This window comes from Salvia hispanica, chromosome 2 (genome assembly GCF_029641045.1).
Source record: "Salvia hispanica isolate PSC_SH4W2 chromosome 2, Shi_PSC_v1, whole genome shotgun sequence".
Lineage (NCBI taxonomy): Eukaryota > Viridiplantae > Streptophyta > Magnoliopsida > Lamiales > Lamiaceae > Salvia > Salvia hispanica.
The window spans coordinates 15,102,663-15,171,871 of record NC_142693.1 but is presented as its reverse complement, the minus strand read 5'-3'; the positions used below and the strand labels follow the sequence as shown (position 1 = coordinate 15,171,871).

The following is a 69,209-nucleotide window of genomic DNA, read 5'->3' as shown; positions in this document are numbered from 1 at the left end:
AGAACTTCTGAAAATGTTGAAGACTGTGGAGTATTTCTAATGCGCCACATGGAAACATACAAGGGTGAGCGCGAAGGTTGTTGGAACTGTGGTTTAAAAAAATCAAGTTCAGGTGTTCTCCAAAGCTTGAGGGCCAAGTATTGCTCTGCATTGATGTTAGCAAATAACAGCCATACAAGCTTCAAGAACAAACAAGTTACCGAAACATACTATAAGGAGGAAAACAATAGCCATGTAATAGATGTTGAGAAAATGATTGCAGCATATTTAAAGAAAAAATGAAGATTTTAGCAGATTAAGTTTTGATATATACATAGATCTGTTTTGAGCAATTCAAAATAAAGTACTTTGCTTATTAATGTTGTTCTATATTAGATTTAAATGTTGCATTAGATAATATATATAGTTCATTGGGTAGTTAATTTGTACAATGAAGTAATAAATTATAATAATGAAGTGAAAATCTATAATAATGAAGTATCAGGCTTTTATTATGAAGTATCTATTTACTGCGTTGTATGGGTTTATGGTTTAAATTTAACTGCTGTGATCAAAGTTCAGTGTTACCTTTTCTTTTATTAACTCTATTTGAAGTAATTGTCGTAATGAATGAACAAGTTTTACCTTACATTTTATTAACTCTGTTTGAAGTAATATTTCTATATAATGAAGTAAATGTCGTACTGAATGAACTATTTTTTACCTTGCATTTTATTAACTCTGTTTGAGGTAATATTTAAGTATGATGAAGTAACTGTCATACTGTATGAACTATTTTTTATATAATACTACTAACAGCTGTGTTATTTACTCATATAAATGAACTAAATATTCTATTTAATGATATAATAAACTCATATCAATCAATAAGCTAATGATCTGTTTTCATAAAAAGTTTAAACTAATTCAAATTCAAATTTTAAATGAAATAAGAAACTACGGGTCTGAAGTACTGAACTTAAAAAAAAATGAAGAACAAAACATATACCACTGAAGTAATAAACGACAAAACAGAACTACTGTTAGAGAAAAGAACAACAAGCATCAACATTGTTGTTTCCTCTTTTTCTTCTTCTTCAACTCTTGTATCTTGTCACAATTCCTTGAATCATGCTGACCAATCTCGCCACATTTGCCACATTTCCTTCCAGCTTCGACAACTCTCTTATTTCTTTCTCAAGTCGTGAAAGACGTCGACCAGAACCCTTGGTGCTGACAACATCAGGTGGATGAACTTCTATTTCAGTAGGGACTTTTGAGCCATAAAAATTCTCAATCATCTGTCTCTTTGCACTTATAGACAATACATTTCCCTCACCAAGTACTTCTTTTTTCCCTTCAGCCATAATATGTCTAAATGCACGAATTTTATCACCATCTCCCTCTATAAGCCGTGCAATATCATAAAAATCTGCATGCATATCACTGTATTCCTGCTTCGTCTCATCCACAGCAATAAATGACTCAATATTATCATCAAAACCAAAATGCACAGGCTTGACAAATTTAGACTTCAACCAGCGTCCTCCATGCAACTCATCAGGGACTAACTTCAATTTTTTGTTTCTCAAGATCCAAAATATGTGACTGCAAACGAGCCCAAGCCTCTCAAACATCTTACAACCACATGCATATGAACCACAAGAAATTGAGTATGAAACTGTCCAGTTCTTTGAGAACTTATCATTCAACACATAAATCTCATTCTCACCAACAGTTGACACTGTCACCATGGTGACATTATCGACTGCTTCCTCAATCTCACTCTGAATTAGTTTGAAACCACTGTCACTATAAATTGTTGATGCATGCTTCTCAAGAGCCGAATTTGTTTTCAAAGTTGGAATTGTGTTAAAATCCAAGTATTCAAGCCTATTATTGTTGCTCCTTTGACCATCCAATGCATTGTTGTAATACATAAAAAATTCAACAAGATTAGATCGAGACTTGGAGTACCTCTTGAAGAATATATTCTGAGATTCAGATATAGATGTGGTCTTTATCAGTGAACTCATTGGAAAATCCCTAAAATATGCAGGAACCTGTAGTTCATCAAGTAATAAAAATACTTCATTTATTGGCTAATATACTTCAGCAGATAGAAAATGTGTTTCCAAAGGAGGATACGTACCCAATATTTTCGTGAGTCAAACATAGAGGTAAACCATTCATTGTCCTTAAGCCCATATTTTTCCATTACATTATTCCAGGATTCTTCAAATTCTTCAGGCTCTATCAACTCAGACCAAACACAACTATTTAACTCCTTTTTCAAATCTTCATTACCAAGTTGACTCTTTGGTAACTTTTCCACAACTTTAAACATGATGTGCCACATGCACCATCGATGTCTTGTATCAACAAGGACTCTTTCCACAGCAACCTTCATTCCCAAATCCTGATCAGTAATGATCAATTTTGGTGCAGAACCCATGCATTTGACAAAACGTTCAAACAACCATGAGAAAGAATCGGCATTTTCCTTAGATAATAAGCCTGCACCAAATGTTACAGGTCTTCCATGGTTGTCTTTTCCTGTGAACGGTGCAAATATCATGCAGTACCTGCATTAAATCAATTCATAAAAAAGATTCAGTAAATATTATGCAGTACATGAATTATAAGTTAGTTCATTCCGTTAATTAAATACTTCATCTTGTCCTAGTTTTACTACATTCAATTAAGAATTCTAAATAATTATACACTCACTTTATTCCAGTAGACTATTAATTCATTATTGACAGTTACTAGTACCTAAAGTAAATATTTCATGCATATGCAAGTTGATCACATCAATAATCATTTTACTATAAACAGCATTATAAGTTAGTTCATTTTGTTTGGTAAATACTTCATCTTATCGGAGTTTTACTACATTCAACTAAGAATTTTAAATAATTATGCATTCACTTCATTCCAGTAGACTATTAATTCATTATTGACAGTTACTAGTACCTAAAGTAAATGTTTCATGCGCAAGTTGATCACATCAATAATCATTTTACTATAAACAACATACTTCATACCTATTAGTTGAATAGGTTGTGTCAAACGATACTATATCACCGTAGAGATGGAAATTCTTCTTAGCAATGGGATCACACCAGAAAAGACGAGTGGGCCTATCTTTGGAGTTCACCTCAAAATCATAAGTGAATGCCGGACAATTCTCCTTCTTTCGGCTCATTTCATTAAGTATCATCTGTGCATCTGCCCCACGAGTAAATGCTCTCAAGTCGCGCCTATAGTTTCGAACTTCTACAACCGTACACCCAACATAATCCAGCCCACCAAGAACCTCATTCAGCAACTTAAAAGTCAACGTAGGACCTATGTTTGCACTTGCACAATCTAATATAAATTTCTGATGCATTAGATCAATGTTGCGATTCAGCCTCATGAATCGCCTATGGCGTCCCTCAACCATATCATGATTATTTTTTTCTTCAAACTGTTTGACAACATAACCAATTCCCTTAGAAAACTTAATCCCAATTTTAGACTTGCAAAAACACTTCCTAGAAGATCGTCTTCGTTTTGACTGCCCTTGCATTTTATTTTTCTTCTCACCTTCTCTACTACACACAACATATAACCATGTGACAAGATCCCCCTCCTTCTTTGATCCATGTTTACGAGTGTCAAACCCAACATACCGTGCATACTTATTATAGAACTCGGTAGCATCATCAAGTTTAGGAAAAATCTGTCCTACATAGGGCTTTAGTTGGGATGGACAGTCAGGTAGGTATGACACTGATATAAAACATGCAAACTACCGTCAGTGGAAAACTAAAACAAACAATTTATGCCTACGAATTTAGTTCATTATAACAACAGTTTAGTTCATTTAGCTGTTTTATTACTTCATTATAACAACAATTTAGTCGAATTAATGGCATACTTTAATGTGCAAACAACACATCAGTTAAAGATGTTACTTCATTATAATATTTTATTAATTCATTTTAACAGTGATTTACTTCATTATTAATATAGGAATTTAATATTCAATAAGAATAGAAGTTCAGTTTTAATGGATATTACTTCAGGATAACTTAATTTTACTTCATGAAGAGTTCAAATCGCATATACACTACAATAATATCAGAATTTAATATTCAATAAGAACAGAAGTTCAGTTTTACTTGTTATTACTTCAGGATAACAAAACTTTACTTCATTATGAGTACAAATCGTATATACACTACAATAATATCAAAATTTAATATTCAATAAGAATAGAAGTTCAGTTTTAATGGATATTACTTCAAGATAACCTAATTTTACTTCATGAAGAGTACAAATCGCATATACACTACAATAATATCAGAATTTAATATTCAATAAGAACAGAAAGTTCAGTTTTACTTGTTATTACTTCAGGATAACAAAACTTTACTTCATTATGAGTACAAATCGCATATACACTACAATAATATCAGAATTTAATATTCAATAAGAATAGAAGTTCAGTTTTAATGGATATTACTTCAGGATAACTTAATTTTACTTCATGAAGAGTACAAATGGCATATACACTACAATAATATCAGAATTTAATATTCAATAAGAACAGAAGTTCCGTTTTTAGCTCATATTTCCGACCATTTACTTCATTATTAATATGTCTACACTACAGACATGAAAAACATCGAAAATAACACATTGCTCGATTGAAAAAAGTTACGAACCTTCAACTGTGGTATTATCTAATTCTGGCTCTAAATCTGAATCTGAATCCGTGTCAAAAAGAGATCCTCCTAGATTAGTAAGATCATCCATAATCGATCCAGTTGAAGTAGATCCAGTTGAAGTAGATCCTAATCCGTCTTCAACCTCGGAATTTGTTGATGTAGATCCGAATCGGTCGATATTCTCCATGAGAGTCAGAATATTGCCAAATTGGAGCAAAACACGATGGTGAATCAAAGGCAGTTCGTAATTTAAAGTAGAACGCGATCGTTCGTGGAAGGCAGATTGAAGAAGATTGTAGAACGCGATCGACGAATTGAAGATCGTGGACCGCAGATCGTGAATTGAACGGGAATTGAAAGAGAATTGAAGGAGAATGACGAATTGCGATTGAACGAGAATTGAAGGAGAACGAGAATTGATTCGTCAACGATGTGAAGGAGAACGAGAATTGATTCGTCGACGATGTGAAGGAGAACGTGATCAGCAAGTTTTGCATATTTGGATAGTAATTTGTAATTTCCTAAAATACTCCTGAGCATGTTTTAATTGAATAAAATTAAAAATAAATTGTAAATTAATCCTAGCCACAAGATTAAGAAAATGGAAGGCCCTAATTTAGTCTCTAGTTCGGCCCTTAAGAATGGTTCGACATTGATCACAACTCTATATATATATATATATAAGGCTATACAGAATTAAAGAAAGAAACTTGAACAACACAATTTGCCAAGAATTTATGTCATTTCTCAAGAACTTGAATGAGTCCTAAAGGTACCTAAAACTTTTCACATTTAACTAATATTGTTACTTTTCTACTAGTAACTAATTCCCATGCATTTGAATGATGCTTTTAATCAAATTGGTTGGAACTGTAAAAGTTAAATGCATTTGAATGATGCTTTTAATCAAATTGGTTGGAACTGTAAAAGTTAAAAGGATAAAATTAAGGGATATTGGCATCTAATATCACCAAACTTTTAAAAAGTTGAGTTTTTCCCACGAACTTTAAAATTAGCAAATAATATTACGAACTTTACCCCGTGTTTGATTTTTCCCACGAATGAAAAAATTCTCACAAATAATATTATGATACCGATTTTTTTTTCGTAATTTCTCGACAACAATTTTGAAAGTTTCAAGTTTTTAAATCTTTGAAGATAGTTTTTCTTGAAGCACACCCTCCAAAATTGTTCTTCAATCTATTAAAATAATATGAATTTTTTCATTCGTGGAAAAAAACAAACTCGGGGTAAAGTTCGTGATATTATTTGCCAATTTTAAAGTTCATGGGAAAAACCCAACTTTTTGAAAATTTAGAAATATTAGATGTCAATATCCCTAAAATTAAATAGTCCTTACCCTCTTCAACCCCCTAACCCAGAAAAAAGAGAATTTTTTTTAAAATTGTGGGGAAGTTTCTATTTTTTTAGAGAATATGAGCTGTATAATTAAAGCTCTAAATTGGTAAATAAGGTTATCATTTATCAACTTGCAATCCAATTAACTCGGTAAAAAAAAAAGAAGTCTTTCAGTCAATCCCAACCTCCATAGTTCTCAATGAAAAACTAAATACTACTCCTAATTAAATCGTTTCATAAGTCATACTTATACATACTGATATTGTAAATAAATTGGTTAGTTCACGAGATGTGCTTTTGAGCAATCTTGTGATATTGCAACGTCATGCATGTATAATTAGTAGAGTATTAAAAAATGTGGAAACGTTGTTATATCGAAAAGCGAGCTACTGAATTTGGGGTACATGTTTCATTGCCAATAATTAATCCACGGAATCAAAATGAAAAATAGTGGTAAGTATGTATATAGTGAAGAAGTTAGTTTGGTATTACCAAAAGAAAATCAAAACGTAAGGCTAATAGTGTCATGCTTCTTATCATCACAAATTTGTGTACGACGGAAATCAAAGCAATAGTCTCCATCATCCACACCGTTCCGATTTGGGAATCCGAGCAGGTCCACCACATCCTCCGTGCTCCACCCCGCACGCAGCATTCTCTCCGACATCGACATAGATCCGTCAACAGACCCATCACAGCCGTCGATCATCATCATCTCCCTCACATCCTCCTCCTTCCACCCCCCATCCCTCAGCCTCCAACACACCTCCTCCAAACACCCCCCTAACTCCCCGCTCCACCACCCTCCCCTCCTCTCCGCCATCTCCGTCCAAAACTCTACCCTCCTCCCCTCCCTCGCCGCCCATGCTGGCGCCGCCGCCCCCACCCTCCTCCTCCTTGCTATCGCCTCCCCGCACATCCCAAACTCCACCTGTTTCCAATCAAAACTAAAATTATTAATATAACTATCCCCCATCGATGTAATGTTTGAAAAATTAATATTAACAAATTAATTTCTTTATATATAAAAAATTATAGTGTAGTACCTTCTGGAAGAATCCGGCGATGTCGAAGCTCCAGACCCTGACGTCGGTGCCATGCACGTAAAAAACGGGATTTCCGGCGGCGCAGGGAGCGGAGGGAATGTAGAAGTTGCGGTAAATGGGGACGAGGAGGGGGGCTTTTTTCAGAAAGGCTTTGGCTAATGAAGCGGCGCGATCGGGGTCAGGGGGTTTGAGGCCCCAGGAGTCGAGCCAGAAGTTGTTTCGAGAAACTTCCTTGCAGATGCCGAGGACGGGGAGGGTGGTGAGGATTTCGAGCTGCTGACGGGAGAAGGAGCGCCAGTTGGGGAAGCCGGGGCCCACGGGGAGGCCCTCCTGCAGGATGGAGCGCAGGTCGGGCGGGAAGGAGAAGCGGAAGGCGGATTCGACGGCCGCGAATTCGGCGTCGGAGAGGGCCGCGGCGACGGGGATGTTGGAGGAGTGGAGGTAGTGGACGACGTTTTTGGCGTAGGCGGCGTAGGAGAAGCAGACGCGGAGGGAGGGTTTTGGTTTTGGTTTTGGCTTTGGCGTGGGATTTGCTTCCACCGCTACCGCCATTGGAATTTTGATGGAGGTGTTGTGGTGGAGAGACAGAATTCGATTTTGTTTCGCCTCGATATATATATATAGATATGGTTTTTATTTTGTGGCGTGTTTGGCGGAGAGCTCAGAATTCGGATTCTGAACTCAAACCAAGTATTCCTTTCCGATTTTCACTTCTCTTTAGATTTTCAAGATTGGAAACGGATTTTTGACTCGGTCTCCTCTCCTGGCCGTTGGATTTGTTTTTTCCTTTCATTAATATAATCTCATCATTTTATTGTTTTTCAGCATTAAAATAGTTGAAATAATACTACTCCAATAATTCAATTTATATGAAGTAACCAGCTCTTGTCAAGGAAATTGAGTTAAATTTTTTGAGATACCGAAAGACCCACAAACACGTAGCACATTGAATAAATGGAGTAACATTAATGAATCCCACACATTTTATGTGGAATTTAAAATTCGGAACCTCAAATTTCGCGGTATGTAGTTATTAATATCATTAAAGGAAGGTTTCGACCACTTATAAAAAGCAGTAATAATCTCATTAATTTTTGAAGGCTAGACGCCAGCATAGGTTTATCCTACACTTATACCAGAGAGTTCAATTAGTATTACTACTACATTGAACTAAATGTGAAATTTAATCAAACCCATCGTTCTACCTATATTATAGGAGTAGTAGTAAGAGTATGGAGTATTCTACGTCCAGCCAGTTAGGTGCATTACATTTGAAAATGTCAAACTCGCAAAATAATATTTGCACGTAAATATTAAATTTCTATTACTTCTTTCCTAAAAAAAGGTGAATTATGTAATCTAGTGTATTATATTTCCACCAATTGCATTGTGATTAACGTCCTCGACAATGATCATTAAAATATGCTTAAGAATTATTTTAATCCCAATTCAAAAACCTAATACTACTACTAACTCGTGTGATGTCCTTTTTAACAAGTGACAAATATGCTTTATAAATGGTGGAATAAATGGTTGGTCCCATGAAAAGGATTTCAGGTTCCATTCAATGTTTATGTAAATTATTTGATATTTGAATGGAAGTTGTAGGAACGGTTGTTGCCGCCATGGTTATAATAATTGGCCAAAATTTATCAAGTATTTGTTGTTTGGCACGCCGGCCTCCATTACTGGAGTTTATAGCACCGCCCCCACTCTTTTTAATGGAATTTATGTTTACATTAATACTACTACATGTTACAACACCACTAATTTTCTTATATTCTTAATTATTTATTAGTAATATATTTATTCTAACTCTGGTACAATCTCTCAATAACATATTGTTATCGAATTATTTCATTGGTTAATAGTAATACCAAGTAGCGTGCCGAACCTATATATGTGATAAGATCGGGTTGATAATTCAAATTGTTTGAATGGAAATCTATCAAAGATATCAATTAAAAAATGAGGCTAGAATAAATTATTGACTTTTCATGTCATGGGTCCGATTTGGGTGATTAGTACTCTATGTCTCTATCCATGCTTTTCCGCACATTTGGAAATAAGCTTGAGCACTAATGTTATATGTGATATTTTTGTTATATTTTCCAACCTTATAAAGAACCTACCGTCTACATAATAAATTGAGTTAAAAGACATTTCTGATCATAGGATTATATTGCTTGAGTAGATGAGATCTTAGATTCCGAACAACTCTATGGTAGGTATTGCATGCTACTTTGATTTACGTGCTCGCTTTATCTTAGTGCATCTCCAATGCAAATAGGCCAGCTATAGGCCAGCCACTCTCTCTCCCTGCCACGTCAGCAGTACTAAAAATCCACCTGGCACATCAGATTTAGGTCAGCCATAGGCCAGCCGCAATAAAAATAATTCAAAAAATACTATATTTACGGAATTAAAATAACGATTAAATTACGGATTAAATTTACGACACAGATACGGGAAAATTAATTCATTTCATTCAAAAAAAGTACAAAGATTTAAAAAAAAATACATGATTTTTTTTTAAAAAAAAGGGCTTCCACACATGAGCCCCGCCACTCTCTACTCCTCGTCACCGTCGCCGTCGTCCTCGCCGTCGCCACCGCCGCTGCCGCCACCCGGGGTATTTGACCCCACGTCAGAACCCCCCATCTGTGCCCTCGCGGTATCCAAATCAACCCGCATGCTCTCGAGCATCGAGTGAAGAAACATCTTCTCCGTGGGGTCAGTGGCGTTCTTCCACTCTTGGAAGACCTTGTAAATCTGCTCCCGCGTTTTGTTACGCGAATAGAGAGTGTACTTGAGTGGGGCGGGTGGGAGGGCGGCGGACTGGACCTCATGGGGCGATAGGGGGGATCCTCCCCTCGCAGCCCGTTGTGCCCGCTTCTGTCCAACCGGGCGAGGGCGACCAGCAAATGAAGGAGGGGATGGAAACTCCTTAGCATCCGGGGGGAGGTCGTGGGATCCGCCGCTGCTGCCGTTGTAGTCGCCGGTATAGTTCAGCCTCTGCTTCTTCGGCCACCCAGTGTCGCACCCCGCACGGAACTTCTCGAAGTCCTTCAACAACACATAGCACTCCCAGAAGTGGAACTCCTTGTACTTCCCCGCCAAGGGGAACTGACTCTCGGCTATCCTCCGGGCGTCCTCATTCTGCCCACTAGTGAGCTGACGGAGGGCGTTGGCGTACAACGCCAAAAAATGGTCGACCGCGGCCCTGATGCGCTCCCACCCCTTCCGGACCTCCTCCCCGCTGAAGTCCTTCCCGTGCGGGCAGTGCCTCCTGTAGGCAGCTCTAATCTTCGCCCACATGTTGACGACCCGCTGGTTGCGAACAACCAGCGGATCGTCGCACACCTCCCACCACCCCCTGGCCACCCCGGCGTACTCATCCTCCGTCCACTTCCTCCGGCCGGGAGTGTCGTCAACAACGGGCTGCGACGACTCGCCGACCGCCTTGGCCTTCCCCCTCGTCTTCTTCTTCTTCGCCGCGGCCCGCCCCGCTGGAACAGGAGTGTCCGGATCGCCGAGATCGATCCCCATGTCATGCAATGACAAAAGGTCATCGCCAGTGTACTGCGTCTCCACTGGGGTCGACGTGTGAGACGAAGCCGTCAAAAAATCCAAAGAGGGACGATAGACCGTGCCCCCCCCCCGGTGACCCCTGCATCCCGGGATGCAGCATACCCATCATCTGCTGCTGCATCTGGGGCATACCTCCCCACCCCTGCCCGCCGCTGGCCTGTCCGCCGACCGGCATACCCCACGGCATGTTCCCACCCCCTGGCGCTCTGGCCATCATCCCCATCAGCTGATTCCAAGGGACGTTAAACCCTGGGCCCATCTGCCCGCCCATCTGGCCCCATCCAGATCCCACGGGTACCGTGGGAGTCTGAGATCCACTCGTCGCTGGACTGGACTCGTTGTTGTGATCCATCGCTCGATGATGCTCTTGTACATAAAGTTAGAGAGAGAGAAAACTCGTTAAAACAAGTGGTGCAAATGAAAATGAAACTAAAATCGCGTTTATATAGGTTTTAAAAAAAAATCAAAATTCGGCGCTGGCCGATCGGGCCGCCACAATGGCGGCCAGCGCATCGGCCAGCGCCACGCAATCGGCCAGCCCACGCCGAAAATTTGGCCGATTTCTCGCTCGCCTGCTCCAATGGTTCGGCTAGCCGACCGGCTAGCGACACGAATCGGCTAGCCGGTTGGCTAGCCGGCATTGGAGATGCTCTTATACAGACACAAATATTAATACTATCTCTGCCTGAGCTTAAGTGAGACGTTTCTATTTTTACACAAAAATTTAGACAGTGATGTTCAATAAATTAAATAATAAATAATAAAGTATGAGAGAATAAAATAAGTGATAGAATAAAGTAGAATAAAGTGATACATATAAGAAATTTAATTATTACCAAAAAACAAATATGTCTCATTTAAATTGAGACGGAAGGAGTACTACATATATTTGTAAGAGCATGTTAACTAGATGTATAGTTTTTTTAGCAAGCGTCACGATCGCATTTTCAAAGGATTAAAAACACGGTTGATCTCGACTAGGTGGTTTTAAAGAATCGAAGAAGAAAGGGGAAAAACAATTGTATACTTGGGAATAGCTCGAAATAATAGGAATAGATTGAATAAAATCTGAGTATCATCTCAACAATAAATAACTCGAAATGAATAATATCTCAACATTACATGATCCCAAAAGAAATACTACTGGAGTACTATTTAGCAGAAGCTTCAGAGCATCCGCAGCAGTGGCGTCCGTCCGTCTGTCCGTCCGTGCCGCTGAGCACGAGCTCGTCCGTCCGCCGCTGCGAGCTGTCCGTCCGTGTCAGCGGCGCGGCGCTGCTCTTAGCTAAGAGCACGTCCGTGCCGCTGAGCAGCCTTACGTGGTGGCACACGATTGGCCAACGACAATTTTGTTTCTTTTTGTAATTTTTTTTAAAATTTTGAATTTAATTTAAAAAATCATTTTTTAATTATAAAAAAAATATTTTCCCACTTCTCAATAAATTATATCCGTTTTCTACACACTTTTAATTTATTTTTCAAATTTTTCCCCCAAAATTCACTTTTTAATTATGTACTTTTATTTTTTAGAATCTTAATTATGTATTTTTTATTTAGGATTTAATTATGTAATTTTTATATTTTAATATATTTTTATATTGTAGAAATGTTTTTTGTAATTGAAGTATTTAAATTGAATAATAGAATAGTGGGACCTTTGAGCTTGTTCTTGCGGAAGAGCACGGATGTGGGTGTTGTGCTCTTGCCTAAGGACAAGGAGTAAAAGTGGGTTCGGACCCACCTCCGTGCTTTTATTTAAGAGCACGGATGAGGATGCTCTCAAGAGCGAATGATATCATGTATGATATACGACACATTCAGAATATTAAAAGCAAACATAAATCTTCATAAGCTCTGCTCAACACTCTCGCGCTCGTCACCGCTTAACCTGTACGTTTTTAATGATAGCATGACAAATATACATCACATCAAGTTGAAAGATGGCGCATGATCTGCCATAAGTGTACACTAGTTTAAGCAGGGTTTGCGGCCCTCCTGCTACCGAATTCGATTAACAATAGCATGACAGATATGCATCACGTCAACTTTTGCCCATTGATGAAAAATATGCATGAAATTACCCATTGATTTAATGTACTTCTGCCCAATCTTTCATTTTATTAATTTGGCCGAGAGGCCAATTTAACTCCAACCCCCCTCCTTTATTAAAACAACAGGCCAAACAGTTTAAATTAATTCACTTCGGCCCAAATATTTAAATAAAACAAGGCCCAAACCTTCAACTTTTTCTCACCTTGCGTGAAATCTCAAAATGGGACTGAAACTCCTAATGTCTCTTCGCCCGTCCTGTCATGGCCTTCATAACAGCCTTCATAATCCTTTGGCTTTTCTCTCCACTTAAATACTTACATTCACAGAAGCTTTAATCACTTCACTAATCATCTTAGGAGAACTATAAGCCTCACAAGCTTTGTAATTTTTTTGTAACATCAGATTTAGAAGATATGAAAAAGCTAAAAACGATTGACTACTTAGAAAAATAAAAAATGCAAAAAAGATCAACACTGTGACCAAATATGCAGAAAGAAATTGCTTTCATTCTCATTATAACACAAGACATATGGCTTATCTGATTCTGAAGATGGTATTCTCTTGATTGTGAAAGGTCTCTTATAAAGACAAAAAGTTCGGTATTTTGGCTCCTGCTTTGAATTTTGAATGGATTAAAGCCAAAATTTGGAAAAAAAATCAGTACAAATATCACTACTATTTCAAGAGTGAGATGTGGAAGCCAGTGAAGGAGCTTGTTGAGTGTCCTGACTACCTAACTTACAACTAGAATCGAGGATCAAACCGTGTTACCAGAGGTTGCAGAGCAGGGGGATTGTATGTTCTATGTATGGCGTGGTTCCTCATTTGTAGCGATCAAAGATTTGAAGAGCGACTTCAAGGTGCGTACATAGAAGCCGAGAGCTCAGGTCAATCTTTCATTGTAGGGTTGAAATTAGAGCTTATCAGAGGAAGATGAGAGCGATGATGAAGTATTTTATAGATGAGAGTTTGATACAACATCTACGTACTTCGATAACTATGCCTCATTTACAAATTCTATTTTCCAAACACTTATGCCTGGAAACAAAATTCAAATTTTTACACAACATTTCTGCTTCTTCCCTAATGTACAGAAACTGAAAATTACAAAATCTTGTAGTACTAATACAATACAAGTGCTACAGTTTGATTAGATGCCTTGAGTGTTATGATCCTTGAGCAATTCAACAACCCTTCTCATGGATGGCCTATTGATGGGCAGCTCAGCAGTACACAGCAGAGCCACATTCAGCACCTTCTCCACTTGATCGTATTCAATCATCGAAGCATCCATCCTCGAGTCTAACACCTCTTCCAAACCCTCTGCAGACGATGACGATGCAACCTCCCTTACCCACTTCACGATGTTCTTGTTCTCATGGTTGGGCCTCCTCCCACTTACTAGTTCCAGCAACACTACTCCGAAGCTATACACATCACTCTTCTCCGTCACTTTCATAGTGTACCCGTACTCTGCAACAAAATTCAAATTTGTAAGCTAAATCTGGCTTTTACTACAAACACAAACAACAACAATTACAACAAGATGGATATCACCCTAACCTGGTGCAATGTACCCATAAGATCCGGCCACACGGGACATAGCTCCATCTTCCTCGTCTGCATCCCTGTTCAGTATCTTGGCCAGCCCAAAATCAGCCACTCTCGGCCTCAACTCCTCGTCCAACAGGATGTTGTTGGGCTTGAGATCTCTGTGCACAATCGGAGGCACACAGTCATGGTGCAAGTACGCAAGCCCCTGAGCAGCCCCAATCGCAATGGAAAACCTCGTCGGCCAGTCCAGCAACAACCCCCCTTTATCCCCGTGCAGAACGTCACCTAAACTCCCATTCTCCATGTAATCATACACAAGCACCTTGCACTTGTCACCTACAAAGCTAAACAACAACCTCACTATGTTAACATGCCTAATTCTTCCCAATGTTTCCATCTCCGAATGGAACACGGATTCTGCAAGCCCCTTCGCCTCCCAGAGCCGCTTAGCAGCAACCATCTTTCCACTCTTCAGCCTCACGCGATACACCCGGCCTGATCCCCCCGAGCCAACAAGATTCTGATCGGTCAATGAGAACAGAACCTCCTCCCCACTAAACCGGATCTTCTGGAATGATGTGATCTTCCAAGACTGCTTGTTTCTGCAACCTAGAGCTATAAATTTCCTGTTCTTGATCAAGAGCCAAACAAGTGAGACAACGAGTACAAATGCAAGAGATGAGAGAACTCCCACTAGCACCAAACTCGTTGGCTTCGATCTTGAACATGATGGAAGTTCTTTGAGATTCATACTGCACAATTCTGCATTCCCAAGAAGTCTAGGCAGATAAAACTTGGTGTCCATACCAACCGGCACTCTGCCTTGAAGCTGATTGTTCGAGATATCGAGCTGGTTTATTGTAGACTTAGATAACTCCTCCGGAATTCCACCAGACAGCATATTGTTGGAAAGATTCAGCGAGGTTAACACTGGCAAAGTTCCCAATTCCGCCGGAATATTGCCAGAGAGATGGTTACTCGACAAATCCAACTGCGTTAGCTCCCTCCACGCTGCTAACCTTCCCGGAATCTCGCCGGAAAACATGTTTCCGCGCATGTGGAGCTCCAGCAACTTTGTGAACTGGTTAATACAGTAAGGCAATTCACCGGAGAAGCTATTTCCACTCATGTAGATTTTCCTTAACTCCTTCAAATGGCAGATTTCTGCAGGCAAATTTCCTGAGAAATTGTTGCCGGATATCAATAGCTGCTCGAGGCCTTTTGCATTTGAAACAGATGGTGGAATACTGCCTTCCAATTTATTGTTGGTGAACTCGATGTGATAGAGATCGAGAGCCCAGAAATCATCAGGTACAACTCCGGAGAGCTCGTTGTTTTGAGCACGGACGTACGATAGCGAGCTGCATTTACCATAATCATCAGGTATTGAGCCCGAGATTCTGTTCCCAAATACTATCAAACTCTGAAGATTCCTTCTGTAACACAAGTTTTGGGGCAACGGACCTTCCAAATTGTTGCCGGAAACGTCGATTTCTGCCAAATCGGAATTCATGCCCAATGATTCCGGCAGAGATCCCGAAAGTTTGTTATTGAATAGCTTCAGCTGATTCAGATTCGGATTTAAACCTAAAATCTCCGGAATTTCACCTTCTAACTGATTGTCGTTCAGATTGAACGACTCCAGCGGCAGCGCCGCCAGACTCTGGGGGATTTTCCCAATCAGATTGTTCTCCGACGCGTCAAAACGCAGCAACGAAGTTAGACCGGAGAATGCATCCGGAATTTCGCCGGAGAGATGATTATGAAACAACTCGATCTGTTCCGCATTTCTCATTCCGCCAATGCTCTTCGGAATTTCTCCGACCAAATTGTTGTGCGAAACGTCGAAGATTTTCATAGAACTTAGATTTCCGATGGATTCAGGAATCTGACCTTCGAGATTCGCCATTGTTGCCATCAGGAACTCGAGCTTCGCCAGGCGTCCGATGTTTCTCGGCAGAGGACTCGGCCGAAAAGGATTTACCGCCAGGATCAACTGAGTTAACTCAGTTAACTCGGACAGGAACTCGGGTACTGACTCGTTGAGTAGATTCGAACCAAGTGAGAGAAACTGGAGCCTTCGCAAGTTAACAAAATTCGCCGGAATTTCACCTGAGAAGTTGTTGAGTGAAAAATCCAACACCGTCAGATTGAGAAACTCCACCGGGAAACCAGGCAGGTCACCGACAAAGTAATTGGCAGAGAGATTGAGTGCGGAAAGATGCGAGCACAGAGCAATCGAATCGGAACTGATATACCCGCCGAGGCTGTTATCAGAGAGGTCGAGACTCCGGAGCGTGGAAATCCGGCAAAATTCCGCCGGAAAATCGCCAGCAATGCCGAGGCTGCGGAGGTTCAAGGCAACGACGGCGCCGCGGCTGCAAGAAACACCGGTCCAATTGCATGGTGCGTTGGGAGAGGTCTGGAGCCAGTCGTGGAGCGATCCGAGCGGGTCTTGGAGATGTTGATTCTCCTTGAGTCGGAGCAAAATTGCAGCATCGCGGTTTGAGGCATCTGTTGCTGAATGCACGAAAACGGTGAAGAAGATGGAGGTGATGAGAAGAGCAGCAAGTAGATTATTCATTGGATTTAGATTTGATCCAAATTTACAATCATTAGGCGGTTTTTGAATGTTAATAGAGCTCTCAGCTTTCAAATATGGACAGTAGCAGTGGCTGAGAATTAAAAGGAGGCTAATCCTAATGCTATAAGCTACACCAGACACCAGTATGGAAATTTTTCACTTCATCCTCTCTATCCAGCTCCCGATTAAGAATCACACTTCATTTTTACCACAAATAGTAAGTAGGTTTCACATCCCACCAACTCAATTTACTCACATTTTATTATAAATTTAATATAAAAAAAAATCCAACAATCCACTAACTTTTTCAACCAATTCTTATTTACATTATATTTCTTAAAATCGGTACGCGTGAAAGTGTAATTCCTAATCAGAAATATTTTTTTTACTTATATTTTTACTTTTAGTTTTTCGTGAGGATAATTAGTAAGTGGTGTATGACTGTCATTTTCAATGGAGGCACGACGTTTGACTACTAATCACATCACATTTATTATCAACTTTTTTTTTAGTATTTCCTTCTAACTCATATAGGAGTAATATTTGATAATAACACGATATTTTAGAGATGTTATTGTATGTGTTAAATAAAAAAATATATATTATATTTATATTAATATAAAAAAAAGTTTCTAGAAAAGGGATTTGTATGATAAACTAAATAGGAAGATATGACATGTATTAAAGGAAGGAAGGAGTCATTTGTTTCGTATTTATTTTTATAATTAATTAAAATACAAAATTTACACATTATTGATAGATAACAAATAAACTATTGGAACTATAATCACTCGCTTATATGACAAGAATGTGTTAAAATAGATCGTGAATAGTTGCATTGCAACTCCTAAAGTCACCTTAGATATATTCTCATAAGGAAATTTTTTAAAATAAAATAAAAAAAACTTAGGCCATCCGCAACGCTGTCTCTTATCCGTCTCTTAATCGTCTTATCTCTTAACTATTCATAGGTCCCACTGTACTTTTCAGCTCATCTCTTAACTAAGAGATAACACCTGCATCCCACCATCTCTTAACTATCTCTTATCCATCTCTTAACTATTCATTCAATTTCATTTTTTATTTTTATTTTCAACAAATTCAATTAATAAAAACACACTTCATTAAATAAAATAAAATCACAATTTAAAAGGCCTAAAAAATTAAAAAATACATAATTAAAAAATACATAATTAAAAATAATATAATTAAATAAAATAAAACTTACAATTTAAAGGCCTAAAAAATTAAAAAATACATAATTAACATAATTAAAAATTAAAATTTACAAAATCTTTTTACGAATTTTCGATTTAAAAAAAAAATAAAATAAATTTATGACGTCATAATTCCAACGCCCACTCGCGGGCCGACGAGTGGGCGTCACGCCATCGCTTAGAGCGCGCCACGTGGCCGCGCGCGTCGTCTCGCCAGCTCGAGGCCGGCCTCTTCTGGACGCGTCGCACGACGAGATGTCTCGTCTCGTCGAGACGAGACGAGCGTCGCAACGCTGTCTCGATGCTGTCTCGTCTCGTCGAGACGAGACCGAGACAACATCGAGCCGCGTTGCGGATGCCCTTAACTATGAGAAAATCAAGGGAGTAATAGGTAATTGGTGATCTCTAACTGCACTTCTAGGGAGTGAGCATCACGCTTGCATTTAATTGGCAGTCGAGAGTGGGGTACGTGATGGTACAGTTGATCCCTCTTTGCTTGATATCATGAAGCTCGTTCTTGGGCCGTGCAGCTGGCAACGGAGGGGCAGATCTTGCTGCAATGAGACTGAGTTCGAATTCCACTACTGTCGTGTAATTGCATCCAACTCTCAGGCACAAGTGAGAGGCCTTGGGAAATGGGCTTCTGACGGGTAGTGAGTTAAGGGCTCTCCCTTAATGTACCTGATTGAACCCTCACATGATGTCGGGCCGGAGTGTAGGGGCAACCAAGGCGACAAAATAGCCTTTGTTTTGCTGCAATGAAGCTCGTTCCTAGGACATCATCCACATCGCTCGCAATAGTTTCGTCTAGAGGTGTGACGTTAAAAAACTCTATGTTGAGAATATCCTAACAATTCTAATATGTAAATATGCATTTATTATGATGAGAAAAAAAACTTATAAGGAATTGATTTCTTTTGAATAAGGATTATATATTGAATTAAGTAGAAAAAATAAATTTTAAAAAATGAAAAAGTAGTAAAAGAAATTGAATACTCCATTGCATAAAGAAAGCTGTTCCCCAGTCCCCCAAATGTATGAAATTTACACCTCCACTAAAATCCAAATGTTACAATATTTTTGTGATGGGATGCCGACACTTATCAGTGACAACCAATGAAATCCAAGTCCAACTAAGGCAGCTCTTATCCCTATCTTCAAACAGAGAAGGTATATAAAAAGTTATACTCCCTATGTGCCAAGGAAGATGACCCATTTCTTGGGCGACACAAGATTTTATGCAAATTTATTTTGTGTGTTGAGAGAAGAGAGTAAAGTAAGAGAGAGAGAATAAAGTAGAGATAAAAGTGTTTCCATTTTAAGTAATGGGTCATCTTAATTGGGACAAACTAAAAAGGAAACTGGGTCATCTTCAATGAGACGGATGGAGTATTATGTATTTACTTTCTTGAAAAATGAAATATATCCTTCTAAAAATTAACACATTTCAAAGAAAAAAGATATATAAAAAAGTAAATTAATTTTTAAAAATAAAATAATAGACAAAATGCATTAAAAAATATAAAGTGTAATATGATAGTTATAAAATTTTTACCTTTCCATGATAGGGAGGTAAAGATATTTCTTCAAAATGAGAAAATGTATAATACCTTCTCATATACTTCTCCATTTAAAAAATAATTTTTTATTAAAAAAAAATAAATATGATAGTTATATTAGTTTACCTCTCCCCTTAAAGATACTCTTATTACTGTATCCTTTCTATTTTTATCGGACTAAACCGATAATATAATGACCTTAGCAATTTTACTTATTTACACACACAAAAATAAATAAATAAATAAATAAACCAAATTAACTTTCCCGCCGTATTTGATAGATCTTCTCAAATTATTAGTTCTTCAATTGATCTGCTTCTTTATTTTATTAAAGCATCTCCATTGTATTGTTTGATTGATTTCTTTTAAGTGAAACATGAAATTTTTACACAAATTGTTAGTTTTCATGAACTTCGGTTTAACAATGATAACATGAACTAAAAATTTTATGCAATGTTCCTCTAAATCGAAAACTTATCTAAATTAATTCTGAAGTATTGTAAGTCAATAACGATCAATATGCTAAATTCTTATATGCGTAGACTACATGTACTATTATTATTTAGTGATTTAAATCCTCTCCTCCACTGACTTTTCTTTGACCCAATTCGTGTTTTGAAAAAATTGCATCAAAACGTACTTCATATTATTAGTACTCCTATAAAAATAGAAGTTCAGTTAGGCAAGGACAAGATAAACTAATGAAACATTATACTAGTACTTAGATATAATAGAGGAGACATATAAAAGTAGAAAGTTTACCAAAAATTTATCTTAATTTGATTTGAGCTCTTTTTACCCTTATACTTGAGTTTCAAATGTTCATTTTTTACAATATAATTGTTGCTATATTGATATTTGTTGATTGTAGCCTAATTAGGGATTAGTAGGCCGATGTTTGTCTCATTCTGGTATATATTTTTTTTCTTTTTACATGTCTACTAAATATAGCATATTTTGCAAAATAGAAACACTTATTATTCTTGCTAAATATTTTTTTCTTACGTTATTTTTTACTAATAAATTGTGCTAGAAAAAATTGCTTCATTTAAAATGAGAGAGTAGTTGTAATACTATATCACATTAATAAAATACCACTTTAATAAAGTATTCTAGTACTCCATATAATTACAAAAACAATTAGAGTGAAGATGTCTCATTCCGTGAGTGGTGGAAAAGATAAGTGGAGGACAAGACATGAGAGTCAATGAAAATTCCATCAATCTTCGTATGTTCACATGGGCTGTATCTGTGGAATAATGGCATTTTTCTAGAATTGGAATTTACTGAGCTAATCATTATGTTCTATACGATTAGATAATGAATTTTTAGGAGTATTGGATTCTATTATTGATGTTAGTATGCTAGGAGTATATCAAGCTGAGAATAAACTCCAACCTGCCATTTTTCTAGAAGTGGAATTTATTGTTTCTATCATAATTAATTTACAAGTATATATATGTGAATTAGTAAAACTAATTTAGCTTCAAAGGCACTTCATAAATGGACTTTTTGCTAAACAGTATAGACACATCAATTTTTAGCGATGCTAAACATTATGTGTTCACAATTGTGTGACACATTATTCCCCACTATATTAAAATTCATAGAAAATATCTTGCATGAAAAGCATAAAAAGCAGGGGAATTAAAATAAATATTATAGGTGAAGCTACGTAAGAAAGATCAGTGTGAACCAAATAATGAGAGTAGAAATATAGAAAGTAAGATATCACTTATCAGTGTTTTATTTGACTAGAGAAAAGCATATTTTCACTGTCAATTTGAATATTGCTCACTTAAGTCCCTTTATAATTTAAATAAGCAAAAATAGGATAAAGTAATGATATGGTAAACCAACTTAAATTTATAAATACTCATCCACTTAAAACCAACATAAGCTAATCAAAACTTTGACTCTTCTTTTTCTTTTCTTAGAATTATATTTCTCTATCATTTCTACTTTCCAAGCAAGAGAAAACAGTTGCACAAAACATGTGACAAATCGGACGAAGACTTAATATTTAAATGGGCTTTAAAGTTTGGGTTGTTAGCTTATTGATGAATAAGCTGGTGGACTGTCCCTATCGTGTTGGGCCGCAACAACACTGCCTTCATCGATAATTGATTCTGTCGTAAGTTTAGCCCATTGAGTTTTACCATAATTAAGAGATTTTGCAATTTAAATAGTAGGAGTATCAATTTATTTTAATCTTGTTGCAAATTATATCCAATTTAAAAATCGTTACACAATGTCTTGTTCTTCGATATGTTGCTAATTCGACATTTCTATTTTTTCCATAAGGGCTTATAGTTGAGATTTAGGCTTCATCTAACACCGGAAATCAAAATGAATTACTCATTTACTCAACTGCTACACATTCGACGATAGACAATGAATTTCAAAATTCTTTGATCAATATCTGTGTTATAGCAATAAATTTGCAAGAAATCGAACATTGAAACATTTTGAAATTGGACTATAATTTGCGCCAAGGTCCAAAGTTCGATGCTCATCTGAATATTTAATTTTTTTTGTGGGGAAATGCAAATAATTTTTAAATTTAGAGATATCTATAGATAAATTATAGAGGCAAAGACTGTTCATCCGACAAAACAAATCAATATCGCCGTGAAGATTACGTTTTTTCTTAACAAACAGAGGGATAAATTAGAGGCTTCTTTGTATTTTGTTTGTTTTTATATACGTTAAGATTAAATAAAAGAATGACATCAAATTCCGAAATGGATATCTTGTCGGTACACATAAAAGTGGATCAATTACCAAGATTGACGAAATGGACTGATATGATTTATTACATGGTGGGTTTTGGGATTGGGACTTTAATTTATGAAGATAAACCGATTATAAATGCTGAAAACATGAGATTTTGATCCGAAGATATACTACAGGCCACACGGATGGCTAAAATAAATTACTCCCTCCGTTCCAGAGAAGTTGGCATACTTTGAAAATGGCACGGGATTTTAGGAGGTTTTGTTTTGTGTGTTAAATGGAGAGAAAAATATAATTTTTATATTCATGTGAGAGAGAACTTTTTCCAAAAAGGGAAATATGACATCTTTTGTGGGACAAACTAAAAAGGAAAGTGTGCCAACTTCTCTGGGACGGAGGGAGTACTTTCTTAGTAGTTCGTGTAAGAACTGATTAAGTTGTTTAGTGTGTGTCTAAAATGTATACTTAATCAGATTCGTAAATTTGTACGTCTTTTCAAATTTAATAATGAACCCAACTACAAAATCTCACTTCATTCTATACATCGTAACGTAACTAAAAACTCATCCTAAAATTATTTATATATCATTTGCTTAAAGGTACTGTTACATTTCGAAAAATTTTAAATTGAGCTTTTACTAATTTGGAAAGTTGAATATTTTGGCATACGAGTCGTACACATTTATTTGCCGTCGGAATTAGTTTTGGCTATATAGTATAACATTTGTTGCTTAGAGTCGTCGAATATTAGTAGACTTTGCGACGAGATTGCGGCCAAAATCTGTGGTTTAGGGCATTTGCTAGTGTTGACACCACCCGAGGCATGGACGTGGGTCGATCATTGCCGGGCGGAGGGGAGTGAGGTGTGCAGCACATTGGGCCATTGTGCGGACGGCATAGCTTATTCCAATTTGCGTGCTACATGAATTGTTTGTTCAAAAATTTCGAACATTTTCTAGTTGATATTGTTTTTGTAGTATGATCTAGTTTAGGGCCTAAAGTCGTTAGTATTTGAGATCTGATTTGAAAAAAGTAATCGAACATATAAATAGACAATAATTGCCCAAATTTATAGTATTTGTTGTGAATTTTCTAACGGCAACATGTGACCTATCACCTACTTATAGAAAAACTTTCGAACGCACAATGTAATTTTTGGAAGTTTAAGAAAAAGGCTTCAAAATGAGATCCATTTTTGAGAATGTAGTATCGAAATTGTAACAAAGGATCATAGGACATGTTACAAGTTCTAACAAAGATTCAAAATTTGTGGATGTAGTATCGAAATTATAAATTAAATAAATGATCATGATTTATATAAAATAGGTCTTTTTAATCAAATTTCATATTCTACAAGTAACATATTGTTACTTGAAATTAAATGGACTACATGTTCGAAACACAATAAACTGGTTTCTAACGAAAACGAAGAATATGAGATGCGTTGATTGAATAGTTGGAAAGTTTATTGTTTGGTACATCTTGAGAAATTGATGCCCCTTATTATAGCCTATAAAATTATTGCAGGTGTCGTTGACTTTATGAACCGGAAAATGCTGATTTTGTACTCTCACGGGGCCATGTAACTCAACTAATCCAATAATTTCATCACAAATTCAATCATTATATGTTAATTACGTGATTGGACACTAAACACCAATTTGATGTTCTACTATTTCTCACAAACTAATCAATTAATTTTCCTCATATCATAAAACTTACTACGATGATACAGAGCAATTAGTGAATGACCATTATACTGCTATAAAAAATCTTCATTTATAATATGCTTGCATATATATATCCATAGCAAATTCTTTGCTAGGAACATTTTTTACCATTTAGAATTGCAATGTTGTCTTTGCTTGATAATGTTGAATGTTAAAGCTAGCTCACTATACGGGTCAAGTTTGATTAAGAGCATCCACAGTGCCGGCTAGCCGATTGGCTAGCCGGTTGGTTAACCGAACCATTGCAAGCAGTCCGAAATCAGCGAGAAAATCGGCGTGGGCTGGCCGATGCGCTGGCCGCCATTGTGGCGTGCCGATCGGCCAACGCCCTTTTTCGGTTTTTTTTTTTGAAAACCTATATAAACGCGATTTTAATTTCATTTTCATTTGCACCACTTGTTTTAACGAGTTTTCTCTCTCTCTAACTTTCTGTACAAGAGCATTATCGAGCGATGGATAAAAGTGATTGGTCTATTCAAAGTGAGAAAAAAGTGATTGATGATAAAAAAAATGCGACACATCAAAATTCAAATGGACTTGAGCAAGAAATATGTAACTATTGTAAGGTAACAAAGAGTAAATATTTTCCTAAATTATTAGTTTTTTTTTTTTAATCTAAACGCTTTATATAAGCATTAGAACAAAACATGGAGAAGTAAAATGACGATCCGAGTTTAACTTTTGAATACAATCAAAGTGAATTTTCATGACATAAATATACAAACTTTTAAAAGTTCAATAAATAATGTAGTGAAATTTGTAATTAAATAGTGAGATTTTGAATAATTTTGGATCAACCTTCGGGCTGGATATTTGATAAGGCTAATTTTATGCATCGGTTATATGGTGAAAAGCGTTACATTTTGCTGGGTCTAATACGGTTTCTAAGCCAGGTGTATGACAGAATCGCTAGATCAAGGAGATGCTGAAGGAAACAGTCTAGCGAAGGAATGAAGTAAAAATGAGCAGAATCTAAGGAAAAAGAAGGCTTGAAGAAGGGAGTCAGTAACTGAGGGCAACAAAGTCCATCTATACCTCGCTGGGCCCCACTTCAACGCCTATAAATAGAAGAGCATGCAATACACAAATCATCACTCTTTTTCGTTCACTCTTAGCTCACACACAACACACACTTGGGGAATGGGAGATCTGGGGTAGTTTTGGTTCCGAAGGGGTTCATTCTTCAGAAATTTCAGTCGTAACACCGTCCGCGTGAGGGCGAAGATACAATCTCTTTATTTTCAGTTTGTTTTGCACTTTTACGGTCGAACTTCACTTTTGGGAGTCGATTTGGTTGTTGATGTTACTGATTATCTATTCGCTGCTGTTGTTTGCGTTTATCTGTGATATTTCAAGTTGATTTACGTAGATCCTGCTGTTGAGAGTTTCATTTGACAAGTTATATGTTGATCTCTGTTTTTGCAGCTGTGGTGCTCGATCTGGGAATTTGGTGGTAGATATGTGGTGGTGTTGATTGATTGGAGGTTGTTGGTTAAATCTGAAGGTATGAAATGTTTCTTTTGGTTGAAGTTTTTGTCGGACGCTTGGATCCGGAGTGGATTTAGCGTCCGAGGTTGGATCTGAGGAGAGGAGGTCGAATTACGCATGGATTTTGAGTTTTCTGTTTGCTTTCTGTTTTACCTCGTCTAGCATCCTTAGATCTGTTAGTTTTTTTTATTGTTCTTTGTCAAAATGATTTATATTCAGTCTGCTCTGTTCCGATTTCACTCAAGCTGTTTTTCTTCTGAGTTTTTACGCAATTTGGTTGGAGAAGATGATGTCGCTGTTAGTTAGTACCATAGTTAGTTGTTTCTCCAGCTTTTCGTCCGTACTCTGCTTTTTCAGTTATGGTCTCCACAGTCAGTTTGTTACCCAGATCTAGGTAATTAGAGTAGTTTCTTAGATCCAGTGATTGTTCGGTTTAATTTTCGTGCATGCTTTTGTTGTTTCGCCTAGGTCTAGCTGTTAGCGTAGCAGTTTAAATTCCCAAGTTAAGTTTATTTTTCCTCAACCCGAAAAATGCATGGCAGCAGCCAACCCCAAAAACAAGTCCAAATCCTTGAACATGATTGTTACGCATCCATCTCTGTGGGATCGATCCCTACTTCTCTATGCTAGGTTTAGTAAAGTGGTTGATGGTTTTTGAAAGAGTGCTCTGTGTGTCCGACGACCAACGAGTTCCTAGACCGCGTGATCTAGTGGATTTGCTGGACCAAGGAAACCTATTATATTCTTTCTGTGCACACAGCGTGTTAACCAACCTACCGGTATTTTCAATATTCTTGAGGCCCGACTACCCGCCTCACTTACCTGAGCACACTCGATAGCCGCCATGTGTGCACTCCACCCGGATCTTAAATGAGGACCATTGGATCTAGGGTATGCTTTCTTCGAGAGATAAGTCACACTACCTCCTCACCTACACTCGTTTCAGTTCATTCTATTTTCACTCTCTCATCTGGACGATGCTCCTCCTTCTCTCTAGAAGCTTCACACACTCTCTCTCTCTTTCTCTGATCATCTTCTCTGATCATTCTCTTCGGTTTTAAGAGAGTTTGACCGGTGCTTTCCTTAGCAGAAGCAACTCCTTCGGTTGCTTTGCGAATTCCAGCGCTAGATCTGACCTTGTGGTTAGATCTGTTAAGTTGGAGCGAGTTTCACCCGGTGTTTGCATGAGATATGAGAGTTCTCCTTGTTCGTGAAGTTTCTGAGGTGTTTTCTGAGAGTGTGTGGTGATCTATGTGTTGAGACAGTCGTGGTGTGCGGTAATCGGTGAAGCCTAGGGTTTCTGGCTTAGTCTGTTCGACGGTTTCTTCATGTGACAATTGGTTGAAATTGGGGAGGCTCTTGGCCCGGTGCAGTCACTGTTATAACCTAAGTCATATTCCAAAATCATTGATTTCTCTTGTCTTTCTTGTTCCATATCCGTTTGGATCTTTTACTTGTGATACTAATGTGTTTACTCAGTGTGCAAGTGATACACGGTCACAGCTGGTACACGTAGTTTAGCTCCGATGGAGCATATGGACATAGCTAGGGTTTTCGACTGATTGCACCTTGCTACTTAGTATTCTTGTAATCTTTGATTCTTCTTTTGCATTTGGTCTGTTACTTCAGAGATTGACCATCTCTGACGCAGTGTAATACAAAAGAGGTCCCAGTAATAGTGAATCCATGGTGGTCCGGTCCCTACAAATTTAAATTGTAGAATTGAAAGATTTGGAATTGCAATTCAATTCTAAATCCAAACATTTTGTGGTACAAAACATTGGATTTGAAATTGAAAGCTCCAATTTCAATTCCACACCTCCAATTCCATGGTACCAAACATAACTTTAGTGGATGTTGGAACCATAAATGATAAGAACAAAAAAGAGTTTCCATAAATAAATATACATTTATTTTTATGGGACGAACGAAAAAGAAAATATGACTGAATTCCATGTGATAAGGAGAATATTGAAGAGTCTATAGTCGTGTAGTGCAGTTGGTGATATCTCTCAATCTAACAGGTCCAGAGGATTCGACTAGGTCTCAGAGGCTAGAAGATCATGAAACTATCAGACAGGGGTTGTTGGATGCACTCTATTTCTACAAAACCTCAACCCACTATACTATAACTAGCACAAGGAAGTAAAGGATCGATCCCACGAGGACGAATGTGTTACGAAACTGCATTTGAGGATGTTTTGGGAAAGGGTGATTGACTGCTGCCACGCAATTTTGTGGGTCGAGTACTAGAACTACCGGGTCTGAGAGACTTAAACTACTTTACTCTACCTACTGGGTCTAAGAAATGAGAACGTACGGAACATGCATGACTTTGGGATACGAAATATTTTAAAGTTCTAAGACAACTGTAGTTAACTTAACTAGACGGACTTTCCTAATTTGGACAAACAAAGACAAAACAAACAGTGGGGACAAGTTTCCTTATACTACCAGGGTCTGGAAAAGCATGCAGAAAAGTAAGGTACATGCAGAAAGTACTGACAAAAGCAGATCTGGTTCTAACTACCAACAAACTTCATCTTCTTCGGGAATCAAACGAGAATAGCAGATAAACCAGAGCATTAAACACCATGAAAACAGAGCAAACTTCAGATCTAAGCTTAAAACGAGAAATTTAAGCCTAAACTAACAGATCTACGCTACTGGACCTAGAGGATGCAGAAACAGAAAGTAAATAGCCATAATCATGCAAAACGTAAACAACAAACACCAGATCTACGAAACTCCAACTCAAATCCACCACGATTCAACAAATCCAGACATCTCCATACGTAAATCCACAACCACCGATGACAAATCAACAGATCTCAACTCCACACATCCAACAATCAACAAGAATGAAAGCGAAAAGCAAGAAATAAACATCAACTCGGCGATATCCAACAAAAACTAACATAAACTTCCATCATAAGCGAAATAGTTCAGATCCAGCAAATCAAAGTCAGAAACTAGAGTTACGAAACTTAAAACCAACAAGTACTTGAAACGAAAACAAACTAAACAAAGCAAAGTAAATATTGTTTCTTCGCCTTCACAAGGCGGTGTTACACAGTAGCAATATGATGAGAACCACGACGGCGGCCAGAAATCACCCCATCTCCAAGTGCGCAGCAAGTAAAACGAGTTTGAGGCGTGAAAAACAGGGAGCTAAGTGAGTAGAAGTCTCGAATCAGTGATTGCCCAGAGAGCTCCTTCTTCCTTAAGGTTGATCTGTTTATATAGGAGAGTCTCTGATCCCTAGGGCATCCTTTTGGTGATTTGACGTTTGTGCTCTTAATTAAGATGCTCTAAAATATCTACTCTCCCACGTTTGACGTTGGTGATTTGACGTTTGTGCTCTTGTCGCCAACTTCTAATTCTCCCAGGTCCGGACGACGTCGTCTGATTTTCACTTCAATTTCATCTCTTTTGCATCTGCCAGGTCAGGTCTAGGTCCGGCAGATTTATTACGCACCTGAACTCAGAAACACAGATTAGCGCCCCAAATGCACAGAATTTTAACCCAAAACCAATGCATGAAACGAGCCTTATCAAATATACAAGAGTGAACTACAGAAAAAAGTCTTTGGACAATAGTGTTTACACTTTTTCGGTACATCTAAAAATAAATATCACCAGAAGTCTAAAGACAAATACTTAATTTTGTTTGAAATTGCGCAAACCTAGAGTGAAGTAGTAAATAAAATTTATACACCAAGTACAGATATAATATCTTACTATAAAAATTTGTGCAAAATTGGCTATGTCTTGTTTACATATATATTCCCCTAACATAGTCGATATCGATTTCTCCTTTTGTATTTTTAAGATATTGGGACTATGTGGGAGATGTCGACCATGTGAGTATTGATTAATCTTCGGTGAGTTCGAATTTGTGGATCAGAAAGACAAAATTTAACAAATTCCAATAAAAAGAGCAATTGAATTGGATTCAGAAATAGTACTACGAAAAGACTTCCCAAAGAATTATGGAAAAAGACTTCATGGTAAAAGAATTATGTAACCTCACATCAATTTTTTATTGATTTTTGAAATATTTCAAATCTTTGCTGGTGAGAAAAAATATTGAACTGATTTTTTTGTAAAAGAATTTAAAACACTGCAGTAAATATACAAAATCACTACATTTGTAATTTTGTAATGAATTTAATTACACTATTAAAAGTAAAAATTTTGCCTTTCATAGAATTCAATTCTTGATGCTGCATTATCAACAGGTAGATGTGTCTACCTTCGATTTTCACGATTGAATGGCTAAAAATAATTTTACATTATCACAGTTTATAAGTGTTCAAACCCTTACCAAGTATTTTTTTTGTAATTTTTCTTTTAAAATCATGATTTGTCTAGATAGTGTTGTGAATCATTGATTCATTATGCAATAGTACCCATCATCACATAAATAATACTCCATGCAAAGTTTTTATTATTCTAAACTCAGAAAATTTGGTTTTTATCATTTTTTTTCCTGCATCCAATCTACCACTCTTATATATGTGATTGATATAATTTTCAAATGTCCCACAAACAGGGCCCAGCACCAGAATTCATTGAAATTCTTGCAGATATTTATTTGTTGTGTACGATAATTTGTTTTCAGAAATACATTTTTTTGAGTAAAAAAATAAATTCAGAATTTTGTAGTATATTTTTTGAAATATCTTAAGTTTCGACCACTACAAACCATTCACGTCCAAAATAGTAGTAACTGACATTTTTCTGAACTATCCCAGTTTTAATTTTCCAAACTATACTTTTTGCGTTTGGGTTGATCAGTTCTAATCAAACCATTTAACATAAACCAACATTAGAAATTAAAATACAATTATTGTTAGCGTACGACTGTTAAATCTTCAACATAAACTTGACTCATTATGCATTGCAAAAGAATTTGATACTGGATTTTGACCTAGTGAGAATTTTGAAAATTTAATTTTTGAAAGATTGATATATTCTTTTTTATTTGTAAAGGTCGTGCTTAGAAATGAGCCAAGATTTAAATTAAACCAAAAGTTTTAAGTTAACCCTTTCGTTCTTATGTCCTTGTGTAAATGAATATTGCCTTCGTCCACTAATAATTGTTCAATTTTGTTATTTTCATCCCAATAATATTTCATCTACCGTATTTAGCTAAAACAAATACCTCCAAGTTATTCCATAAATGACTGGTTTTGCCACAAATGATCATTTATTAGATCCATTATATTTGTAGGTATGTATTTATAATGTGAAATGATATGCTATATATATAGCATGTGAGCACCACTATAGTTCAACACACATTTAATATTGTTTGTTTTGTTTTACATAATTCTAATACACAAAAAAAAATTATTGACATTTTTAATTTTACAAATTCATAAAAATCAAAGCTTAATTTGTCATTTTATTTATTTATTTAAAGTTATAGAAAAAGCGAGCAAATGGAGTTTTTATTTTTATAAATTTTATAAAATAAAAAATTTTAATAACAATTTTTAATATATTAGAATCAAATTAAATATAAACAAAACAAACAACGTTAAACGTTCGTTGAACGAGGGTGGTACTCACATAAGGTATGTAGTATTCCCTTCGTTCCACAGTAGTAAGGTCATTTTATTTTCTGCACTCGTTTTGGAAAAACAATAAATAGTTAAAGTGTATAAAGAGTAAAGTAAAAAAGACAATAATGTAGATAAGAGTCTTCTCTACATTATTCACTTTCTTAATTTACACTTTTTTCACTTCTTCCTACATTATTCTCTTTCTTAATTTACTCTTTATCCACTTTAACTATTCATTACCATTTTTTCAAAACGAGTGCAGAAAATGAAATGACTCTATTACTATGGAACGAATGGTGTATATCATTTTCAATATATGCTACAAACATTATTTTTGAGTTAAGGGGTGGCAAATCGTGCGTGTCGTGCCGTATCGTTATCGTGTCATGTGAGATTGTGAGTATCACTATTGTTCGATGCAAATTTAGTATTGTTTGTTTTCTCTCGTGTAATTTGTCTTCCGGAAAAATAATACTACTACTATTATTCTTTATCTATGATAGTTTTCTCTTTGAACATCATCACTTTTTTTAGTATTAATTTATATATAGAATTTTAAAGAATACATCAGACTCAAACCTATAAACTAAAATCCATTAGCAAAAAATAATACTCCCTCCGTCCCGCTTTAACAGTCTCATTGACTTTTCTGCCCTCTTTTTATAAAAATGATAAAAAATAGTTAAAGTAGAGAAATGGTAAAGTAAGAGAGACAATAATATAGATAAGACTCTTCTCTATATTATTCTCTCTCTTAATTTATCATTTCTCCTCGTTAACTATTTTTTATCATTTTTATAAAAAGAGGGCAGAAAAGTCAATGGGACTGCTAAAGCGGGACGGAGGGAGTATTGGCCAACAAACTGATCAAGTACTACGACTTCTAGTCTTAAATGCACTCAACATTTATACCTTAGTGTACAATTTCTCTGCAAATACTTTACTTTATATACACTTACACATATTATAAACTTATTCATGCATATATATTTAGTGGCAGTGAAAAGAATATACAGCTATCGGCCATTCATTATGCATTATGCCTTACTTTATGTACTATTCAACATATACTCATACAACACCAAATAAGGAAATTTACTATTCAATGTATGGAAAGGTTTTCAACTTTTCATCATTTAGCATACTTTCTTTTCTAATAACATATACCTCCTTCACTTCTAATTTATTAAAGTATGTACAAACCAAAAGTAAGCCTACACATTTACAAAGTAAATAAATCAGTTAATAATTATGTCCCAAAAACGTTTCTAATGTTTCCGATTTCTTTGTTTAGATTGATAAATTAATAAATTAATTATAGACGCACATCGAAATGTTCATATTACGTTCAACTTTCATTTGTGTTTCCCACTTAAATTTAGTATTATTCAATGCTTAATACATGAGCAGTCAATAAAATACACCAAAATATAGTATTAGGTTCGCATCAGAAGATACTATAATATTTTATTATATGGTGTCTAGAGACTTTAAATTTAACCCATTAATTATGAGCAAGTATTGATTAAATGTTCAAATTTCCTTGCACGCACAATTAGGTCCATAAATCGAATTAGTAAATTGTCTCTAAATAGTAGAGCTCGACAAGATTAAGAAGATTAAACCTCCCGGCCGTCGTCATTATCATAGATATATCACAATTAGTGATCCAATTAAATTTTAGAAAACATTTAACACAAGAGTTAAATCTGCTTTCGCCGGCTTCACCACCAATTCACAAATCGGATATATAATACTAGTATCATAATTACTATTTTAGATAATCTTTTATCGGAATAATGATTAAAAAAAATATGAATAATAATGGGCAGACAGAATGCATTCCTGGGATAGGACAAGGCAATATTCAAGAATTAATTGCTAAAGATAAAATTTTCCAAAACTTTATTTTGTCTTTCTATATTATAGTATGTAATTTTGAAAAATAAACACCAATCTGAAAATTTTTAGTATACTACTATTTCGTTATTACTTAATCACGGGCATTCCTTCAACAACAATTTTTATGTTAATTAGTGTCAAGAAGCGGAAATATTGTTTGAGATTTTTATTTTTCCTTTCCATTTTATCATTACACAACCAAAATTAAAAAAAAAACACTAACAATCTTTCTGACAACGTAAATGACTTTTAAAAAAACAGATTATAAATTAAATTACAAAGTTGGAAAGAAAAAATGGTGAAAAGTTTGATGCGCCGCAGTTTTAGGTTCAACCATTTGTATTATAAGTAGTAGTACTTGATTGGTGTTTAACGGCATAAATTAATTAAGCATGATTAATTAGTAAGAAAGCGGTAACCGGAGGGTTGGTTCAATAATGCATGCTACTTTACCAGAAATAATGGAGTATGAAATTTGAGACAGAAAAAAAGGTAGTAGAAAAATGGAAAATGAAAGCAGAAGAATCTTGTACTGAATTGTAAGCTGTTGTATTTTTTTTGATGGACAATCAGGGTACGATGAAAGGTTGGACCATGTAATAACCCCACATAAAGGAAAAACAAATCAGTTGTTGAATGAATTCAGATTCAATTACACCAAACAAAGAATATTACCCTTTGTTTTCTTCATTCATTAATTAAAATACATGTATCTAGCAAGAGATGGAATTAGCTAGGAAACAAACACAAACACAAGAAGATAGAAAGATAGAAAGATAGAGAGAGATCTGATTTAACTTAAAGAAAGAAAAGAAGGGAAGAATTGCCTGGCTCCATTCTGTGTGCCTCTTTAACCTTAGCAAGAGCCCTCAAAAACACAAAGCAAATCATCGGCGGAGAAGGGGCAAATCCGTGATTGCATGCAGGAGAGGAGAATAAACGCCATTTTTGAAAGGGAGATCACCAAATGAATGTTCTTCTATTTCTGCACCCATTGTTTTGTTCTCCACCAACTCTCTCTTTCTATCTATCTCTTTTGTTTTGTGAGAAATGAGAAATGAGATTGTGGGGTGTGAGTGTGTATATATGTGAATAGTGATGAAATTATTAGGATTGGCCCCCTGAGAAATTTCTCTCTCTATGATGAATGTGGGCGGAGGTGTTGGGGAGTGGGAGGAGGCGGAGAAGGGGGGCTGCCTTTTAAAGAGGGGCCCAGCCGGAAGAGGAATGGACATTTTCATTTTCTCCATCCGCCTTATTCCTCACCCTAACCCCTTTTTTTTACTTTATTTTCACCTCACACCCCATCTGCGCTTTTCACCATCACAACTCACAACCCCTTTCCCCTTCATACCTATGTTTTTAATTTCATGTCTACTATTTCTTTCATTAAACCTAATTATTCCTCACCGCCTCTTTTGCTTTTATTTCATTTATTACTAATTTATTCGCTCATTCGTCACACTGACATTTCAAATGGAACCAATTTAAGGGTGTAGATTCATACTAAGCTGCACCATTTTATATTGTTGTGTTACATAAGGATGGGAATTTTAGTATTTTTGGATATTCAAGTATTTTAGGCAGGAAGGATCATATTCTCATTACAGATTCTTTAATACCGCCTCCGCTTTAGCCGTTCTAATTACTCTTAAGCACTCATTTTATAAAAAAATAATATAATAAATAGTTAAAGTACAGAAATAGTAAAGTAAAAAAAGAGAATAACAGAAATAGTAAAGTAAAAAAAGAGAATAGTGTAGCGGCGAGTCTTATCTAAGATATTTTCTCTCCTACTTTATCATTTCTTCACTTTAACTATTTACAAAACGAGTGCTCAAAAGTAATCGGGACTGCTAAAGCGGGGCGGAGGGAGAAAAATTTTTCGGGGAGCAATCACGACGATAAGCAATGGATGGTCTCAATCGAGAAGTTTAATGGATCATTTCAATATCTGAAATTTTAGATTCGATGATTACTTTTTACGTTAAAGACATGAACCCCTGAAAGAAAAGATGGATTTAGACGAGGGAGAGTCGCTGGAATAGAAGAGAACGAGAGATGTTGGTGATGGTGGAACCATTGTACAAGTAGTCATCAACAACTTTCCATTAAATTGATGAAATATTTTACTTTGCTCATTGCAACATAACTTTCCATTCGTGGGGGTTTGACAACAATATTTTCATTTTAATTACTGAAAATAAATGTATTGGTAGAATATCTACCTCACATTTGGAAACCCTCCCAAAATTTTGTTGCTATTGAGCCATGGGTTCAATTGAAGTTTTTTTAATTAATGTTTTTGGGTTCTTAATTGGTAAAATTTCCATTTTTAATATGTATGTGAATTTAGCCGAACCCATGTCGTAATCCTTGGTGGAAGATAATTTTGATGTTGACTAGAATACAGAGGATGACATAAGGGGAGTAAATGAGGAAAGTAAATTCATTAGTCAATCTTGTAGTTTGAGTCTTTGAAAACACAATACAAATTTTACAGTCTTTCAATAACTCTTGAAATTTCCAAAAAAATTAAAAATAATAATAAAATAAACAAGATGAATCAAAATAACAGTAGTAGTGAATAATTCGCCATGGGTAAGCCCATATTCTTTTTATTAAAATAAAAGTTGAATATCAATTTACTCTTATACTACCAGTCTCCCAAAAAAACATTACAAATGTGTGAACAGAAAAGGAAAAGTGTGTGTGTGGAATGTCTGTAGAAGGTGAAAGGCCCAATTCAACCTTTTATGTTGGGGCTGTGTGTTTTATTTTTGGTAAGACACAATTACAAATTTCTCTTTCATTCAACTCATTAATCATGTGAAATTTCTACTGTGAATCATCCATTCAACCTTTAGCAACCCCACCCCTCTGAATTTCATGCAATCACCTCTAATGCATTGTTCCCTAGATTGATTTTATTTGTACTGCCTTTTTTTCTTTTCAATCCTCTCATTATTACTTGCCATATTCTCTAATGATATGATCTTGAAAAATAATAGTACATGCTTATAATTGGTTTATCATTAATCACATTGCTACTTTTTCTTCTTTTCTAGACTAGGTTTGTATATCGCATCATAGTATTAATTTAAAGAATACACATGTTTTTTTTTCTTGAAAAATGGTTATTTGTAAAGGAAATTAATAAAAAAAATGTGAGGAAGATAATAAAACAGAGAGATTCCATGATAATATGGAGGGATCCATATATGAAGAAAAGATATGATTATATGGTGGCTTAAACCAAAAAAACATCAATCATTTGCACCTTTGAATTGCTCCACAATCTCCTTTTCTTTCTAGAAGCATATCACTTTTCTTTCATAACTTGCCTTCCATTCCACACTGCTCTTGCTAGTGCCCATTATATAATTTTGTCCATCGATCCGGATTTAAAATATAATACTCTCGTTATCTCATTCACAATAAAATATTTAATTTTTAGAGTGAACTATAAAAGTGGTTCCTGGACTATGGGTTTATCTCGTTCATAGTCCCTAGACTTTAAAAATATCGCCAGTAGTCCCTAGACTAAGGGTTTATCTCGAAATTGGTCCTTTTGGCTTTTTTTGTACGAAAATACCCTTTGATATTATTTTGGGGGGTTTGGTCAATTTGATCTTTTTACACTTTTAACATTTTAAATCTGATATTATTTTAGTTATGTACTAACTTTGATATTATTTCAAAATTATCATTCTTCTTCCATTTTGTTATCCTTCACTGAATTTGTTTTTTTTAAATTTCAATATTAGATTTAATTTTATAAAATTAAATTTAATATTTAGATTTTTAAATATCAATAAATTTTTTTAGTGAAAACTATTAATTCATGGACACTATAAATATTGATTAAAACTATTAATTTTTGTTATTTAATATAATATTCAATTGAATTGAAGAAGTACAGAAAAATAATATTAATCGTGATGGAAAAATAAGAGTTATTCTATTTAGCCTCCGTTCGGGTGTTATAATTGCTTGTGATTAAATATTATGAAGTTGACTAAAAATTTGATCCTACTTAAAATTTTATATAGGAGTATTTTTGTTAAATTTTCTAGTAAATTTTGATTGTTTTCAAATTAATAAACGAAAATTATATTAGTCTTACATTAGATGCATATTCAGAATAAATTGTGTTATATAATCTATTTATGATTAAAGCTACTCCCTCCGTCCCACGTTACTTCAGTCACTTTTTTTTTGCACTCGTTTTGAAAAAATAATAATAAATAATTAAAGTGAAGAGAAAATAAAGTAAAAAAAAAGAATAATATAGTTAAGACTCTTCTCTACATTATTCTCTCTCTTACTTTTTTTTTCTCTCCATTTTAACTATTTATTATTGTTTTTCCAAAACGAGTGCAAAAAAGAAATGACTCAAGTAACGTGGGACAGAGGGAGTATTAAATATTGATTAAAACTAAGGCGTTGTCATACCTTATTGATTACATAGTACTATACACTATCAAATATTGATTATAATTATTAATTTTTGCTATTTAATAATTTTTATAATTAAAAAAATTTATTGATATTTAAAAATTTAAATTTTATAAAATTAAATCTAATATTGAAATAAAGAAACAAAGTAAAGGATGACAATTTGAAAAAAGGATGATAAATTTGAAATAATATCAAAATTAGTAAATAACTAAAATAATATCAGATTTAAAATGTTAAAAGTGTAAAAAGATCAAATTGCCCAAACCCCCCAAAATAATATCAAAGGGTATTTTCGTACTAAAAAAAGCCAAAAGGACTAATTTCGAGATAAACCTTTAGTCCAGGGACTAATAGCGATATTTTAAAAGTTCAGAGAGATATGAACGAGATAAACCCATAATTCAGGGACCATTTTTATAGTTCACTCTTCTGTATAAAGCTTCTATTTGGGTTATCTAATTTAGTTGGAATACTAAAAATGTGAATGTGTTTTAAAGCGTTAAGACGATAAATTGGGCATACGAAACGGGCGGGCCTAAAAGAAGTGAATTATAGAAACACGCATTCAACAGATTATAAAATCCAATCCATATAGTAGTATACAATTTTTCTTCACTCTCTAGCTATGGTTTTCTCTTACTTATTTTTTTTGGTTCTTATCCTTAGATCTAGATAACAAGAGATGAATTGCCCAATCAAATTTCTAGATAACAACTTCCTTGGGCAATTTAGTAATTAATGAATATTAGTACTACTGTCCTATTCGTCCTAGATAATCCTATATCACATATCAAATATATTTTTTTTAAATAAATGATCATTAATATATTTAAGTAATTTTTTTTTCTTTTTGGTCATTATTATTTGATTTTTTTTATTTATACATTAAATATTTAAGTAGTATTTTTTGCATTTTTCACATTCTTAACACACTAAACTGTCTTTTAGAAGGAGTATGTAATTTGATGTACAAAAATTATCAACCCAACAAAACAAACTTTTTTATACCCAAATTTTTTTATGACGATATAATCTTTATTTTTTGTGTATCTTAGAGCATCCGCAATGGTCGGCTAGCGACCGGCTAGCCGATTTGTCGCGCTAGCCGATCGGCTAGCCGAACCATTGCAGTCGGCGAGAGCGAAATCGGCGAGCGGATCGGCGTGGGCTGGCCGATCGCTCGTCGCTGGCCGAAGCGCTGGCCGATCGGCTAGCCGCCATTGTGGCGGCCCGATCGGCCAGCGATCAGCCAGCGCCGATTTTTGATTTTTAAAAAAAAAAAAAAAAAACCTATATAAACGCGATTTTCGTTTCAATTTCATTTGCACCACTTGTTTTAACGAGTTTTCTCTCTCTCTAACTTTCTGTACAAGAGCATCATCGAGCGATGGATCACAACAACGAGTCCAGTCCAGCGACGAGTGGATCTCAGACTCCCACGGTACCTGTGGGATCTGGATGGGGGCAGATGGGCCCGGGGTTTAACATCCCTTGGAATCAGATGATGGGGATGATGGCTGGTGCGCCGGGGGGGGGGGGGGGACGGTGGGGGGGGACCCGGGGGGTAAGCCGTGGGGGATGCCGGGCGGCGGGCAGGGGAGCGGCGGACAGTCAGCGCCCGGGTGGGGGGTATGCCCCAGATGATGCTGCAGCAGATGATGGGGATGATGTGGCAGGGCGGGATGCAGGGGGGATGCAGCACGGTATGCATCCCGGGATGCAGGGGGGTGCAGGGGTCACCGGGAGGGGACACGGTATATCGGCCCTCGCTTGATTTTTTGACGGCTTCGTCTCACACGTCGACCCCAGTGGAGACGCAGTTCTCTGGCGATGACCTTCTGTCATTGCATGATATGGGGATCGATCTCGGGGAAGATGATACTCCCGTTCCAGCGACGTGGGCCGCGCCGAAGAAGAAGACGAGGGGGAAGGGGAAGGGCAAGGCGGTCGGCGAGTCATCGCAGCCCGCTACCCCTGGCCGGAGGAAGTGGACGGAGGATGAGTACGCCGGGGTGGCCAAGGGGTGGTTGGAGGTGTGCGACGATCCGCTGGTTGCGAACAACCAGCGGGTCGTCAACATGTGGTCGAAGATCAGAGCTGCCTATAGGAGGCACTGCCCGCACGGGAAGGACTTCAGCAACGAGGAGGTCCGGAAGGGGTGGGAGCGCACCAGGGCCGCGGTGGGCCGTTTTGAGAATTTGTACGTCAACGCCCTCCGTCAGCTCAGAAGTGGGCAGAATGAGGACGACGCCCGGAGGATAGCCGCGAGTCAGTTCCCCTTGGAGGGGAAGTATAAGGAGTTCACCTTCTGGGAGTGCTTCTTGTTGTTGAAGGACTCCGAGAAGTTCCGGGCGGGGTGCGACGCTGGGTTGCCGAAGAAATAGCGACTGAACTATAGCGGCGACTACAGCGGCAGCAGCGGCGGATCCCACGACCTCCCCCCGGATGCTGAGGAGTTTCCATCCCCTCCTTCATTTACTGGTCGCCCCCGCCCGGTTGGACAGAAGCGGGCGCAGCGGGCTGCGAGGGGCGGATCCCCCCTATCGCCCCGCGAGGTCCAATCCTCCGCCCTCCCACCCGCCCCACTCGAGTACACTCTCCATTCGCGTAACCAAACGCGGGCTCAGATGTACAAGGTCTTCCAAGAGTGGAAGAACGCCACTGACCCCACGGAGAAGATGTTTCTTCACGAGATGCTCGAGAGCATGCGTGTTGATTTGGAGATCGCGAGGGCACGGCTAGGGGGTTCCGACGTGGGCTCAGATACCACGGGTGGCGGCGGCAGCGACGGCGAGGACGACGGCGACGGCGATGAGGAGTAGAGAGTGGCGGGGCTCGTGTGTTGAAGCCATTTTTAAAAAAAAAAATCATGTACTTTTTTTTTTAAAATCTTTGTACTTTTTTTTAATGGAATGGATTATTTTTCCCGTATATGTGTCGTAAATTTAATTCCGTATTTTAATCGTAATTTTAATTCCGTAAATGTAGTATATTTTGAATTATTTTTATTGCGGCTGGCTTATGGTTGGCCTAAATCTGATGTGGCAGGTGGATTTTTTAGTGTTGCTGATATGGCAGAGGAGAGAATGACTGGCCTATTACTGGCCTATGGCTGACCTAAGCACCATTACGGATGCTCATACTTTGGCTGATATGATATCTATCCTAATCCTTATATCCAACAACTTCACACACCCCTATGTACAATTTTTCTATTGTAGGAGTAGTATTTAAATACAATAAATTGTTCTCGTGTATTCGCATTAAGATCGCGTTTATTTTAGTTATCATTTCACAGTATTCCGAGCTTTGATTCTAGTTTTTGAAAGAAAATCTCCGATCAGCATGCAGCAGAGTGCGGATATTAATCGACGAATTGCCCAAATTTCAAGTCACATCAATCCCCCAATTAATCAGGTACATGTCCTCTTCTTTCCATCAACTATAAGCTGCTGAATTTATAATTTGATCGGAAAATGTTGCGGTGAAGTCGAAATTAGTCATAATTAGGGCTTACAAATGCTGTGTGTTTTTGAAGGTGGAGGAGGGGAACTTATGGCGCTCGGATTGCCGGGCAAAAGGCGGCTCTCCGGGTTTCAAGGTGGCGATATTGGGGGCGGCTGGAGGCATAGGCCAGCCTCTGGCGATGTTGATGAAGATGAATCCTTTGGTCTCGGTGCTCCATCTTTATGATGTTGTCAACTCCCCTGGCGTCACGGCAGATATCAGCCATATGGACACCGGCGCTGTGGTAATTCCTGCTTCAATTTGATTTTTTTTTCTTTCTTTTTAATTTTAATTTGCAGTTTAGTTCAATTGAACTATTGTGTTATTTGAGCTGAGTATTCTAGTGAAGTAGTCTTATGCTAATCAAGATCTGGAAGTGATCAAATTCGAAATATTATGCTTAGGGGTGTAAATTTGATGCAAATTATTATAGAGGAGAGAATTTCCTTTTTGCAACCTGGTAATGTAGAAAACTCATGTTTCTACCTACTAAACTTGTAATTATGGATAATATATACAATATCTCAGTGATTGCAAGGAGATTGCTGAAAAATATGAAGACATAAATGCATAATTAGCATATCCATCTCTAACTAGTGGGTTGCAGAAATGTTGCTTCTGTTATAGATCAAACCACAAGGATCACTCCTGCAAGATGGTGAATACATTTAACTCATAATCCTTAAGCAAACAAACCTTATATCATTAGATACATCACTAGATACATATCTGGTATGGTTTGACTTCTGATTTCCAAGGTAGATTGCGTTTCTCTGGGAATTAGCAAGGACTTGACTGAATGTAATGATGTTTAGGTTCGTGGTTTCCTGGGTCAAAATCAGTTGGAGGATGCACTGACCGGGATGGACCTTGTAATCATACCTGCTGGTGTTCCCAGAAAACCTGGAATGACAAGGGATGATCTTTTCAACATTAATGCAGGAATCGTAAAGACTATATCTGAAGGAATTGCTAAGTGCTGCCCTAAGGCCATTGTTAACTTAATCAGTAATCCTGTGAATTCTACAGTACCGATTGCTGCAGAGGTTTTTAAGAAGGCTGGGACCTATGATCCAAGGCGACTCCTAGGAGTTACTATGCTTGATGTAGTTAGAGCTAATACCTTTGTGGTAAGACATCTTTCTACCAGAATATTTTTTTATTTTTTTTTATGTTTTATAATATATCCATGAAAACATGTTGTGTCTGCAAGTTAATTGATCTGCGTGTAGCTTTAGTATGCCCAATTGGTTCCTCTTACTTCTGCTTATATGGTTGTTTTTATGTAATTTTGAGTTTATTTTTCATCATCCTCTCTATATCTCTCTCTCTCATTCACATGCTAGCATGAGCATCCGTCATCCTGAGATGTGACAATATGGTCGTTAAATGTTTTAAAACTATTAGCTGTTGAATGTTACTATCAGAAATCTGAAACCTGCTCACATTCTGGCATGCGTACCTTAATAATTGGATACTTTCACCAGAAACATGAAGTACTCTGGTTCATTTCTTTATAAACAGTGGACTTCATTTACTTATGATATTCTGAATCTTTAGTTGGAGTACCTATTATGAATTGATCAACTCACACTCTTGTTTTTTGCACTTTGCTAGTTTCCAATTAATGAAGATCGTCTATAATATATTTCAATTATCTTTGCTGTTTCTTAACCGCTTTTCATTTCCAACATTGTACTTCAAGGCTGAAGTGTTGGGGCTAGATCCACGGGAAGTTAGTGTTCCAGTTGTAGGAGGCCATGCTGGTGTAACAATACTGCCCCTTCTGTCACAGGTCAATACAATAACAACATTTTGCAGTATTAATGTAAGAATTCTGCACTGTAACATTTTATTAATCCCCCCCTCCTTATGTAGGTAAAACCTGCATGCTCTTTCACCAAAGAAGAGACTGAGTATCTGACATCTCGCATCCAGAATGGGGGGACTGAAGTAGTTGAGGTAGGCTTGAGTATTGGTCAGAGTTCTATGATAAAATTCCTTTTTTTTTACACAAGCTGCAGATAATTGTTTTTCTATTGGATGCTTCTCTTGCATCATTATAATTTATATGTACCGGATATATCTTTCAAGTTCTGAACAGATTGCTTGCTACTTAGTTCAGCAAGAGTCATGCCAATATCTTTCAAGTTCTAAACTACTTAGTTCAGCAAGAGCCATGCCCCTAATACACATGGTGCAATAGCTTACCGTTAGAAGAGTTGGAACTCTTTAGAAGTCTATCTTTAAATGTTAGAAGTCTAGAAATCTATCTTTATATGTTAGAAGTCTAAAAATCTCATCTTAAAGGGTATCTTTATTCCTTAGCCTTTTGAGAGTCTTTATATATGTCTCTTAGGTTTGTGAGGGGTATCCATAATCTTGAATTTAGTATATAGACGGTCATTTACTTAGGGCCTCATAAGAGGATTATCATTTGTTAAGTTTCAATTATATATCAATTATATTTTCTGTTCTTACTTTCCCTTGTCTCTCGCCCCTTTTCTATAACAGCCCCAGATGGCAAGCCATTGAACCCAATCCTCCTAAACTTTATTGTTGGAAAAACCTCATAGATATGGAAAGCAAACCTAAATGTTCTGCCAAACGTATTTGCCCATTTTTATCTCTGTGTTCACTTTTGCATCCTGTAATTTGTGTGGGATATCTTATAGATTCCATTCAAATTCACGAAAAATGTTCAATATGAAGTGACTGTTTAGGTTTATATTGTAAAAATGATTTATTCGTATGGGGGAAAATCTGAATCTAACAATTAATTTGTATTGTTATGACCTACTAATATTTTGTCACACATTAGAGTTGGCCCCTGAACCCTGTAGATTTTTTAGTTGAGAAAGTGCTGTTAATTATCTTACCTCTGTTATGTTTCTTGTGTTATTTATTTATGCTTTCATGTTACTAATAACTTAATATTGTGAACATGGTTTGTAAGCATGAATGTATTCGACCTTTGCTTTGTGCTTGTGCCTCCCTTCCATCCACATATCTCTATGCTCTCATCAGCATTCATGTCCATTGGGCAAGAAATGGTCCCCAATTGTATCTCATGACCGTAAACATAGATAACTGAAAAAATTGTCATTTTCGCTATCTTCAGCAGTAGTAGTGCTGTGATTGACTAATATTGGTTACAATTGCAGGCCAAAGCTGGTGCAGGTTCTGCTACTCTTTCTATGGTATGCTGCTATCCCAACATCAGTTTCTTTGCATTTTGTGTTTTGGAAATTGCATGAGAATATCTGCAAATTTTAAACAAGATTATGAATAAATGATGCAGGCATATGCAGCAGTCAAATTTGCTGATGCTTGCTTGAGGGGATTGAGGGGAGATGCCGGTGTCATTGAATGCGCATTTGTGCCTTCTCAGGCATGTTTTTATTTGTAGGATTGCTAAATGAGATGTTCCTAAATCACTATCCTTGAAATATTAACCCGTAGATTTTTGCCTCAGGTAACTGAGCTTCCATTCTTTGCATCAAGAGTGCGCCTTGGACGCAGCGGAGTTGAGGAAATCTACCCTCTTGGTCCACTTAATGAATATGAAAGGTCTGTCAAGAGTGTGTTAATATTCTCCAGTTATAATTCCAAGTTTCATTCCGAGTTTGTTAATGGCTGCTTGTTTTCAGGGTCGGTCTGGAGAAGGCAAAGAAGGAGTTGGGTGGAAGCATAGATAAGGGTGTGTCCTTCGCAAAGAAATAAGCAAGGTTTGTCTTCGAATGAGTTGTATCATATGTTCACGACGTGATGCTGCTTGTTGTACTGGGTTTTCGATTATAGTTTCAGGCATGAATGCTACTTGAAAAATGAGTCTTCTCTTATGACTCTTTGTAGCTTGTCCCTTTGTTGTTCTTCACATTGATGAGAGAGATATACAAATACTTTGCAGCAAATCCTTTCTAATTTCAACTTCCAAATAACAATCGTCGCAATGTTTGAATACAATTTTTTTAAACCAAAAGAGTCACCTAAACTACGATTTTTTTTATTATTTAAAATGGATATCTCTACTGCAGTCTGCAAAGTCGAGGCATGAGTAGTGGAACATCAATTTCAACAATATGTCCAAAACGTAAACAAGAAGTGGTTATGACTTTGAGATGTTGATACAAGAACTTTTCATATTTGATCAACTGATTCAAAATATTCCATACTGTAGGGCCCAGATTATAGAATGAAAATTTATTTGTGACGCTTTTTAATTGTAGGGTACTTCGCAAAAATTATCGTTAGTTGCATATTTTACTGTAGGTGTCTCTTGCTTTTTTTTAGAAGTAAAACACTTCTCTTATTTTTATCTATAATGAATTTTTTCTCATTATACATTTCATGCTTACACCATGACGATATGATCCGAAATGGTTAAATTATTTTCGAAGGAATCATTTTTTTTTTGGCGGAATCAACACTTTACTCGTTTATAGTTTATTTCATTCTTATATCGTTTGTAGTAGTTCCTAAATATAGGAATAGAATCAATTAAGAACTAATATTATTTCTTGTATTTTATGTATCTATCCAGCAAGAGAACTATATTCTTCTTCTACATTCAACTTTTAATTCATTCCACCATATCCGGATGACGTTTGTATTGAAACAGTGCGATGCATGTTTAATCTTGACACGCATGCAAATTTTAATTTTATTACTTCCTTCGTCACTTCATAAGCGAGTCACTTCTTTTTCAGTACGAGATTTAGAAAAATGAAGCTCTTACTAGTTAATCATTAACTAAATTTCGGGCTAAAAAGAAGTGTATCTCGCTTATGTGGGACGGGCGGAGTATAATAGAACTAATGATAGATAAATTTGGATTGATTTAATAGATAGCGTTAGATTAATATAATCTTGAATGCAGTTTTTAATGAATATAGTTTCTGACATATCTCTCAATTCGGAGCAAGCGGTGGATAATATCTGTCTACTTGCATTTGGTGTTCAAAAATAATGGGTTTCTGAAACATTACATGTGATTTTCTTGTTCCGTTGTGTTTGGGCCGGCCTTCATTTTCTGATTTCTTCTGTAGGTATTAATGTTGTTTGGCCCATATATTGTAGTATTATATTTTAGGCAATGCTCTTCTTACCTCTCTACAACTCAAACTTTATAAATTAAAAAAAAAATACTAAATAAATTTAATATAATGCATGAAATCACGGTTATGTCAAAAGCGCAAGAGCCAAGTGTATACAAAATTCGGAATGATGAGTGGCTATTTAAATGTACTACTACTACATAAATAATGGACATTTCAATTGAGGAAATTGGCTAATTTAATATGCAAAAACAGGTGACATATATAACAAGCACTAGACCCCCCAACCAATAATAATTGATGCATGCATAGATAGTTGTTGGTGGGATAAAAATAATCTATTTTTGGTCACTTTACACATGTGTCCTACATCCCACTACCCTCTTTTACCCTCAATTTACATTACTAATCGCTTTAGCCTTTTTCAGAACATCACTTTTCAATGCACTCCCATTATCTCATCCATAGTCAAATATGGCCCCATAAAAAATATACAATGAATCAGTAATGGAAACTGAACATTATTATTATTATGATATTCGACCGTTCAATAAAAGTGACAGTTGGAATTATAAAGGTGCAATTTATTTGGAAGTATTATTTCAGTAAAAACGTGACACTCCTGGATATTAGCATGATGTAGTAGCTCTCGGTATCTTTAATTCTTTCAACAAACTATTGCGAGGGAAAATTAGCACATTTTGGTTGATGAAATGATTGTTCCATGAATAGTAGTACTAAAAGTGTATGAAGTGAACTAGGGATTATTCAATCTTATATATAGGGATGTCGGTATAACGGACAAAATTGGTGGATGTAGCAAATATATCCTCTAGATTTTATGTTGTTTCTTTCTCAATAGTTTGTATTTCTTATTTCATGTTAGAAATGAATCATTCATATTCTTTATCAATTTATTTACAGAGGAGTCAGAATCATCAGTTGGTTAGCTGACAAGGAAGAGATTTCAATAGAGCATTTTAAAATGATGTTCCTAATTTAAGGTTTCATTTCTAAAGCACTCGAATTTGAAAAAAAAAAGATGTTTTATGTCTCACCTAATAAAATTTGACGACATAATGATGAGTCGTCTCGATGAGTTCTCACTCACACGTATTTCAACTTTGCATACGCGCAACAAAACCTCCTATCATAAAAAATGTTGTGCCTGCCCTTGACTATACAAAATAAAATCGTAATCATTATGCGTTATAATATGTACATAGTCGATTCCATAAGAATATGAGTTGATTATTTATTGCGCTAATCATGCGTTTGAAACAAACAAAAACAGTGATAAACATATTAAATCACACATCAAATCTATCACTAGCTGTAAACAAGATTAATAGTGTGATAAGCTAGTGGTAGAAATAGTTAAATGTTTGAATTATTGGATTGTTAATGCATATCAAATCCAACGAAAGAGACTCCAGAATTAATGTCTATTGTAAATGGATTCTTTTGAGATATTCTCTTTCATTTTCCCACACAAAAAAGCATGTGTCCTTTATTATTAATAAACAGCCTTTTAACATTTAAGTTGATGAGTTAGGAGATTGATTGAGATGGTTTTTGCAATCAGATTAAACGTAAAGAATTGGCATTCCCTTTCGAATCCTATGCTATATAAGTAATCTCATTAAGGCATAATCAAGATTATATAACAAAGTAAATGTTTTAGTAGTGCTTTGTCCTAAGATTCTGAAATAAAAGAAGCCCAATATAATGTACTCCTTTCACAACCTTTTAGATAATGTTTTTATTGAAATAATTAAATCACAACTTCAAAAAAATAACTCATTCTTATGTAAATTAACTAGGCATACCAAAATTTTGATTATTTGCCTAACTCATTTTTTTTTTATCAAAACTACGTGAGTTTTTATTTTATTTTTAGAACGTGACATAAATTCCAATATCAATTTTTCGAGTGCAATGTAAAATACATGATACCGTTAGAAAGCTTTGCATGATACCTTCCTAATAATATGTCATGTATAAAATGAAATTCAAATTCAAATTAAAAAAATAATTAAAATATACGCAACAACTTTTTATGAGCCGTGTAGAATTTGACCCATAAGATATCATAACAAGAGAGCCCCAAAAATTGCAAGGCACTATGATGAATAATTTACAAATAACATTATGATATTTGTAATAAATATGGATGCACTAAAAGACAGAAAAGAGAAGAGCATGAAATTAAAGTATGGTTAGATATGCTCGGTAAGTGGGGTGCCGATTCCTAAATAATATTGTCTTCTTTTTAATTTATGTCTTGTTAATATTTGGTACCATATACTCCCTCCGTCCCCCGAGTCACACTTCCATTTCTCCACTCGTTTTATAAAAATGATAATAAATATTTAAAGTGGAGAAATAATAAAGTAAGACAGAGAATAATGTAGATAAAAGTCTTCTCTACATTATTCTCTCTCTTACTTTACCATTTCTCCACTTTAAATATTTATTATCATTTTTATAAAACGTATGCAGAAACGAAAGTGTGATTCCTAATGGGGGACGAAGGGAGTACTGTTATTATATGAAAGCTGTTGTTACATATGAATGATGGAAGCAAGAAATAAAAGAATTTAATTCTCCATTTCTATTTTTCCTATTTTTAGCATATTAGTTGAAGAATTTTTAGCTTATGAGTAGTTTGGAAGTTAATTTGAGGCTGTTGTAATTCACTTGTAACCACTTAATTATATGATGGCATCAGTCACCATGTATGTACAGCTTGCTTCATAATTCTCGTGTAAACTTATATAGGAAATCAATAAAAAATTAAATTAATATATTAGGCGAAATGCATCTGCAATTTTAAATTTTACTTCTAACTTCTAATTTATTTTATTTTGATATTGAGTTTTCCCATAGATTCACATTCCTGCAAATCCAACCGTCGGTTGGTATATAGTTACAAAACTCTTTAATGAGGACAACCACAAACGTCGAAATATGATTAATATAGTGCCAAGAAATATAATTTGAAATTTAAAGTGATACTACTCCACTATTTAATTACTTGCATTTTATTTAAGAATCTTCTTAAATCCTTTTTTTTCCTTTCACTCCATTTATGTGTCTATATTTTGATCCTCAGCATATCATCATGAGTTGCGCAGCTGCTAAAAATAAAGTATCATAAAAAAATATCGATGATAATAAAAAAAGAAGAAGGAGAGAAAGAAAACATATTGAATACTAGTATGATTTTTTATTATGTGAAATGTATGTAGTTATTTAATTAATTAATGTCACTTGTCTCATATAGTCATATATAACACCACATACATTGCCTACCTAACATGCAAATGCATCCTTTAACAAAGTCCAATAATAATAATAATAATATAATATAAGTCCTACTTTATGAGATAAATAAACAATCAAATCTAAATTCAACAAAATTTAAAATAGTTGAGACGAAATCTAATATTTCAAGAAAGTTATAATTTGACTCTTGGGCTATCACTTGGTTTATAAACTTATTTATTCTAAAATGTTGAGAAATAATAGTTAAGCAACCAATATACACGAAAGATAAAATCTTGAATTTATAACTAAAAGTGCACCCTTTTCCCTTCAAGTTAAAATCTTATAGTTGTATCTGTAAAAACCAAATAAATTTCAGAAAAAGGAGTTGTACAACCTCAACTTTTTCAAATTTCATTCTGAAAAAAGCTAAACATTTACTTGCATTTTCACTAACAATAATTTTACAGTCAAATCAAGACAATATTTACCCTATCGGATAATTTATGTCTCACGGTGAAATCAATCACTGGTGTAAGCGATTTTTTAATTAAATGCACTGGTTTATTGGGTAAAATGTTTTATGCGTGATGTGACATAGAAAAAAACATATCATAAAAAAAAATCTTCTAATATTTAGAATACCAAATTTAGACTCTAGATTCCAAACATATAAATTGAGTCTCCGTCACTATCATCACTCAACTTTTCCAGATAAACATCATTTATGGGTTATATTTTTACATTCTGAACTTGTCCAAAAAAATAATTTTACTTTGCAATTAAAACTTTAGTGTGTGCCCAAAACTTGCACCTAACATTTATTATGGTAGTTCTCTTTTTATTGTTTTGCGAGCAAATCAATTCATATCCATTCCGTTTAGGTAAAACTAATTAAAATAGAAAGCTAAGGGTAAAACTAATCTGCATATTTTACTAAGTCAATTATGAATCATCTTTGAGATTACATCCAAAGTGCAATTTTAGATTTATGAGTAGTTTTAATAATTAGAAATTACAATGATTAAGATTTGTGAGCAAGTTGGAAGATGCAATATATTATCCTCCATGTAAGAGATTGCCTTAAAAAGAGGGCAAATATTCCCATTTGCTGCAATGCAACTTTGTTGCAATAAATTTGGAAGTGATTGAAACCAAACCACCTGCGTTCCAACTTCAATAAATGTTCGATGGATATGAAATGATTACACATTTTCAGAGTTAGTAGTAATAGTGAATTTTAACTAAAGTTGACAAGGCAAAAGTTGCGTAAATCCAAACACTATACATCCAACGGTTCATGTTGTGACAAGTCATCATCATGTCAAATCATATCTCTTTCCGATCCATACATCTGATTCGACCTTCAATAACTATCTCCAGATATGTTTAAGCATAAAGTACAACTCTAAATTTTTGGTATTTCCATGTAAAGTCTAATTTTAATTATCACACGGTCTCATTTATCAAGATGACCACATTCTTAATTGGCATGAAGTTTTAAACGAAATACTTCAATTATTTGTGATAAAATCTGTTTAGTTATTAGTGATAAAATCTGAGTGAAAAAAGCGAGTGAATATTTTTATGAAAAGAGAGAAAAGAGGGATTTAATTCTAAATACAAAAAGTGAACAACTTGAATAAGATAAACTAAAACGAAAAGATGGACATCTTAAATGTCACCGAAAGAGTATTTGAATTATTTATTTGCTTTAATTTTAATTAAGATTTTGACATTAATACGACACTCTTGACTTATTTACGTATCATTATTAGATGTCAAATGCTCAAAATAAGTTCACATTATGAAAACCAAAATGATATTCCCTCCATTCTTAAAATAGCACACGAATTAATGAATAATTGATAAACTAAAAGAGATTTATAAAAATGGTAGTTTTAATGTAGTGATAGTAGATAGTGAGACTCACATCAGTATTTATTGGTGATCATATTGATATAATTTATAAGTAAATAGGTAATGAGTTGGGGACAACTTTCATAAATTCAAATGTTTATACTTTTATGGGACAGGCGAAAATGAAAAATACACATATTTTTATGGACGAAAGAAGTAGTATGATACTCCGTCCTCCCGCCATTAGAAGTCTCATTTGAGTTCAGAATGGATTTTAATAAATAATAAAAAAAGTGAGTGGGAAAAACATTGTGAAATGTGAAATTCATTTTTATATACTTCCTTTGTCCCTCATTATGTGCCCCAGTTTTTCATTTTGATCTACTATCATTTATTAATTGTCTCATTTTACTTTTGGAGTAGTAACTTTTTATAATAGACCCACATTTCACTATCTTATTTCTCTCTCACATGAACCTCTGTGTTAGCAATGCAACTTGCAAACCAACTAGGCTATGTATATATATACTTGTGAAATACTCCCTCCGTCACCAAAGAATATGCATTTTAGATTCGACATGAGTTTTAATGTAAGATTGATAAAGTAAGAGAGAGGTAGAGAGAAAAAGTAATTAAATAAAGTATTGTTATAGCGGAGAATGAGTCCTTCCTCATTAGAGAGAGAAGACTTTCAAAATTAGAAAGTGCATATTCTTATAGCCCGGACTAACTAGGAAATAGTGCATATTCTTGTGAGCCGGATGGAGTATATAGGCATACCTAAATGGCCAAGGTTCTTAACATGGGTCTGTCCTTATCCATACACATTCTTTACAAAATGGTCAAAATATCAATATAATAAAAAAAATTGATATAAACACACCCAATGATTGAAGAAATATTGATCAAGTTCATACAAAACTATCATCTAAAATCATGCAAAATCCAAGTATGTTTTTCAAAAAATCATGGATATTAGGTTACGTATCATACACAATTTCATCCAAATACATATAAATGTGATAGTAATTGACTATTTTTCAAAGTTGCGTGATTGATTAGAATTTGACGAAACATCGTGATTTTTCTGGCAATCTCCCCAAAACATTATACTCCTATGTCCTATATTTTTTTTATGGATATCCAATATGAAATGTCAAATTTTTGGCCAAATAATAAAACACTTTAATTTTTAAATATTGTAAAAATAAAAGGTCGGTTTCATCCAGATCTATGTTACCCGGCTAAAATATTAGAAAAGATAAATGTAAATAAATTGTATATGTACATAATATTTTTAAATTTTTAAATTTAATTGAATTTAATTAAAAATTAGTTTTGTTATTTATTGGAATTTTAGGTCAAATCGTAACATGATTTCGAGCTTGATTCAAATTAATTATATGACTAATATTTAATAAGAAAATATTTTAATATTTAAGTTAAAATTTCAATAATTTTTTTTAAAGTGTTGCAAAATGATTAATATGAAATTTATTTTCAATCAACTAATGTTTATAAATCAATTTTCAATGTAAAATGTTAAAAAATAAAGCTTAATTATGTACCTTTATCACTGTCCAATTTTAATAGTAAAAATTTTACATTAATTTTTTGTATAATCGACACACCTCAAGGCATTACATGTAATTTTTCCACCTCATGTAATAGCTTAGTAATTCCACTTTAATTAGGGGTTACGGACTCATCTCTATGTTGAAGTAAAATATTTTAATTATACAACACTCCCATAAAAAGAATATACCAAAATGCACGCCTTTCTGTGGTAGCAACTCGATCTATCTATCTCAATTCTCAGCCTTTTAGCCAAAGTGAGTGTCGATATTACTTTAGAGTTCAAAAATTGAAAAATAAAAAATAATATTAGGAGTAGTACTTTTTATGAGCACTCAAAACGGTCCTAATATTGGACGTGTGCGGCTTCTCATCATAGATAATCAATTAGTGCAATTTGAAGAATTGTTAAATTAATATTTATCATGCTGTAACAAACTCTCATTAATAATTATCTTGTTATAGTGTCGCTTTCTAATTAGTTTAGCACTCATCAAATAGTAACTTATTTAACTTAGTGTTGGATACTTATTTAAACATATGTAGCATGACAAATAGGTTAATAATGTACCACAAAGTGGTTTTCACCCTTTGCTGTCCCACCTTGTTACGTCTATGTTGTAGGTCCCAAATTTATTCTTGTACTCTAAAAATTCTTTTTCTAGTTTAACTTTTTAGAAAATAGCCAATTTGATGACCCAACAAAGATATTCAAATAATGTTGTACCACCAAGAAGTAAGGAGATTTTGGTCTTTATAATATGGTTAAATATGTTACATCCATGGTGGTGAGATTGGATAATTCAAGCACTTATTATTATGCTAAATTGGTGTATAAATGTTAAAAAAAATATCTTGCCAACTTAGATTCGATATTTCAGTTTGATTTTTCATTAGTATGGTATTTTTATGAAATTTTATTTAGATTGTGTGTAATGATTGCTATTGTTGTGTACTGAGTTGTTAAAAAAGTTGGTTAAAGAAAACAAGAGAAAATCTGAAGAGCACCTCACATTTTTGTTTAAGATATGCTATTTATAGCTATTTTATGTTTATGTATGTAAATAAAAAAACAAGAATCAAAATCAATATAAGCTAAAAAAATCATTTTCCATATATTAACTTATCAATTCATTTAATAAAGCTCGGATCCAATAGTTCTAAGAGATCATTATAAGTATAAAAAAAAGTTTTATAAAATGATATTTTTTATAAATAGTAAAGCTTGAATTGTTTTATAATATGACATTTCACCAAATAAATTAAACTTTATAGGAGAAATAATATTCTCCGAGAATTATAAACTTACAACATAATCTAAGAAGATTTAATATTATTAAACGAATATTGCATGAATTTGAATCATTATGCATACGAAATCCAATCGCAGCATTTCGCGCCTAGATTTGTCTGTATTGTGGAGATAACATTAATGTTGTAAAAACAAAAAGATGGCATTAATGTGTTTTGATATGATGTCAGAATATATACTACATATTTCATGTATAGCACATGGCCATACAATTTAACTAAAAAAATCTTCTATTTAGAAGAAAAATAAAGAGACATTTAATTGAGAGTTGAAAGTATTAATTGGAGTAGTTCAGTCAAAGACAAGGATGTTTATTGTTTTCCCTTGGGCACAAGGGCACACACCTCATTTCCAACTCATTTTATTTGTTTATACTTTATACATTCACTTACTTTTTTAGATGAATTTTTATTTGCTTACTAGAATTTGGCACTATCATGCAGATGGACCCCACTCTCTTGGTAATTGAAAGCAACTGCACAACACTCCATAGTCCATACAGTCAGAGAGAGAGTCAGTCCAATCTTCAAGAAGGTCCCCATTTTCTCATTTTTCGATTCAAAACACCACCAATAAACATACCTATAATTTTTAGTACTACTAATATTTTTCTTATACAGCATCAACAAAAGTGCCCCTCATTGCAGCTGTACACATACTTCGAAATCAATAACAGACACATTCAAAGTTAGACTAAACAGTAAACACCCCCAAGAAAACTCATAAGATAAAAAAAAAAGGAAACAATAGATAGCATTAGGGAAATGAAAAACTAAGGCACCAAAACTAGCTAAAGCTGCTATCCCAATGCAAGGAGGCTTGGGATCACCTTCAGATGCTGAGAAGATCGGGCGGCGGAGGTGGCGACTGAGGCGGACGAGCGGTGGGGGAGTCCAACGCCGATGGTGGTGGCGGAGATGAATCCCCAGCTTTAGAGGGTGGTGGCTTGGGGAGCTCCGTGAGTATCTGGACGACCTCGCGCATGGTGGGGCGCTCGACTGCCTGCTCTTCGACGCAGAGCATTGCGACGTAGAACACGTGCATCACCTCGTGGAGGGGCACAGTAGGAAGCCTCGGATCGAGAATCTTGAGCACGCCTTCCTTGTTTCCATCAGTCATCTTCCTCACCCATTGCACGATGTCCACACCATCCCCAAACTCGCCAACGGGCTTCCTCCCGGTCACGAGTTCCAGCAGCACCACCCCAAAGCTGTATACGTCGCTCTTCTCGTCCACCTTCAGCGTGTAGGCATATTCTGGAATCCAACAACAATCATTCAAAAAGTGCAACAACCTCACCAACTAATGTCGTTTAGTCACACAGAATTTCTGTCATGTTCATATAAATATCATGGATGTGCAACTGCACCTAATTTCGATGGTGGTTGAACATCAATGGCGTGATAGAGACTGATCTTGACACTACTGAGACCAAGCATGTTACTTAAGGCCACATAATTCAAACTTAAATACTTTTTGGGATCTCATCAAGAGTGTTCACTTTCAATATAATTGACAAATTTAACATATTCAAGAAGCACAGAATAGGCAATCACCTTCACGAAAACTTCAAATAATTAGATAATGAAAACTCATAATTTGCATACCAGGAGCAATGTATCCGTAAGAACCAGCAATGGCTGACATGCATTCCGAAGTACCCGAATCCTGCAAGAACTTGGCGAGCCCGAAATCAGCCACATGAGCTTCAAAGTTGGAGTCGAGGAGGATATTGTTCGATTTAACATCACGATGCACAATCAGTGGCGAGCAATCATGATGAAGGTAGCAAAGCCCCTTGGCAGACTCCACAGCTATCTTATACCGTGTATCCCAATGGAGATGGCCTCCCTTCTTGCCATGAATCATCTCCCCCAGGCTTCCATTAGGCATGTATTCATAGACCAAAAGATTTGTTTCATGATTGGAACAGAACCCCAGCAACCTCACAATGTGTCTATGCCTGATCCTCCCAAGAGTCTGTATCTCGGCATTGAAGCCATGATCGTGGGAAGACCCACGGCTCATTGCAGGCAACCTCTTCACAGCAACTAGCTCGCCACTCGGCGTCACTCCTTTGTAAACAATGCCGGCACCTCCTTTACCGATGATATTGTCCTCTTTAAGACTATCCAAGACATCATCGCAAGTGAAATCCAGGCGCTGGAAGGCAGTGAGCTTCCACGCACGAGCCTCACTCGCCTTCTTCAACGACCTGGCCTTAACGATTGCAGCCACCGCAAATACAATCGAGCAAACCAGCAGTCCAATAACGAGTAATAGCTTCATGGAAGGAGAGAGAGCCCCCTTTTCATGAGGCTTTGCAACCCCACTGGCAATGCCCTCTTTGCAAGGGCCCAAATAAGGGCCGCAGAGATTAGGGTTCCCCAAAAATGAAGTATAATTGAAATAGCTAAATTGACCAGTGCCAGGAACCAAACCAGACAAGTTGTTATATGAGAAATCAACAGAGGTTAAACTCTGCATACTGGATATGGATGAGGGAATGCTACCAACCAAATTATTCTTTGATAAATTCAAGTAGTTCAAAATCTTCATACCAGTAATCTCAACGGGAATTTCCCCGGCGAGCTGATTCCGGCTGAGATCCACGAATGTCAGAAGCTTGCATTGGCTGATCTCCGGCGCAATGGGGCCGCTGAACTCGTTGTGGCTGAAATCCATCTTAGAAAGCTGCTGCAACTTCCCTATCTGGGCTGGAATCCTGCCGGAGAATTTGTTGCCGTCGAGCAAAAGCTTCTGAACGCCAACAAAACTCCCGATGCTCGGCGGCAAATCGCCAGCGAGATGATTGTTGGAGAGGCTGATTTGGCCTAAACCGGCGGACAATCCATCAGTATCCGGAAAAGATCCAGAGAGGAGGTTATCTTGAAGCTCAACCTGAGTTAGTTTAGGCAAACTCAGTAACCCTTTCGGAATCGAGCCGTTGAGGTAGTTTTCACCCATCCGAATCCGAGTCAGCGACTCGCACTGACCCAGTGACTCGGGAATCGGTCCGAAGAGGAAGTTTCCGAGAGTAATTAGGGTGTGGAGCTGATGGCCATTGCAGAGATTTGGGGGAAGAGTTCCGGTCAATTTGTTGGAACTGACGTCTACCTCTTGTAGCCTTCCATTGTTCCCCAAAATCTGCGGGATTACACCGGTGAAATTATTCTCCCACAGCTGCAAAACCTGCAACTCCGGCAACTCGCCGATGAAATCCGGTATCGAGCCGGTGAGCTTGTTCCTAAAAAGATTTAGGAGAGTTACGTTTTTCAGCTGCTGAAACGACAGTGGTATTTCGCCGGTGAACATATTGTTTGACAGATCCATAGATTTCAGGCTTTTCAAGTAGCCAAGCTCCGGCGTGAGGCTACCGGAAAGCCCGTTCACTTGGAGGAAAAGCGTGTCCAGATTCTGCAGCTTCCCGATCTCCGCCGGAATCTCGCCGGTAAGCCCGCAGCTAGCAGCGTCAAACCGCACCAATTGCGACAAATTCCCAATCTCCTTCGGAAGTCCACCGGAAAATGTATTGAAATAGCCAATGTAAAGCTCCTTCAGCTGCGTCAGGTTTCCGATCTCCGGCGGAATCGCTCCGGTGAGCTCGTTTCCGGAAACAGCGAGGTACTCTAGATGCTGAAACGTGCCGAGCTCCGGCGGCATTTCCCCGGAGAAGAAATTCCCCCCGAGATGCAAATGGCGGAGATTAGCGAGCAGGTGCGCCTGCTTGGGGAACTCGCCGGTGATGTTATTGTTGTAGAGGTCGAGAACCTCGAGATTCCGGAGACGGTAGAGCTGCGGTGGAAAAGTGAGATTGAAGATGTTGTTGGAGAGGTTTAGGAAGCGGAGGTTGGTAATGTCGGAAATCGAGGGGGGAACGGGGCCGGAGAAGGAATTGGCGCCGGCGGAGAAGTTGTGGAGGAAGCGGAGGTGGCCTATGTCGGGGGAGAGAGTGCCGGTGAGGCTGAGGTCGGAGATGTCGACGGAGATGACGTGGCGGCCGGAGCGGTCGCAGGTGAGCCCCTTCCATGAGCAAATGTTGGTGTTGTTAGGGGTCCATGATTCCAAGGCGGAGTGGGGGTCGTCGGAGATGGCGGCTTTGATTGAGAGCAAGGCGGTGTGCTCCGTCATACGCGCGGCGGAACCGCAGCGGAGACAGAGAAGGAAAAGGAAAAGTAGGAGGAAACGCATTTTGTGCAGAGGTGTGATTTTTGTGTGACTCTGTTTGTTTTTGTAAATTTTGATTTTGATTTTAGAAGAAGATAAGCTGGGGTGGGTGGGTGGGGCGTGAGTGAGTCAGGTAAGTGTGACTATAACCGTATTCATATTTCTTTATTCACTTTTTCTCCTTTTTTTTCCTTTTCTCTTTTTGGTATATGGGTGTGTTTTGGGAACTGGACTACGCGAATCTTCAAATACAATAATTCAATATTATCTTCACGGGATTCACATAATTAAAATAAATTGAAATTGAAAATGCTACTAATTCATCAAGATGATAAAAAGTAAGAAGTGCATCCAGATTTTTGAGAATTACATAGTTAAATGGAGTTGGTAGATGATATCGCAACGCATATTGATGAACAAGGGTTGTGGGTGCAACTCGAGATAGGCTATCGCTCGTGGTCGATGAACTCTAGACATTACTACTATAGATCTTCATATTCATAATTAGAGATGTCAATCTTTCTCGTAATATAAAATACTTACACGATCTCAATGATCACGTCGTTATACCACATGTGCCAGGAGCTTTTCGCGGCCGTGAGCTATGATTGTAAAACATCAAATGCTGGTTCAAGTCCTTTTGCACCAAAATGATCTATTGGGCTAAGTTGGACACAAAATGATCTTGATAAATGTTAGGTTATTTTTTAAAAAAAATTGAAGATAAAAATATCCCTTAAAAAAAATACTAAAACATGGGATGAGCTTTCATTTTCAAACTAAATTATGAGTTTTTATATTACTATCCGCTGTAGATATTAAATACAGTAGTATACAGAAGAGTGTTATATTGCTAACTCATAACTTAATTGTTAACTACAACTAAATAATAGCCATTACATATTCAAAATAAGGGCTTAGATCATTAATCCTTAAATGTCAATACGGTCAACGTAAAACGTCAATAATGTCATAGGATTAATTCCAAAAAATATCAATAAGGGTATTAATGTCAATTAACTATAAACTAACTTTAAAAAGAATCTCAAAACTTTAAATTCATATAACATATATCAAATTAAAGATAATTTCATAAGGATTCCAACGATATCCTACATGCATATGTTCCGACGTCAAAATTTGAAAAAAAATTTGAAAATTTTAAATTTTTTCGTAGAAACAGAAATGTCAACATACTATATAAAATATGTCAATATAATACATGTAGAATGTCGATATAAACAATGAGTTAACATTCTTAAAGCCTTGTGTTGATATTTTCGAAACACTATATTGACAATTTCATCCAAAAACCTAATTTGGAGTTTTTTTAATCTTTTTTTATTTTATTAATAAAAATAAAAATTACACGTGGCAAATTGTAAACTACACTTTTTCTAAAATTCTATGGCCTTAAATTAGTTGTAGTTAGTAATTAAATGATGAGTTAGCAATTGATCACGTACGTGTGTACTTTATGACATTATAATCGCATAATTGGACGTTGTAATAAATTGGATTTTATTAAATGTTGGTTATTTGCATTAATTAATCGTTAAATCGAGTGCAATCATTAATAAATACTAACTCACTTATTACCTGCTAATTATAAAACTTTTACACTTAATAAACTATAGTAAAAGTTATATTTTCTCGAATAACAAAATTCTAAAATCACTCAAACAAGAAATATTTAGAAAAACTACTTGTTAAAATAAATTGGATTATTATGATGAAAGCCATAATAACACATATACAATCATGATTTTATTAATGGTAATAATGCACAATTTTTTACTAAGAATACATGTTACTAATATATTTTTAGGTACTCAATGTGTTATTACCTCCTTTGTGACTTGGAGAACATTTTAATCCATTTATAAAAATGGCAGAGGTATCTAAATTTTGAAAAGAGCAAATTAAGGACTTCCAATAATTTTTTTTTCAGGAATTGTACAAGCATCAACTTATAGGTTGTGCGTCTAGCTTGAATTGTGTACATATCCTATAATGTCGTTCACTAAATCTAAATAATATACAATCATCAACTTATAGGTTGTGCATCAACATATATACAATCATGATTTTATTAATGGTAATAATGCACAATTTATTTTTTTTACTAAGAATACATGTTACTAGTATATTTTTAGGTACTCAGTGTGTTATTACCTCCTTTGTGACTTGGAGAACATTTTAATCCATTTATAAAAATGGCAGAGGTATCTGAATTTTGAAAAGTGCAATATTTAAGGACTTCCAATAATTTATTTTTTCAGGAATTGTACAAGCATCAATTTATAGGTTGTGCGTCTAGCTTGAAATGTGTATCCTATAATGTTGTCCATTAAATCTAAAATATATATCAACCCATAGATAAGTCATTCATATTCCTTATTGAATGTGGCTATTGAAGTGATACATTTATCATGCCAATTAACTCTTTAATCTTTCCTAATAATACTTGAATCTCTATTCATTTTTTTTTTCAGAAATGCGTGAATTAAGCTGGCACTGTAAATTTCGCTAGTATTCATTATTCAAATTATCGCATTGGCAAAATTCGAAAATTGAAAAGTTGAAAGTGATTTGAGACAACATTTCTAAAAGGAAAAGTTGGTCGGTAGGTTGTTTTTATGAGCTGAGCAAAAAGAAAAGTGAAGGAGGATGGGATTCCAAAAAGAATATGATGGGATTCTAACATTATTTTTCTTTTGAAAATGAATTCTAAGTATATATTTTTATTGGGAAATTGGTCTCTAAAATCATAAACTTTGCCTAAAATTTGGTATTTCCCATGAACTTTGAAATTGGTATATAATATCACGAACTTTGCATTTTGTTTGATATTTCCCAAACTCACCCAAATAAGATATTTTCATCTAAATCTTATTTAACATAGACAACCGTGATATGTTTTATAATATTTGAAATAACTTTTTAAGTTCATAACATGTAGCATAAAAATTCACGTTGAAAATATATTGATTTAATTGTGTCAAGTATGATAAAAAAGCCTTATAAGTTAGTCAAATATAGTAATAAACATGTCATGGGAAATATCAAACAAAATGCAAAGTTCGTGATATTATATACCAATTTCAAAGTTCATGGGAAATACCAAATTTTAGGCAAAGTTCATGGTTTTAGAGACTAATTTCCCATTTTTATTTGACTATATAGTACTCCTATTTAGTAGTAGTATAACTGAATTATTCCGATGTATGCTTAAATGCAAAACAATGATTGAACCTCAAAACAGAGCATCTCTATGATTATACTAGAAGGTTTTCGCCATTTAGATGTCCTTTAAGAAACATTTATATAACTAACCTAGTACTACTAGTATATTTTATTTTTCTACAATTATTTATCTAAAACATCTCTAATTTTATACTAAAATCCAAAATATGATATTGTAATACACACCTCATTTCGTATTTGTGACCTGTCGATACCTATATTTGAGTTCACTATAACAAACTCAAACTACGTTTTGGACTTTCATATTATTATGTTCAAGTCCAAATCCCCAAGAATTTAGAAAAGTGGAAAGGGGAAAAGAGGAGGACGAACAAGAAGAAAATAACTTGTATGCAAAAATGGTTGAACCGTGAGCGAGGAAGAAGAATAGAGAAATACGTTAATAAAAATTGAATTTACCTTTTAGAGTTATAAATATTATTAAGTGTACTAAAATGAGTTTGTTTCACTTGGGCTTTCATTAAATTAATTTTATTTAAATTAACAAAATATATAAAATAAATGAATAAAAAATATTCTTTTTAATTTGAATTTGATATAAAATATTGGAGATACTTTAAAGTATCCACAACTCAATTCATCTAATCATTCATTCACTATATTATTCAATGGTCTCACGGTCTTAGAGCATCCCCAACGCTTGGGGTCGAGCTACAATGAGCAAGTCCCGGCCCGGGCCTTGCGTTAAACGTCGACGAGTTGCGGCCTGGGGCCGCGCCCGTGGTCCGGTCTGGCTCAGGCTTAACGACGCCCGTGCCGCAATGAGCGAGTTCGGCCCGACGTTAGATGTCTTCGGGCCGGGCCGCAAGTCCCCTCGATTTTAAACTTTTTTTAAAAAAATTTGTTTGCCTATTTATACACTTGTTGTGCTCCATACGAATTCTCGACTGAACAATGATATTTCCCGGTTTAATTGTTCAACGTATTCTATTTTACGAATAAAATAGGTTGGAGTTGTGAATAGTGCAATTTAATAGTTGTGGCCCGGGTTGGGGCCTGCATGGTTAGAGGAGTTGTGGCCTGAGACTCAAATTTAGGGAAATGTTGACGTGGAGGAGACTTAGGGCTTGAATTGGGAACGGGATTGGAGATTGGAGATGCTCTCAGCACACTTTAAATAACAATACCCACATCATTCAATTTCTTAATTATTCATTAGTCACACAGTTTTTACTTTTATTTCATTTTTTGATCAATTTATTTATCATACATTCTAATTACAAATTTTATATCCGTAACTCAATCGGCACTTTTTAAAAAATCTAATGGCACGTTACCGTTGCAAAATTGCCCTACTAATTTTGAAAACATGTAATTTGGTTTACAGATTTGTGAATACATCGAGATTTTTTTAAAAAACAAACTGGGAATGTAATTAAAAACTAGAATTAAATTAATATTTATGCGATCAATAATGTAGGTTACATTAAAGCTCAACTTTTGATCTGGAGATGGCCCAATTGTAAAGATGATGGCAATGATGAATGAATTAAGAGGGTAAAAATCGTTATTTAACAGCGGTGATTTTCGTTTATAGGCGAAGGAGTTGACTGCCAATTATTAGTGTGAGGTCCCCTTAATCTGCTTTAAAAATGATTATGCTCATCTTACTTATGCATCCAATCTAATTACATACGAGTACTAATTACTTTCTTGCAACATCTCTTTTATCTATCATGACTCATTAGGATCGCATTTAGTGGGCCCAAAACACATTGATTATTACTGTAACTAATTGACAGTGGAGATTTCCTAATAAACTCTTCTGCCACCCAAGTTTGTAAACTGCAATCTCATTTATATTTGTACTATCTGACCATATTCTACATAATTAAATTTTGGTAGGGGCTCTTCTGAATTATGACCAAAATGTGGGCTATTCAATTGTGAAATCAAGATATAAATAACACCCCACAAGATTTACTCATTCCTTCAAAACTAACTAATCTGATATAGGTTTAAGCGAATAACGACAAAAAAAGGACCACGAGATTATACTAGCAAAATATGCAGCAGAAAATTCCAAATCAAAATATTAACAATTACGTACATAATATAGTAATTAATAGAAAAATGATAGAGAATTAAGTAGCGTGTCAGTATTAGAGTCCTAAAGAGCTTATATAAAATTGCAAAAATGGTTTGGCTTTATCACAATACTAATTAATCTAATTAATATGGTCAACGTAATTAATTGTGTGACTGTCATACCCACTTTGTTTATTTAATATTGGGCATATAATATAAGAAAGAATTGAGTTGTTTTGTTTTCGAGGGAGGGGCGAATAAATATAGTATTAAATGCTAATAGTTGAAAAATCCAAACACTTGTTATAGTGTAAGGTATCGAGACATTGGTATAATTATATATAGGGTACAGTTGTAGATTTCTTTCTTAATCTTATAACATAAATATGTGTGTGTATTAGTGTATAAAATAAGTGAGCACATCGCATGCGTGAGGATCCCTATGAACCAAATTTGTTTTGACAATTTGAAGATTTATGATCATTGACCATTATAGCCTCTCCACTATTTTATGTATCCATTGTTTGGTAACAATTATGTAAATAATCATGGTTTTTTTTTTATCAAATACAAGAGCATAATTGAAGAATGAGGTCAATGTTTAAGATAGGGTACAACCTCATACCCACACATTAATTTGAGAGTATCCGTTTTAGACTGAATTCATCTGTACGAATTTGTTTTTAAGTCATCTAAAAAGGTCTCAAACTGATTGAAATTGGACTTTATTTATATATAGCTTCCAACCTCTTACACCCGTCCAATGTGAGATGAATTTGTAACAGTAAATAATCAAGAATGATGTCTATGTTATGACTTTTTATCCACATGAATCACCATTGATTATTTTTCAATTTTTCATAGGTTTGGGCTTTTGCTTATGTAATAAAGTAGTTTGGGCCATGTGTTTGGTTGAATGGAAAAGGGGGAATACACAACCAACTTCATTTGATAACATGACCGAAAATCCTCAAAGTAGTATACATATCAAAAGTATGACACATGAATAATCCAAATACCATTGGTACCATTTGTTCTTGTTCAAGTAATTTGAATGGTTTTGCAAAAACATCCAAAATATGAAGATATGATGTTGAGATATAGTAGAGTAGTTTGTTGAAATGGGCAGAGGATAATAAAAGGGACCACCAAATTTCCACACCATATTTATTGGGCGTGGGCTTTACCATCCGACACACTACTTCCCTAAAATCTCTCTTCTCTTTCAATACAATTCACCAAAATATGCCCACATAGTAGTATCTTACTATGTAAACCAAACGTCGACTAGTTATAATAAAAGGAAATGAATCTTGATCATACGTTTCGATTGCGTGCGACCTCTTGGACCACGATAGTTTTTCGTTATAAAGTAAACAACTTAAGCCAAAAAATAGCGAATTTGAAGGTTCAACAATACAATAAACTCACAAAATATTTATTCTTTTTATAAAGTAAAATACTCAAGCCAAAAGAATGGTAACTCTGAAAGTTCAACGATACAACAATCTCGAGGCCATATAGTTCCTAACAAACAATAAGTGACAAAATCATAGGTGCTTCAAGCACATGAAGGTGTGACTTAATTTAATCTAGTAAACATTACTAAGTGATCATATTGTTGGCATCAAAAGTTAAGGAGACATCAAAAAAATATCGTTAGAGAAAGTGGTAATTAATTTAATTAGAAAATGTCTCTTAGCAATTCAATTAGGAACATATTTTTTAGGTAGACAATATAATGAAAAATAAATTATTGTGCTTTGTCTTTCTTCTTTCTTTTCGTTAATTATTCTATTGTGAGTAGTCTACCTTTCTGGTATAAACTTCAGAATTTAAAAGCAGTTTTGATTTACTGGATCTATGACTTTTTTTTCACTTAGGAGGAATAAAACTTATTGCTTCTAATATTTATTTAATTTAAAACCACGTAAAACAGAGAAATTTAATTAAATAAAGTTACCTTTACCAGCTTTCTAGATTCTTTTTTATCCTATGAGCTTTGATTTTTGTCCATCTTCTTTTTCCTCATTTTGCATATTTTTTCTCTCTCTGTCTCCGTATTTTTTTTCAAGGGACTAGATTTTCTGCACTAAAAATTAGGGAAGTAATTCGAAATTTATTAAAAATAATAGTAGGTCTATATGGGAAATTGAGTGGAGCATTTTGAAAGATATATGGACTGGACTGGATATTGGCTCAATTAATTACAGTAGGACGAGATTACCAAAAATTTTCATTTTTGGTCTTGTGTGTGACAAAAGGGGTGGAAAATAATTATACTGACGATGTATATGGGCTTGGTAAATGGGCCGCACTACCAAATGGCACATTGCTTTTGTTTCAACAAATGACACTTGTATACAAAGCAAAAGGCTATGAATTAGATTAGTGGAGTAACATTTTGTTTATAAGCAAATAATACTATTGAAAATAAAATAGTTATGCGCACAGACTTGAATCTTACTATGCCAAGAAGGGATCAAGATATTGTTAATATCATGATGCTTGTCATTTTTGTTTAAAGATCAGGTACCATTTATATGCAAACGTTAAATATCTGAAATCATATATGTAGTTCACTCTTTTATCAAATATATCGATTACTGAAAATGTGGAGGATAGATAAGAGATCCACATAAACTGATTAACTGATTTGCAACACTAATGACATAATTGTTTAAGATATAACAGCGTGTCATATCAATGAAGGAATATCAAAGCGTTTTAGTTAACATATATTCATCTATTTCAGGTTGAGGTGTTTATGGAAGCAATTGATTTACTACTTTAAAAACTTCATAATTAGTTGATGAGGTCAGTATAGATGAAGTTCACTTATCCTTTTTTGTTTTTTTCCTTACAAAGTTGATTTTGATTTTTTGGTGTGTTTGTGTTTTGCAAGTGTAGAAAGTGTGTTTTCTAAAACGACATTAGTGAAGACTATGGGTGAAGGCTGTGAAGAAGATGTGTTTTTTAAAGTTTACGATATCGTCAACTAATTTCAAGAAATGAAGACTTGTCAGAAAATAAATTAAACAATTACTATATGGAGTAATTTAAATTTCCCTGAGCAAATGCCAAAATTGGTCCTGAACATATGTCCATTTTACGATTTTGGTCATATACTTTATCTTTTGAATTTTTGCATCCTGAATATTTCAACTCGGATCACAATTGGTCCTAAACTAACAATTCCGTCAATTTTTAAACGATTTTGACCGATTTTGATGGTCTTAACAGTCCCATTTAGATTAAAAATGTTTAAAAATCAGTTAAAATCGGGTTAAAATCGTTTAAAAATTGACGAAATTGTTAATGTAGGACCAATTGTGATCCAAGTTGAAATGTTCATTGTGCAAAAATTCAAAAGATAAAGTATAGGAACAAAATCATAAAATGAACATATGTTCAGGACTAGTTTTGGCCCTTACTCTAATTTTCTTTTGTTATCTTGAATAAATGTAATGTAACTTTAAAATCAAACAATTTTTATGTTATACTCCTTCAGTCCACCGTCAGTAGTTTTAAACTTTTAATAGTAGACAACACAAGTTTTAGTGCAAAACTAATAAAGTATGAAATGGATAAAATTAAAATTAGAATATTACTAGTATTATTTAAAAATAGAATTCATTATATCACTAATAAAATTTATCAAAAATAGAAAGAGTTTAATAAACATAAAATTTTTATGCACGAAGAAATAAGTAACAATTATAGATAGAGGAGCACTAATTGTTACTCCCTCCGTCCCCCATTAGGAGTAGCACTTTGACCGGACACGGGTTTTAAGAAATGTAAAGAAAAGTTTGTTGAAAAAGTTAGTGGAATGTGAGACCCACTTTTTTATATTGGTTTTATAATAAAATGTGAGTGAAATTAGTTACTGGAATGTGAGACCTACTTACCATTTATGATAAAAGTGAAGTGCTACTCTTAATTGGGGACCGACCAAAATGGAAATTAGTAACTCTTATTGGGGGACGGGGGGAGTATTCATATGTATTATTTGTCGCTAAAAAGCAACACATTATAATTTAAAGATGATGGAGTGAAATCTTGAGCACAAGTTGAGGTAAATTTAGACGAGTGGGACCATGCATCTTACACGCCCAAATAATTTTTATCAGCTAATCGACAATTGTATTTTCGTATGTGCAAAAACTGACGATGCAGATTGTGGCATTATGCATGCATGCAATTCTTAAGTCTATGTATCTAGTTAGGCCAGTACATTGAACGTGGGATTCTTCTTTCAACAATCATTCTTTTCAATTTATGTTAGAAAGCTTTAATTTGGCTCTTTATTTTCTCAATTGCTACGTTCGTGTACAAAACGATGTCTTTAACGATGCTCAAAAGGCAAAACAACATTGTTTAATTTGAATAATAAAAAAAGAAAGAATGAAAGAAAAATGAAGTACTTGTTTCAGTGAAACAGTCTTTTAGCCATGATCACCAAAACACTGTGATTTTATGAGTATAGAGATGAAACAATTCATTAAATTTAAAATTTAAGTATTCATTTAATTCGATATTGGTCTATAAAATCATGAACTTTGTCCAAAATTTGATATTTTTTATGAATTTTAAAATTGGTTTAGAATATCATAAACTTTGCACTTTGTTTGGTATCACCATATATGACTAACTTATGATTTTTTTTTGTCATACTTGACACAATTAAATTAACGTCGTTTTCTACATAACTTTTTATCCTACTTGTTATGAACTTAAATCTTTCATCTCAAAAGTAACTCTGAGATCATCTTTCACCTTTTGAATCTCTCTCAAATCAGCACCTGCTAGCAACATATCATCTATATATAAGAGTAGATAAGCCACAGTAGCTTATGTAGACGCATTCATCATAACAAGATCTCATAAAACCACTTTTGATCATGCGAGTATTGAACTTCATATGCCACTGACGGCTAGCCTGCTTCAAGCCATAGATATTTTTCTTTAGCAAGCAAACTTTTCCTTCATCTCCAGGTTTTATGAAGCCCTTTGGTTGAGCCATATAAATGGTTTCCTTTAGGTCACCATGCAAGAATCCTGTCTTAACATCCAATTGCTCTAGCTCCCAATCTTTTCTAGGCACAATTGCCAATAAAATTCGAATGGAAGTGTGCTTCACCACAGGAGAGAAGACTTCTTTATAATTAATGTCATGCTCCTGTGTGAAACCTCTAGCCACTAGCTTGACTTTATATCTAACTTTATCTCCATCAGCAGCCTCTATCTTCTTCTTGAAGATCCACTGACAACTTACAACCCTTCTACCATTTGGCCTCTCCACCAGAACCCAAGTACCATTTTTAAGCAGTGAATCTATTTCATCTATCATGACTTGCATCCACTTTTCCCAATCTTTGCTCTCAACTGTCTCCTCATAGCTGCTAGGCTCTGAGTACTCAATTTCCTCAGCCACCATGAGGCAATAGAATAGATACTCAGCATCAGAATACCTGGAAGAAGGCCTCACATTTCTCTTAGCTCTATCCCTGGCTAATTTCCAGCTGCCTTGAGCTGTTGGACTTGATTGTTGTTGTGGTGGTGGTTGTTGTGGAGAATGTGGAACATCAGTATCTTCAGTTTCCTGTTGTACTTGAGATCC

General features: G+C 35.4%; 5 protein-coding genes across 5 annotated transcripts; 1 reads left to right on the top strand and 4 right to left on the bottom strand.

The window, feature by feature from the left end:
- Positions 1 to 1,076: 1,076 nt before the first annotated feature.
- LOC148931635 (protein FAR1-RELATED SEQUENCE 5-like) lies at positions 1,077 to 4,884 on the bottom strand. Its single transcript, XM_089064848.1, has 4 exons — positions 4,695 to 4,884; positions 3,027 to 3,756; positions 2,132 to 2,564; positions 1,077 to 2,042 (listed from the first exon to the last, which is right to left on the bottom strand). The coding sequence occupies exons 1-4, from the start codon at positions 4,882 to 4,884 to the stop codon at positions 1,077 to 1,079; spliced, it is 2,319 nt and encodes a 772-aa protein (XP_088920974.1).
- A 1,559-nt stretch (positions 4,885 to 6,443) lies between these two features.
- LOC125187550 (uncharacterized) lies at positions 6,444 to 7,917 on the bottom strand. The gene is made up of 2 exons (XM_048084166.2): positions 7,103 to 7,917; positions 6,444 to 6,987 (listed from the first exon to the last, which is right to left on the bottom strand). The coding sequence occupies exons 1-2, from the start codon at positions 7,652 to 7,654 to the stop codon at positions 6,559 to 6,561; spliced, it is 981 nt and encodes a 326-aa protein (XP_047940123.2). The 5' UTR covers positions 7,655 to 7,917; the 3' UTR covers positions 6,444 to 6,558.
- A 5,762-nt stretch (positions 7,918 to 13,679) lies between these two features.
- On the bottom strand, positions 13,680 to 16,979 carry HSL2 (HAESA-like 2). Its single transcript, XM_048109749.2, has 2 exons — positions 14,309 to 16,979; positions 13,680 to 14,218 (listed from the first exon to the last, which is right to left on the bottom strand). Exons 1-2 carry the CDS (start codon positions 16,881 to 16,883, stop codon positions 13,896 to 13,898), a joined length of 2,898 nt encoding a protein of 965 aa, XP_047965706.1. The 5' UTR covers positions 16,884 to 16,979; the 3' UTR covers positions 13,680 to 13,895.
- A 23,762-nt stretch (positions 16,980 to 40,741) lies between these two features.
- On the top strand, positions 40,742 to 44,967 carry LOC125210184 (malate dehydrogenase, glyoxysomal). Its single transcript, XM_048109755.2, has 9 exons — positions 40,742 to 40,963; positions 41,085 to 41,297; positions 41,869 to 42,183; positions 42,759 to 42,848; positions 42,932 to 43,015; positions 44,218 to 44,253; positions 44,355 to 44,444; positions 44,529 to 44,623; positions 44,704 to 44,967. The coding sequence occupies exons 1-9, from the start codon at positions 40,892 to 40,894 to the stop codon at positions 44,774 to 44,776; spliced, it is 1,068 nt and encodes a 355-aa protein (XP_047965712.1). The 5' UTR covers positions 40,742 to 40,891; the 3' UTR covers positions 44,777 to 44,967.
- A 9,730-nt stretch (positions 44,968 to 54,697) lies between these two features.
- On the bottom strand, positions 54,698 to 58,383 carry LOC125210164 (Leucine-rich receptor-like protein kinase family protein). The gene is made up of 2 exons (XM_048109741.2): positions 55,732 to 58,383; positions 54,698 to 55,380 (listed from the first exon to the last, which is right to left on the bottom strand). The coding sequence occupies exons 1-2, from the start codon at positions 58,313 to 58,315 to the stop codon at positions 54,956 to 54,958; spliced, it is 3,009 nt and encodes a 1,002-aa protein (XP_047965698.1). The 5' UTR covers positions 58,316 to 58,383; the 3' UTR covers positions 54,698 to 54,955.
- Between the last annotated feature and the right edge of the window lie 10,826 nt (positions 58,384 to 69,209).

Coding starts and splice junctions, on each gene's coding strand:
- LOC148931635 (XM_089064848.1), bottom strand. CDS start 4,884: ATGGAGAATATCGACCGATTCGGATCTACATCAACAAATTCCGAGGTT. Junction 3,757..4,694: donor AGATAATACCACAGTTGAAG/GTTCGTAACTTT, acceptor GTTTTATATCAG/TGTCATACCTACCTGACTGT. Junction 2,565..3,026: donor ACAACCTATTCAACTAATAG/GTATGAAGTATG, acceptor GATTTAATGCAG/GTACTGCATGATATTTGCAC.
- LOC125187550 (XM_048084166.2), bottom strand. CDS start 7,654: ATGGCGGTAGCGGTGGAAGCAAATCCCACGCCAAAGCCAAAACCAAAA. Junction 6,988..7,102: donor TCGCCGGATTCTTCCAGAAG/GTACTACACTAT, acceptor GATTGGAAACAG/GTGGAGTTTGGGATGTGCGG.
- HSL2 (XM_048109749.2), bottom strand. CDS start 16,883: ATGAATAATCTACTTGCTGCTCTTCTCATCACCTCCATCTTCTTCACC. Junction 14,219..14,308: donor TTATGGGTACATTGCACCAG/GTTAGGGTGATA, acceptor ATTTTGTTGCAG/AGTACGGGTACACTATGAAA.
- LOC125210184 (XM_048109755.2), top strand. CDS start 40,892: ATGCAGCAGAGTGCGGATATTAATCGACGAATTGCCCAAATTTCAAGT. Junction 41,298..41,868: donor ATATGGACACCGGCGCTGTG/GTAATTCCTGCT, acceptor AATGATGTTTAG/GTTCGTGGTTTCCTGGGTCA. Junction 42,184..42,758: donor TTAGAGCTAATACCTTTGTG/GTAAGACATCTT, acceptor TTGTACTTCAAG/GCTGAAGTGTTGGGGCTAGA.
- LOC125210164 (XM_048109741.2), bottom strand. CDS start 58,315: ATGCGTTTCCTCCTACTTTTCCTTTTCCTTCTCTGTCTCCGCTGCGGT. Junction 55,381..55,731: donor TTACGGATACATTGCTCCTG/GTATGCAAATTA, acceptor GTTGGATTCCAG/AATATGCCTACACGCTGAAG.